This window comes from Cyprinodon tularosa, unplaced genomic scaffold (assembly GCF_016077235.1).
Source record: "Cyprinodon tularosa strain WSP-4 unplaced genomic scaffold, ASM1607723v1 ctg131, whole genome shotgun sequence".
Lineage (NCBI taxonomy): Eukaryota > Metazoa > Chordata > Actinopteri > Cyprinodontiformes > Cyprinodontidae > Cyprinodon > Cyprinodon tularosa.
This window is the reverse complement of record NW_024038126.1, coordinates 639745-711833: the sequence shown is the minus strand read 5'-3', so window position 1 is coordinate 711833 and position 72089 is coordinate 639745. Positions and strand designations below refer to the sequence as shown.

General features: G+C 37.4%; 2 protein-coding genes across 7 annotated transcripts in view; both read left to right on the top strand.

Moving 5' to 3' along the window:
* usp36 (ubiquitin specific peptidase 36) overlaps nucleotides 1-10171 on the top strand; it is a 16395-nt gene extending 6224 nt beyond the window's left edge. For 2 of the 3 annotated variants that reach the window (XM_038277434.1, XM_038277435.1), the window contains exons 5-20: nucleotides 1433-1535; nucleotides 1623-1690; nucleotides 2777-2847; nucleotides 2938-3020; nucleotides 3136-3247; nucleotides 4472-4612; nucleotides 4708-4808; nucleotides 4890-5025; nucleotides 5111-5473; nucleotides 5822-6046; nucleotides 6395-6519; nucleotides 6600-7271; nucleotides 7556-7758; nucleotides 8220-8408; nucleotides 8512-8627; nucleotides 9896-10171. In XM_038277434.1, coding sequence (XP_038133362.1) covers nucleotides 1433-1535; nucleotides 1623-1690; nucleotides 2777-2847; nucleotides 2938-3020; nucleotides 3136-3247; nucleotides 4472-4612; nucleotides 4708-4808; nucleotides 4890-5025; nucleotides 5111-5473; nucleotides 5822-6046; nucleotides 6395-6519; nucleotides 6600-7271; nucleotides 7556-7758; nucleotides 8220-8408; nucleotides 8512-8627; nucleotides 9896-10027 — 2840 coding nt within the window. In that variant the 3' untranslated portion in view covers nucleotides 10028-10171. The remainder of the gene's footprint in view (nucleotides 1-1432; nucleotides 1536-1622; nucleotides 1691-2776; nucleotides 2848-2937; nucleotides 3021-3135; nucleotides 3248-4471; nucleotides 4613-4707; nucleotides 4809-4889; nucleotides 5026-5110; nucleotides 5474-5821; nucleotides 6047-6394; nucleotides 6520-6599; nucleotides 7272-7555; nucleotides 7759-8219; nucleotides 8409-8511; nucleotides 8628-9895) is intronic. The other variant, XM_038277436.1, reaches the window with a different exon arrangement.
* Nucleotides 10172-15226: 5055 nt separating this feature from the next.
* Nucleotides 15227-63531, top strand: cyth1a (cytohesin 1a). Of its 4 annotated transcripts, none has more exons than XM_038277432.1 (13): nucleotides 15227-15344; nucleotides 48184-48266; nucleotides 51065-51129; nucleotides 52004-52070; nucleotides 52159-52277; nucleotides 54281-54361; nucleotides 54506-54618; nucleotides 55300-55448; nucleotides 55534-55646; nucleotides 59756-59834; nucleotides 59917-59985; nucleotides 60110-60264; nucleotides 61407-63531. In XM_038277432.1, the coding sequence occupies exons 1-13, from the start codon at nucleotides 15326-15328 to the stop codon at nucleotides 61483-61485; spliced, it is 1191 nt and encodes a 396-aa protein (XP_038133360.1). In that variant the 5' UTR covers nucleotides 15227-15325; the 3' UTR covers nucleotides 61486-63531. The 4 variants fall into 4 exon arrangements, with proteins under 4 accessions (XP_038133360.1, XP_038133358.1, XP_038133359.1 ...); XM_038277430.1 differs by lacking the exon at nucleotides 15227-15344 and adding an exon at nucleotides 20259-20535 and having other exon boundaries at nucleotides 55534-55645; nucleotides 59758-59834; XM_038277431.1 differs by lacking the exon at nucleotides 15227-15344 and adding an exon at nucleotides 33140-33378.
* Nucleotides 63532-72089: the final 8558 nt, after the last annotated feature.

Genomic DNA, 72089 nt, shown 5'->3' with positions numbered 1-72089 from the left:
TCCCGAAACTGAACATAAAATAACAAATGGTGCTTCAACGCTAAGAAAACAACCAATAGAGAAGTGTGTGGTTCTGTGTGTTCTGGTCACGGTTCCTATAGCGATTCAAACATTAATTCTTTCATTATTTAAGGTACTACTATTTAAAATGGAGCAGGTGTTACCCCACGAGTCATTAGATGGACGCCATTAGAACTGTTTAAGGACATAAACCACCTGAATCCATTCACAATATTGATTGGTCTGTTTCCTTGATACATTTTATTGTAATCAAGTCTTTATTTTAATGACTTAGGTAAACGTGCCTATTGCAGTCCAGAACCTTTCTTCCTCTGCTTTCTCCTCATGTGCTGCTGCAACCTTGTCTCTACCTTCTGCACCTCCCTCTCTCTCTCTCTCTCCCCTCTTTGCCTCCTTCCCCAATGCCCTTTCAGTCTCCTTGTGACTGCAGGCTTAGAGGAGCTGCTTTAGCACAAAATGTGCGAGCCACCTGCTTCTCCTCCCCTCCACCTGGGCTCAAATCTACCTTTATTTATGCAGCTTCTTTAAAAGCCCTAAAGGCTCAAATAATTAGTCTGTCTTTGAAGAGAATCGGCCTCCAAAAACATAAGTTGTCTCCATTTAATCACCTTAAAGACAGGAAAAGCGCTCTGTAACAGATCTGCAGTGGCTATACCAATAAGTTATTCATTAAAAAAACACAAACCTATGACTCTCCCCCAGCTAATTTCTTCCCTTCTCTGCTGTAAGTGCCCAAGATTAGTCATAAGTGCATTGTGTCTTATTGCTTTTTCCCACTCCAATGTGACTCAGATCTGCATTAGTGAGTGATGCTCTGGTTCTGGGAATGTGATGATGACCACATTAGAAATCTGCCAGCTTAAAGTCTCCCATTTTTCCATTAGGAGACCACAGAAGGACAGACTTTGTAGCTACATTAGCCCTAATGCAGGGCTTTAGGTTGGATGGGATGCAATTTTATGAAAGCAACTGACTAAATGCCTTTTTTTAAATTGGAAATGACTGTTAAAGCTGCTGAGAATGATTAAAATCATCTTTATTCGCCTATTAAAGAACATATGTTCATTAGACCAACTGACTTCAATAGTATGAGAATAGGTTGTAAACCATCCGTTACCTTAGTTTTTATTTTAGTTAAAGTATATATTTTTTCTGTGTGTGTGTTTTGCGGAGATTTATTTTTAGAGAATTAGCATGAAGTCACAACAAAGATTTATTTCTTAGCAGCTTGTATCTCTATTTCTTCATTAGTGATCAACTCATTCCGCGAGTCTCCCTTTTTACTTGTGTACACCTTTCTCTTGTTTTCTTAAACTCGACATAATAAAAGTAATTTTTTTAAAATAATGAATAAAATTGATAAAACAAATTAAAGTGTCAAAGCTGTAAAATGCTTCTTTGTTTCTTGTAGAAATTGCTCGACATTTTCGCTTTGGAAGCCAAGAAGACGCCCATGAATTTCTGCGATATACCATCGATGCCATGCAGAAAGCCTGTCTCAATGGATACCCCAAGTATGTTTATTTATTTACATTATTTGAGTTTTCTGGCTCTGTAAGCTGCTTTGTGGTTTATAACCTTCTTTCTTCCTGTTTTCTTAGACTCGATAGGCAGACTCAAGCCACAACACTCGTTCATCAGATCTTTGGAGGTTACCTCAGGTCTAGAGGTAATTTTTTGCTTTGTTTTCTTCACACATTTAGCGCCCTGCAAAAAATATTAAAGTTTAAGGAGCTTTGATGTTAAGTCAAGCTGCAACCAGGACCCTCTGCATATTTTGGGTTTTTCAGTGATGGGCTGTCTTTATTTTTGTTTTATGTTTTAATAATAAGCTTGCCGTTGATTAACAGTCACACCTTCTATCTAGATACTAAATGGAACCTCATTTTGCTGCAGCTTCATCTCTTAGTCTTATTGGATAACTTTTTACTAGCTTGGCAAACGTAGTCGGGAATATTATAGACCACTTAGCTCCATCAGTCTTTTCCTCAACTGCGATGACCTTCCCTGTTCATGCTAAACAGATGAAACCCCACAGTATTATGCTGCCACTTTCATGTTAAAAAATAATTTTAGAGCAAATTTTATATAGGAAGTTCAGTCTTGGTTTTATCTTACTAGAGTGCTAGCTAGAGTCTAAATGAAAAATGGGTTGGCTTATAATTTTGGGCTGAGATTATTATTGTTGTTATTTTTTATTTTTTTTGTTGTTGTTTTAAAAATATATGCTATTGGTAAATTACCTTACCTATGCTATGTTCTCTGTTGCTCCAAGCATTACCAAGAACTTGCTTTTGACTTTTTCTAAGATGTTGAACCCTTTATTGTTATATTGATTGGGTTTTAGAATAACGTGTTCTAAATAATATTTAGCTCCACAACCATCAGATTGGAACTAAAATAGGTAATTTAACCACCTGTATTGCTTTTCTTCAATTTCCTCAGTAGGCCCTTCTTTTATGTTGTTTTTTCCTCATCAAACTCCAGTGAAAACATTGAAACCTGTTATTGTAGCATGTCACTTTAAGTAAAAGTTCAGTGTGAATACTTTCCCCATGAACTGGAGATTTCATCCAAAGTTAAATTCCTCATGAGTAAAACACATAGTTTGCAATAAAGCTTTTCTGATTCTGGTTTCCTTGTTGCCTCTAAATCATATTTTTCTTTGCTTTCGAGGATGTGAATCTTTGATTGCACCTTATTTATCCTGGAATCGTTCTCAGAATAAGATTGTATTTTTCTTTCTGCCCTTCAGTGAAATGCTCCATCTGCAAGAGCGTGTCAGACACATACGACCCTTACCTCGACATTGCTGTAGAGATCCGGGTTTGTTGCACTTTTTAATGACGCCTTTATTTCCATATAGATGAAAATGTCAATTGGCATCTTATTAAATATGTGTGTTGTGTCTTTTAGCAAGCAGCAAACATAGTACGAGCCCTGGAGCTGTTTGTCAAACCAGACGTTCTGAGTGGGGAGAATGCCTACATGTGTGCCAAGTGAGTACCTTGTGTTTAACTTGCTTGGAAATACCCGAAGGGTTTGAGGAAATGTTGGACTTAAATTGCAAACATGGATTCTGGAAAGAGGTGATTCTAAATGAACTCTCTTCAGGTGCAAAAAGAAAGTGCCAGCCACCAAGCGCTTCACCGTCCACCGAACCTCGAACGTCCTCACCCTTTCTTTGAAGAGGTTTGCCAACTTTAGTGGAGGAAAAATCACTAAGGTTAGCAGCACTTTTTCTTTTATTATTGTTATAATACTTTGGAAATGTATTAAATAGGTGATGGGATTAATAAAGGGAGATGGATGGTTTAAGAGAGCAACAGAAAAATATTAAATATGCACAGCTGTTTTTTTTAGAAGGATTTTTATCTTGATCAGCCTCAGCCAGCAGGTCAGAAACTTTAAAAATCAGAAATTTAATTGAATTAATTGATCCAGGTTGTGCTGAAAACTATAGGAAGGAATCCTAATGCATTATATAACTTTGATGGGACTTTTATTAAATGTTTTCCAAAGCATGGGCCCATACGTGTGCTGTAAAGTTTCTGTATTTAGGGGTTTGAATTTGTTTTTTAAACCTGATCCATGTGTGTCTCTTACACCTATGCTGTCATTTGTAGTTTTTCCATTATCTTCAATGTCAAATATTTAATTTTAAGTATGCAATTTTTTATTTTTTTTTATAACTCCTCAGTTTTACTTCTCTTTGAAGTGTTTTGCCCATTCATTTAGTCATTTAGTTTTTATTTTTATTCTTTTTCATGTTTAATAGTTTTTATATATGATAACATGATATTTCCTATACTCTTTAATATACATGTTTGCGTTTGACACTGACATACCTGAGTCCACCAACTGTGGGATAATGAAGGGATATGCTATTCTGCTCTACTCTATGCATACCAAAATGTTTACTACACCTCCTTGTCCCACCGTCTGCAGTTAGAGGAGTCAGGACACACACAGAGCAGGCAGGATGCAGTAGCCACCCAGGACACATTCATCACACCTTGTGTCGCCCATTGGGGGCGTCCCAATTACAGGACCCAGAACAGCCACCTCAAGCAACAAAGGCCTGCCGTGTTCTTACCTTTTTAAATATTCTGTCATATAATTGGTCCTACCTGCTATCAGTGGGGCCATACATGCTTAGAAAAAATGTTTTTAACATATTCATTCCGTAAAAATTCAAAAAATATCCACTGGACTTGGTTTTTTTAACGTATTAAAAATTAGCGTTAAGTGGAACTGGTATCAGCAGGTCAAAGTTTTTATTCATTTATTTAGTTGTCATATGGGGTCTGTTAAATTTTGAAAATCAACCACCGTAGTGTAAACCAGCCTTTACTAGAGCTGTTTATTCCAAGACCCAGTCGTTAATATTCTGATTGGTGAATAAATGGACGGATGGTTTTATGAATTTTTTATTTTCTTTTGTTTATAGGAAGTTGGTTATCCAGAATTCCTAAACATCCGCCCGTACATGTCTCAGAGCTCGGGCGACCCAGTTATGTACGGTTTATATGCAGTCTTGGTGCATTCTGGCTACAGCTGTCATGCTGGTCACTATTACTGCTATGTGAAGGTAGGCTTAAAATATGAGTGGATGTCCTTATTTTGTTTTATATTTAAAGGAAATTATACCTTGTTTAAATTTAATTCTTCCTACTCTCCTTATAGGCGAGTAATGGGCAGTGGTACCAAATGAATGATTCAATAGTGCACTCCAGTAACATCAAAGTGGTTTTAAACCAGCAGGCTTATGTGCTTTTCTACCTGAGGTAAGACAAATAAGACCGATCAAAACGGATGTCTGTACAGGGACTGTATTCAATTATTTTCCATGTGATTGTATAATGAAGGATCCCCGAGTCCAAGAAGAATGCAGATGGGCAGAGCATCAAACAGGGAATGTTGCATGGCAAGAACAGTGCGTCATCCGAGCAGATAAAGAGGGCCAGCCTAAATGGGCCTCTGTCTTCGCCGCAAGATAGTAAGGTATTAGAACATTGTCTGAAATAGTCTCATCCAGCTTCTTTTTCATCTCAATGGGAATGAGTTGCCTTCAATTAACTCTCTACAGAAACTGGAGCCTGCACAGCTGCGTAAGATCCACTCTATGGACGGCGGCCTGGGTTTGCCCATTTCAAGGAACGGCGTCACCTCTCAGCCGCAGCCCAGACTCTCACACTGGACGTCGTCCTCCAATGGCACGGCCAAGGTGCCAGGTGGACCGACGGTCATAGAGGAGCCTTTCAAGAAGGTTAACAAGCCCTCTCCTCAGAGCCAGGCGCAGTCCCGCAGCACCACGCCGACGCCTCCTAACAACGGGGTTGGGAGGACGGAGGGGGAGAAAAAACAGAGCAGCGACGGCAGAGGGATGGCAGCATCTACCTCATTGAAGTCCTTATCTGACTCTTCCTCAGCTGACACCTCTGACTCAAAGGTAGAATAGCCACAGAAAATGATTTCATTTAAAGGTTGAAGTGTGATTTGGCTAGAAAATGGATCACACTATGACTTTTTCATGTTGGCCTCTATCTGTAATTATTGATTTGTTTTTTTATTTTTTTAAACAAAAACAGGGAAAGCTTTAAATTGTAACTTAAATCCTATTTATACGTAGCTTTTTATCTTTATTGTCTCATGATGCTGGTCAAATTATGACTAGAGCCTTCCAGAAAACAAAATTACACAAATCTAACTGCTAAAGCTCAACATATTTAGGTGTGGACGTTAGACGTTAGGTAACAGAAACAGGAGCTGAACCTACAGTCTGCTTTCCTTTGGCCAGGAGTCTGTGGGTCCAAAGAGTGAACCAGTGAGAGACACACCCTCTACTCCTCGTAAGGGGTCCAGTAGATTGGGATCTCCGGCCCGCAGCGTGGAGCGCTCTCAGAGCACAGAGGAGCAGAAGACGGGTAAATTAAAACCCCCGCCACTCAACAACATCTCATCTGAAGCCACCAGCACCATGTCCCCACCTCCTGCCAAGAAACTGGCTCTCTCAGCCAAGAAGGTACGTTTTTTGTTATTTATTGTTTTTAATTCCTGACTAAAAATCAAGACAAATATTTAATTTTTTTCTGGTTTATGTATTAAATAATTTCACCTGCTGTATCTGTCTAATCAACCATGTTAGATTTTCTCTTCTTTTTCTTTAGCTCCTCTTTTTTTCTAACCATTTCTAATTCTTCTCTGCCACACCCTTTCTTCCTTGCATTCATCTGTCCATCCTCTCCCGCCCTCCCTTCAACACCTGTTTTCCTGATATGATTTTTCATTTTTTATTTATTTATTTTTTTTGTCACACTCATGGCTATTTTTCTTTAGACCACCAAGTTTTTATTTATGTCAATAACTGCAGGCTTACAGTCAGAGTCTGAGCAACATTGATGCTCCACGCCATTCGCCAAAGCTGGAGCCCACCGACCCCATGCATCGCAATCAACTTAAATCCCCTGCCATCGCCTCAGCCAATCATAATGACAGGTATTTCAAAATCTAGATTATTTGTCTTGATTCCTAAATGTCTTGCTCTGGAGCTATATTTTTGTTCATTTTCTTTCCAGAGTCAGTCCATCAAATCCTCCTAAAGCCCAGTTATCACCTTTTGCCCCCTCATGTAGACCGTTAGCACAGAAGAGCCCTCAGAAACAGCCACTTTTCTCCACGTCGCAAAAACCAAAAGCCAGCCTTTCCCACAAAACCAATGGCCTTCACAGTCCGAACCTTCTGAGACCCAAGTCTTCCAGCAACCTCAGCCCCGCAGCTCAAGAGCCAGACCTCGACCCTCTGGCTCCAAATGTCAGCCCAAAGAAAAAGAAGAAGAGACGGCACTCTGAGGTGGAGGGTGACACTGAGAATTTTACATCTCTAGAAACACAACCAGCCCCCACAGAGTCGGTGCATGAGAAAAAGAGCAAAAGGAAGAAGAAGAGGAAGCGAAAACATGAAGGGGATGATGGAGAACAAGCAAAAGGGAGGGACTGCATTCAGTCTCATTTGGAGGGATCTAATCAAGAGGAAGATTGGTGTCAGAGTGGCTTATGGAGTCTAACGTCTCATTCGGAAGTGGAAACCTCAAAGCAAGCGGTTCCACTTTCTCCCACTAGCCCGAAGCAGAGCGAGTCGATTCAGGAGGAACAGGAAGCTGACCCTGTGAGGAAAAAGAAGAAGAAGAGGAGACTTAAACTGGAGGAGGATCTGCAGAAAATAAACTCTTCCTGCTCCGCATCAGAAAGGTGAGTACATATTTTTAAAGTTATGTCATCAGTTTTTTTTATTAGGTTTTCTATATCGAACTGTCAGCTTGATCATCCACTTTGGCTTTCAGCAAGCTTTAAGCACTGCTTTAAACTCACGCCCCTGCTAGAGTTGAAAAATTACTCAGCTCTTCATAAAGTGCTGTGCATCAGCTGCTCCTCTTTATAAATGTTTAATTCGCCGTGCCTCGTAAATTGGAAGATGCAGGCAGATATGTTGCCTTTTCATGGATTTGTAACAAATCTGCTTTGTGCTTCAACAGGGATCCTGAGATGAAACCTATAGATACGTCTAATGATGTAGAAGATTTAGCGAAGATAAACATTAAATTGAAAAAGAAGAAGAAGAAGAAAAAGCTAAATGCGTTGCAAGAGGAGAGAAAAGGTTCTGAAGATGAGTCGGCAGAAGAACCTGTCTTCAAAAAGATCTCCACTGAGGACAGGAAAGTTTCCAAAGAAAGTACAGGTGAGCTTTAAGAGCTTTAAATTCTGTGTTAATGCTTATGATTCATCTTTAACAAATTTGAAAGTTATTGTAAGGAATCACATTTCCCCTAAAAGCTTTTTTAACAATATGGTTTTTGAATTTTTCTCTACCATAGAGTAAAATCAATTTATACTCAATTTTGGAAAACAACAAAACTCTTTGTCTATGTTGATTTCTCATGGCAACCATAATAAAAAATGTAAAATTGATCTCTCCAAATGTGATTATTATTAATTGTTTCCTGTTCAGGTTTGATTAGTGTTTAGTTTTATATACCTTTGATTGTGATTGGCTGTATTGTGCGGCACCTTTTGGCCAAAATGTTAAAAAATTAACAACGCTGGTGTTGTGATCCAGCTTTGAACCAAAGGATAATTGCTCACTATGTTTTACCAGGCAGCACATCATCTGAGTTCCTTTTTCTTTCTGATGATCTTAAGCCTCAGTGGTGGTGTGGGACAGTCAGGTGAAAGACGGCTACAAACACAGCAAGGCGCCAGCGGCTGGTGGAAGTGCTTCAGTGAAAAGCTCCGTCCACGTTGCTCCTGCTGCCTGGGATGGGAAGAAGAGCAGTGATGTTGTGGAAGAGCTACTCAAGAACTCCACGGATAAAGCCTATGGAGTGAAAGGTGAGACAGGGCTGTGTGAAATGAAGTCACGAGGTTGGGACTTAGATTTCGAGGCGTTTTAACAGGTTTTTTATTGTTTTTTGGGGTTTTTTTTTTTATCCAGTCCTCAGCTGGGATGGTGAAGTCTCAGCTGTCAGTAAGGATGCGATCGAAGACGTCCGTAGTGCCATGTGTGACACAGTGATTGACGAGTGGGATGAGGACTTTGACAGAGGAAAGGTATGGAAAGAATGAACGCAAATAAGAGTTGAACAGAGGCTCTCAGTAGCTGAAACATCCCTCTATGGTTTTTTTAATTCCCTAACATAACCTTACGTTTTACGTATGCAATCCATCCTAAATTGGTGAAATTCATTGACCAAAGTTAAATAAGCAGTGTTTGTTAGCAGCCTTTAGTGAGCTGTGTCAATCTAGGAAAGGACCAAGATCACACTTTATGAAGAGCTGCTCTCAAATAAACGCACGCCACTTTAACACTCCTGACTGACAGGATTTAACTGAAGCCCAACACCACCAGACACTTTTTAACTTTAAGAGCCATATTTCTAGGTAATGACTACTTTAAAAGAAGAGAAGTCATGACTACATAACTATGAAGAACTGATGCTTTGTTAAAGGCCCCTTTGTTTTCAGTTAGACATTCAGTCCCATATTCTACTACATTTGAAGATGAAATATATTAACAATGAGGCCCCAGAGCAGGTTTTTGTTATTTGTGCTTTAGAATTCCTCTCTGATTAGGTGGACATATTTATCAAAAACCTCCTCATTCACCCCTCCTGGGTTAGCTGTTTCCTTGCCCCGTCCTTCTTAAGGCTGCGCCCCCACAACCCTCAGCCATGACAACCAGTCAGAGTTCGTAAAGATAGCGGCTACGGGTTTGGAATAGTACATCAGATAAAAGTCGTAGCTTGACCAATGGGCTGCTACACTCTGGATAACTTATTTCCTCAGTTTGCACAAAGGGAAATTTTTTTTAAACACATTAACTATGATGTAAAGGCAATGATTTAGAGGAGAACCTCCTACAGAGGCCAATGAGGACCATTTTTCCAATTTCACCATAAAATTGAGGACCAGTTGTTGCAAAGTGAGGACACTTTGCTGATCCTCACATGCTATTTTGCTGATGGTTAGGTGTAGGGTTAAGGTGTCAACTGGGTTAGGGTTAGGTATGAATGGTAATGGTGAGTTTTACGGAAAAAAAGATAATAAAAAAAAAAAAAAATATATATATATATATATATATATATATATATATATTAGTTTTAATGCTGTAACTCTGTCAACACTGCCAGCTACTTCTGTCAAACTCCAGTCATACAACTTAAGCCGTCTCTTCCTCAACACGCATAAATCAATTAATCAGTTCATTGGCTGTCTAATTCCCATCTGTTTAACCCAACAGTTTAGACAGTCACAGGATGGCTGCGAGTTAAACGCCCCTGCCTAATCCATAATTTCACCTCCTTTGTTTCAATGCTCAGGTGAAGAAAGTAAAGAACTATAAAAGGGAGAAGTGGAGAAGCAGCAGCAGCATCTTCCAGAAGATCCAGGACAGGCGGAACAAGTGGTCGGTATCGTTCGGGGCCAAGCGAATTTTTGGAGCGCGGCGCTGAGGTTTTGCTGACGAGAAAGTTGGACTTCTACACTGTACACCAAATCGCCAGTTCCTCCTGTTTTCATCTTCGTCTTATTTAGAACAATATGTTTCACAAGCAGCCAGACCTACAGTAGGAAATGTGAAAATTGGCTAGTTTGATGAAAATAACAAACAAAATATTTTTGTTAGAACAGTTGTTAAGTGTCCATGTGTTTTGGACTTAACTCTGTTTAAAAACTGCTATAAGATGATAAAGACACTGTAATATTAAAGAGCTTTTGCTCTTAATTCTTGGGCTGTTGTTCAACTTCTTGTGATCTCTGCAGGCATAAGGGCTCTAAGGTTAAGACCATAAAGAAGTGACCTTTGTTTTAACCCTTCTCCTTGATGTATTTCTCAATACCAAATCATACCAGACATTTTAATTTCAGTTTTTTTTGTGTTGTTTTTTTTAATATATTTTTTGGTTTGGTTCTACTTTTGTTTTCTTTGGTTTTTAATCATTTGTTTTTCCTTTTTTATTTCACTTTGGACCAAATTTTGCCTGCATATTGTTGGTAAAATGGTCTAAATCTGTTTTTGTTCTCTTTATATATATATATATATATATATATATATATATATATATATATATATATATATATATATATATATATATATATATATATATATATATATATATATATATATATATATATATATATCTCATTTCTTATTTACCTATTGCTTTAAATGAGATTAATTTATTCTTTGTTGCTGTCTATTCTAAACTAAACAGATTACGTTGATACCTTCATATGCAGTTGTCCCTTTGCTGGTAGGGACTTTGGAGGCAACCAGATGGACACTGGGATTTTAGGTTTTTCTAAATAAATCCGTTTGTTCAGAGATCTCCAGTCTGGAAATGGGACCTCGTTCTGTACAACTCAACAAAAAGGATCATTTTTTTTACTTTGCTTTAGAAACTTCATCTGAATGGGACTGTGTCATCAATTGTTTCTTTTCCCATGCAACTTTTTTATCTCTATGCAATTTTCTGACCATCTAGCTGGTCATAAAAAAACTGGGCTGAGACTCAGGAACCCAGACCTCCTTCCCCTCCCTCCTATTTCCTTTCAGTTCAGCCATTCTACTAGGACCACCACGTTTGCATCCTGTACATGTTGTAGAAAATGTTTTATACAATTTTAAGTAAGGGAATTATTGGAGGCACAATCGCATAGAAAAACCTGTTCTATCGAAATGCTTTGCCAACGTAGAAGACTGTACAGTCCGTCTTGTGCTGCCTGTATTACCCTTACATGCTGTAAAGAGTGGCCCATGCATTTCTTTCATTCTAGAGATGTTGCCTTGAATTGGTTACACCTATAGGATTTAATGTTATGAATATCTAATTTAAAGAACAAAAGACAGATCTTTAATGTACTAATACTCAGTTGATGGATGTTGACTTGAGAATTAACCTGCTAATGTGTTTGTGTTTAAGAGTTCCCTGTTTTCATGCAAGTTCTCCTCTGTCACTGTAGTTTGAATATGGGACAGATGAGGTTGGAACAGTCTGAACTTCTGTATGACATTATCATCAACTGTGAAACCGTAACGTAGGCTATGACTCTCAAAGAGGCGCAGAGGAACATTTAGTGAATGTTTGCCACGATTCTGTGTTTCGCACCATTTTTTTTTTTCTGACCTCGAATGAGAACTTTCATAATGAAAGCTGCTCTTATCACAATACAGTTAAATACAAATGTGCAATAAAGTTGTGACTTTTGTGAGTGGATTGTGTTTTTTATCCACAGTTTTCATATTTGTACACATACCTTTTTTTAAAAAGGTTGCTTATTTTTCATTCCTCCTTGTCAGATAGCTTAATAGATATTTGACCTATGCAGCTAAGCTTCCAACTAGAGGTAAAACGTGTAAGATTAAGAATGAAAATAAGGGTTTTTACTGATTTAACCAAGATTCCAAAAACAAATGATACTTAACGGTGGTTTGTGTGCAGCTAGGGCCCGGGTAATGCTCCTCCCTTTATACTTTATACCTCTCCAAATATCCATACATTTGACTGTTCTGCAAACCCAGTAGCTTTGTAATGTTACAGAACTATTGAAAACTAAAACAGTAGTGCTCTGACATTTTTTCAGCTATTATACATGGACTTTTTAACAGAGGGGTTGATCGGTAACTAGATCATTTAGGCCAATTCTCAATCCCAAGTTGCTCATGTTAGGAAACGGTCTGAAATGCTCTAGTATTTATTTTCTAAAGTGAAATGTGTATGGTATCATGTCTAATGATATGTTGGTTATTAATGTCAAGGTCTACGTAATTGTTAAAAAAAAGTTAAAGTAAATTCCGAAGTCATTCACAAATTCAGTCTAGAAATTCCGATCCCTAAATCAAGCACGTGAAATTGCACATTTTGAAAAGCAAAAGCGAGATTTCTGTAAAACATTTTCAGCATTTAAATCATTTTCAAATTGTTGAAATTCTTACATTAACAAATGACTAATCTGTTTACTGTTATTTTGAATTACAGTGCTGCAACAGTTTGACTTGCATTACTGTAACCATATTTTTATTTATAGTATTAAAATCAATACTTTGATTGGTCTAAATCCGTTCTTCTGGAACAACACAAAATCGTGTCATTAAGTGCAGTGATTATGGAGGACCAAAAATAAAATGACCAAATATAATTGTATGTTGTCATTAACAGGTTAACAAAAATACCAACATGCGTGAAATATTTGCTCTAAAGGAAACTACTTTAAAAGCTATTGACCTGTACTTATACACCAACTGGAGTCATAAACCTTTAATATTTGATTTGATAACTACATGATCATCTGGAGGATAACAGCTTATTTCTATCTCCAAGGAATCTCATGTTTAACCAAAAACACAGTCAGCACTTTAAAAAACATCACAGGACTAAATTGCTGCACTATAGCAGAAAACCAAACACCAATTAAATGCACTAAGATTAATGGGGGGAAAAAAGAACATAAGAAAAATCAATATAGAAAATAAAACAAAATCAACCAACACCAAGATCCTGTTGAGTGTGAAGTTGGACCGCCTGTCTCTCTTTTTGTTCAAGCTCTCTCTAAGGGTTGTGGAAAATGATTTTAGCTCGTAATCCATCTGTTTCCATTGTAAACACATTTAAATGCAATATCTTAACATAAATCCTTAAAAATTCCTGAAACTCGAGCAGGTTTAATCTAACATTACATTTAAAAAAACTATCAAATTAGGTCAGTTTTTCTAGTTTTTGTGCAGTCACTTCAAATTATATATATATATATATATATATATATATATATATATATATATATATATATATATATATATATATATATATATATATATACACACACACACACAGATAAAAAGTAGTTTTTTTTTGTTTGTTTTTCCCTTATCCAGTGTGCGTAAATTGGAAAATAAAGGTATTTAGTATCTGAGCCTGAGTGTAACTAATTTGCAATGTAATAGGTTTTACTGATTAAATTGTTTTTGTTTTGGGTTTTTTTGCACACAAAGGAAAGTAAACAAAACAAAGCCTATGTCAAATCTTAATAGTTGTGTACAGAAATATATATTTAAGGCAACAATATAAAAATCAATCCCCCCCAACATCCTTTTGCCCAAATTAATAAACATATAATTTATGAAAAAAGAAAAGAAGTTAATTTATTTGTATGTAATCAAAAATGCATCCAACACATGAAATATGATCTTTTATGATGTTAGGTGTTTTTTTTTCTTTATTGCAAAAAAAACCCATACATGAACAATATAGAACATTTATAATTACAAACATACAACTACAAAGGGCTTTACAGAACAGAACAATTATTTTAAAATGTCAAAATCAAATCTATCCTCGAGGTTTATAATTCTTTAAGGGCAGTTATAATATGCATGGCTTTAACATTTGAACTAAATTTTAAGGATTCTATATAGATATTAATAGAAGATAATAAAATCTGGAAATTAGATTTTGTTGTAAATATTTGGAGGTGCGAATATGATATTTACCATAAATAATAATAATAAAAAAAATAATAGAAAAATTCTGTTTTGACAAGTTACATTTCTCCATCCATGGGCGGCTCTAAACAGGGGCCAACAGGGGCCAGTGCCCCTCTAGATCATGTCCTGACCCCTGTTATGGCCGCTGTACTGAAGACATCATGCTAAAAGAAACTATAAAGATGATATGTGTTGGAACAGACATGGTTGCAAATTCTGTTTTACTAATCATTTAAAAACAATGGGGTGATAAATTCAGTGGTATTGAGATAGGATCCCAGTCTTCATCTGCTAAATGTTTTTTTCAAAATGGAAAAAAAAAAAAATCACATTTTTATAGCTGAATTTGTCAGTTTTTTCTTGAGTTCTAATTCAGATTTTATTAGAAAAAAAAAACAAAACGGTAATTTCAACCTAAATTAAGTAAAAAATAAAATTCCTGAAAACTGAATATATATTGACTTAATTAGTAATTGAATTTTTATTAAACCTAATTGAATAGAAATTTCACTTCATGCAGCTCTCTTAATATATCTGAATCCCTTGCCGTGTTATTTATTTATTTTTTTTTATTTCATGCTTTTCTGTGCCCCCATGAAATGCGCTGGCCCCCTCCTGGCCCCCTGGTACATTTGGTCTAGAACCGCCACTGTCTCCATCCCAAACAAAAAATCTTTATCTGTTAAATTAATTTTAAGACATATCTCTCCAGAATATTTTGGTATAATTACAATCCCAAAAAAAGATTAATAAGCATTTCTTCATTATTTTTTACAAAAAGTGGGTTCAATTCCATTAATATCTTTTTTATCAAAAATGCTGTAACAGGATAAACATTATGAATAATTTTATAAGAAATTTCTCTTACTTTATTGTTTGTTATATTTTTTAAGGAGCAGCCAAATCAACTTCCAGTTTATTTGTTCAAAAGTGCTATTGAGCAAAGTTGAATTGAGTTAAAGCGTGACATCACAGCTGGTGCGGGAGGGGCCCCGCATGGGGTCCGGTTCCTCCCGGCTGAGGAGGCGTATTAACGAGCATCCGCCAGCGGCAGAAACACATCTTAGTCTGGAAACAAGAAGGAAGCTCGACAAATCTAACAGCAACAAGCCCAGAAGTGAAATAAACCAAAAAAAAAAAAACGCGCATCTTGGTGCAGCAGTGGAGCGGAGTGAGGGAGGACAGCAGCGAGACGTGCGAGGCTGGAAGGAGGTAACGGAGCAAAGGAGGCAGGAGGAAGGCTTCCCCGGCAGCATCAGGACCAGCAGGGATGGAGGGGGAGAGTCACGGTTAGTCTTTCACTCTTTTTTTTAGATCCTAATGCGTGTTTCTGACAAATATGTGCGTGATATGCGGTGCCACAGCTCCCAAAGCCATGCGTGATGCGTATTTAAACCCTTATCAGCAGTGCGTTTGTTTATCTACTGTAATAAACCCAGAGGGAAGCCTCCTTTTAAACAGGTGGCCTCTGGAATGCACAGCCAGCAGTGAGACATAAAAAGATCTGCATGCTGAATTATTGAGCATCATTCTGCAGCTCTGACAGGATGCTGGGAACTGCTTAAAAGTTGTGTCTCTGCTCTGATGAACTCATGCTGAGATCATCCACATGCATCACAGGGTGACCCAACCTTCACTGATGCTGTCCCTGATGTTTTACTGGAAATTCAAGTCCTGACTTCATTTTCTGAGAGGGACACAGGAGAGGATGGCTCAGCGAAGGCTGTGATTGAGCATCATCTCAATTATTTACCTATTTAGAGTTTCACTGAGCTTTGGCGCTTCTCAAAATAGACCCTCTTCCAGTGTGGCCTAATTGCAGGATTTCTTTAGATGAGATGTTATCAGGAAGGAGTCAACAACGATATCTTTTTTTTTATGCTTTTTTTTTTGTTCATTTTAAGGAATCTAATAGACCCATTTCAGATAATGCATTTTTTTCCTCCATGTTATAGAAAAGATAAAGTTTTTAGGTATTTTCCATTGGCCGAGCATGAGATAACAGTTAAAGAATGACAAACCAAAGTGTGAGGTGAAGGCGAAGGGACATAACCACGCTGAATGTGCCTGTCAAACTGGCAGCTTGTGACGGCGAAATACACAAATAATAGCAAGTCATGTCATCACTGCTGTCTTTTTATAGGAAAGTATACTACTGTCAAGTCTTATAATTTTCCGTATAATTTATACAAACTTTATGCTAATAATGAGTGTTTTAAGGAATGCATTGTGTTTGTATCCTTTTCTCAAACTCTGCTCTGCTGATGTGGTGCTTTGGCCCTCACCCCCTCTGAGTCCATTGGGGTGCGGCTCTGTTCGCAACGCTCACTTCAAAGGCTTTCAGCTGCAGGGTGTCGAAAAGGTTTTATCTTCTCTCTGCATTTTTCCATCTTACCTGCACCTGTCAGTTCAGCCTGGTTTCCTATACAAAGGAAATGGTGCATCTGTTCATAGGCGCGGTGCTCTGCAGTTGCAGGTAGGTGTGGTAAATGTGGTTATGGGTGTCATCTATTTGCCCGTCTATGTTTGATCTTCATCTGCAAAAGGGTTGACTGGGTGACATGTAGTGACCTCTGCTCCTATCCTGTTATCACTGTTTACTGCAGAAGATAAACACAAAGTAAAGTAGGAAAAAAAATAAGGAAAATAATACATTATATTTTAAATGTATATTTTTGAGAGAAAGTAATGCAATGGGAGATCAAAAAAACTCACTAAATCAGCCTGGTTTAGCGGGAATGCTTTTTCAGAAAGGATAAGGTAGTGGTTAAAGTTGTTGGGAAGATTGATTCAAGTAAAAACCAAGAACTTGTTAGAGGCTGAAAACATAGGGCATCATTTTGCAAATTGCCAAAGGTTCCTTAAAGAAGATTTTTTTATGAATTGAAAACTTAAACTTTTCCACTTGTGGAGTTCTGGATAGAGCATATTGAGAGACGAAAACATTTTTTTATGTCTTAAATAGAAAGGGTTTATATGTTTTTAACTATTTTTAAATAGTTACTGCTCTAAGTGAGTTGCTGTGTTTGCTAATAGCATGTTTAAGAGTCTCTACACTCCAGTTAACGTTACTCGACTATTTAATTAGTCGACAAAACTGAAAACAAGTGGAGGCCCAGACAGACAAGCAGAGCTTTAATTTGCTTAGTGCAAAATAAAACTTTTGAATAACCCACTAAACATTCAGCTTCAAAGTATGGAAAAGTGGTGGAACACCCATTAAAACTAGCTCTTGTCCCTGCTAATGAAGAGTATCCCCTCAGCTGATAACCCCAATTTATTTTCTTGTTAGAGTGGTTTAGGTCATTTTTCTGTACATATAACATTTTGCATGCAGACTAAATAATGTACATTTGAGTGTAATTCTCTCAGAGCATCTTCGTTTACAAAGTACAGTTACATTTTGCTTTTAATTATTTCATAAATAAACAGGACTTTGCTTTGGCCCTTCACAATAAACCCCATGTAGAATACCCTGAAGTTTAAGGCTGTTTGTGATGAAATGTGAATAAGTTCACTTTTGCAAAGTGCTCTACTTCTGATGTTTGCAAAAGATTCAAGCTTCAAAGCTCAGGCAAATCTCAAATCTTCCACATTCAGGTCAAATAAAACTCTAAAAATAAATTACATTTATATCCTGAGATGAAAAACTGAACCAGATTCAAATAGAGTTCCTCTGTTTCCTAAAATAAACTCCACTGTAGGAAAGGAGCACAAACAGCTGATGTGAAAAAAGCAGGGACTTTGATCACATTCCAGTAGCCATTTAGTGAACATGTGCAATGTTTATCATCCGTGTTGTGCATGTTCAGTTAAATGCATCATAAGCAGGGCTGATTCAGACTCCTTCAGCCAGTTGTTAGTCACTCTGGGTGGTGTTAGCATTTGGGTGATGTGTGGGAGCTCCTCCAACACAGATCAGTGAATTGTACTGTGGGGAGAGCTCACCTCCCCCCTGAAGAATCGCTAGGAGACAGACTACAAAGAGAGCATGGATCATTCTTTCACATCCAGCCCATATTATTATTAGACCAGAGGAAGGGCTGGATTCTAAACTGCAAAAACATTGTTGGTCCTTCCTTTACTGAACACTGTTGTTGAGTTGCACGTTTTGTCCACTTGGTGGCATGGGCTGCACCAAGAAGCTGCTGTGAGGCTTTGTGTGGCCTCCACATATTTGTAATCATGCAGGACAACGCACTTATTTTGTGATAATTTATTTTTCACAGTTCAGCTGCTTGTGAATCACTAGTGACCGCATCGAGCCACATCTGTAGAGTTCAATCTGTACTCATTATTACCTGTAATGCATGTTGCTTTGATCCCTTTAACTGAAAATAAACCAGGAAGAAAGCATCAACAATTAGCTGCAAGTGTTTAGATTCAGTTTTAGGATTTTTTTATTTCTTTTTTTGTATGTAAACAACAGCTCACCACCTTAATTAGAAATAGCTATGGTTACTACAAAAAAGAGCCCTGCAAAACCTATTTATACCACAGTACAATCACAGCCTTCAATATTCTTTATCAGGATTTTCTGTTACTTACCAACATAAAGTGCAGCATAATGTGTGATCTGAAACTAAAGGATTTGAGGCTTTAAACTTTAGGTAGGCTTTGATTGGACTTTTCTTACATGCATAGATTCTGATCCATATTGATATTGTTTTCTTTTTTACTGTTGGAAGATGAAGCCCCACAGCAGTGTCGACTTTTAAGGGTTCAAAATCATTTTCCTTTATGTTTATCTTGTTATTTATCTTATTTATTTCGATTCATTTGTTGGCCTGCTTCACTGTTCTTTCTGTAGATAAGCATCTCCGCATCTTGATCCTGCCACCACGGTGTGGACGAGGTGATGTGCGATAATTGTTTTCCGTTTTGTTTTTTAAACCAAACATAGGTTTTCATGTTTGATTTATTTTTAGGTAGAGTTTAAATGAGAGTTAATAAGACTTCCTTGCTAAAAAAAAAAAAGGAAAAAAAAGGTTCTTGCTCCTGAGCTGTGGACCTCTGTAGTTCCTCCAGGGCCACGGAGTGACTTTCAGTTATTTAATCCTTACCATTCAGTTAAGCTTAGGGGTATGACCGGGCCTTGCTGTCTCATAGCTTTATTTAAGGTCTGTCTGATGTGATCCTTGGTCTTTCTCAGACAATCTTGTGACGCCTTCACAGAATCCCTGCATCTTAACTGAGATTGAATTACACAATGGCTAACTCTGGTCAATAACAAAGTGACAAATGTTTACAATAAATTAGTTCTTTAGCGGTATCAGAATAAAAGGGAATAAATTAAAATTCACATCACACTCTCCAGATTCTGTTGTTTGTGTTCTTGTAAAATAAAGTGAAGACCTTAAATGTTTTTAAATACTTTTGAAAGGTCATTTCGATTCCGGCTTGATGTTTTAAATCAAGTTTAGGATAAGCTGTCTATATCTGTCTGCACAAGGAATTCTTAGAGTCTCTTTAGAAGTTTAAGCTGGAAAGATGCATAAAGAAAAAAATTACAATGTGCTTTAGTGCTGACTCCACTGTGTGCATTTCCTCTGAGGGATATGCAGCTGCAAGCATTTAAAGTAGCCACACAGACATTTCAGTTGGTGCAAGTGTCAGGGTGAAGCATTTGGGCCTCTGGCGATGAAAAAGGGAAAAAACCAATGTTGCACTCATGTCCTACCGACTGAGTTCATTAGTGGCCACCTAGACAGAGACAGGAGCCGGGTTGCAGTTGGAAGAAGCATGATTGACAAAATGGGATAAGTTGAGAGAAGAATGCATTCAAGAGTGAAGGTAAACTCTTAAAATTATTAAGTGATTATAAGCATTGTTTATTGTTTTAAAAGTGAGTGATCAACTTGGTTTATTTAATTTATCTTTTTAGAGGTGCATATAGCAAGAAAATAAGAGGAACCGCTGCTGCTAGAAGCCTGGAAAATCAGAACTTGCTTTGGCTAGGTGCTGGCCCTTCATAATAAAGGTCCTGCATGGATTTCTGTTCACTTTTTCAATCTGGTTTCAGTATCCCAGGCAGTGACAGCGAGGAGAGAGAAGAGGGAGGCTGAGAGAACAGCATGTAAAAAAAGGGGGAAGAGGAAAAAAAAAAACAAAGTGATTTCAGCATCCTGGCAAGTCGCACATTTCAAATCAAAGGGGAAGAGAAAGTTGGTGAGTGAGAGAGATTTCCATTCTTTGCCAGGGAAAGCAAAGAAGTCATCTGTCTTGGGGGATTAAGTGAAGCAAAATCGACTCAGGGAAACAGCTGGGAGTCTCTCTTTGACAAGGAGTGACTGTCAACAGTCGCAGCAAGGATTCGTGGTTTTCTGAACTTCCCTTTTCCCCTGAACCGAGCGACCTGTCGAAGAACCGAGACTTCACACGCTGATACAGAATCCCTCTCTGAAGCTATGGGAACTGTGAACGAGCTATGCGTGTCCAGCCTCCAGATGTTCTTGTGTCCAGCTATGAACACACCTCCAGGTAAAGAAACATCAAGACTGAAATCCTTCTGTTGTAACATTTTCCTTAACAGTCAACTATTAGACAGTTTACTAAGTGACAGTTCAGGCATTCCCATGTGACAGCTCCTATGGACTCACAGCCTCAGTAAAAAATAGAAGTACTCTAGTGACTTAATCCGGCTGTCACTATTTAACCCTGTTTAGTGTGAGCTAATACTTTTACTACTAATCTCTACACTCATGTTGACCCACACAGCTAATACCATGTCTTTAAATCTGAAAACTAAAGGAATAGATCTCTTACTCTGTTCTAAAGTGTGTAAATAGATATTATTGAAGTAACTTCCCCCTGCTGCAGCAATACCCAGAACTGGACGATGACGAGGAGGATGTGATTGCTTCCCCACGTCGATTGTGTTGTTAGGTGTTGCAACTGCGTTCCAATTCACTGCAGGGTTTTCCATTGGGAGCGTTTGAACAGTTTGTTGTCGTGACTGCAGCAGATTTTGTTGTTGGGGTTTCGGCGGATCAGCTGACGGGAGTGTGCACTAGGCGGGAAGCGATGCTGTCTCTGTGTTTTCAAAACACCTGAATCAGCAGCAGCAGTTTTGTGTTTAAGGAGAGGCTCTTTTGGCTGTGGGTGTTTGATGGGGAAGTCAGCTGGACTGTTCTGCTTTCAGATTGATTGCAGAAGGATTTGAGCAACTATTGTAAAACAAGTGAAGTTAAAGGACGTGATTTCTTCGTCAGGAAATTAGTAGTAGATCTACGGTTGCAACCAGTATTGGTAAAGATAATATTTCATGTGATTTTTACCCCGCTCTAACATGTCCTGTCTAAAACAAGTAGTCATGTTTCTAAAAATCAGTGTAATTGTCAATTTGTGAGACCCAGATATTCTTAAGTTTGCAGGTCATAAAATATTGGTTGGAATATCTCTTACATATTTCCAAATAATTGTCTTTCTTCAAGATCCCTCTTATTTTGTGAAGCGCACCAGTCCCTCTTGCAGCCTAAACCCACAAAACATGCTTCTGCCTCCACACACCTCAAATTTTATTATTTCTTCTTAATCTAACAACTATATGATGACCAAACTCATTTTTGGTTTTATTAGATCAAAGGGGTTGTATAAATTAAGTTCATTTATCCTTTTAATTTTGCTCTTTGCCTCTTCTGCTTAGTTGCCTTTAAGCACTAAACTCCAGCTGGCAACCTACGCGTTTTGCTTCCTCCCTGAGGTTGATTTTCTGCTTTAGACCACAACAAATTAATCTTTTAGACATAGAACCTTTCTCCCTTTTAAACTATATGATAGCTGAACTTTATTTAGGTTTACCTCCTTGCAACTAACCATTTGAAAATGCGAGGATAATTATCATTGATGATGTGTGAGTTTATTACACCTTAATATCAGCCTCCTTTAATTAGATGAAACCCAAATTGTAGTTAAATGCTGAAACTGTGGTCTTGAGTGCCAACATCTGGTCTGTGAAGTTTTGATTGTGATTACTTTTGATCCCTGATTAATACCACATCATCAAGGGGACTGTTGATTGTTTATTACATGATTCTACGATATTGACAGAAATAGCGCTTAAAGTTTTCTTCTATGATTTATATCCTGGTCATGAGCAGACACAATGGGTTTGTTTAAAGGTTACATTGCAAACGTCTCCTTTTCAGGGGGAATTGCTGGGATAATTATCATTGATGGTGCGTGAGTTTATTACACTTTAATATTAGCTGCCTGCTGTGTGTCAGAACTGATGTTTTCCACAATAGTTTATCTAATTAAGGCAGTTATGTCCGGATATACAGTTATAATCTTCATTCTGTACATACTAAAGATTTGGAAATGGAATGAGAGCGGCGTCCTTCAGCTGAGAACAGTGCAATATTTTGATAAGGCTGAAGCCATGGACGTCTACTTATCTGCTAACAAGTATGATGTAATGATGTGATGATGTGGCCGACTGGAGATGTATAAAATGCCTTTTTAACTGTTAATGGAGGCCACTTCGAGGTGAGCCCGGAGGTGAGCAGCTGCCTTATGTAAATAAAAAAAAAAAAATCTCTGATCTGACTAAATTACAATTTCTATCAGAATCTGTTGTCATGTCTCCTGGTTATTTAATACATATAAGTTATGAAGTGTTATTTAAAGAGTTTGTCCTGAGTGGTGCAGACACAGAGCCTATCTTTGACAAACGGATGGAGTTGTCAATATTAGTGAAAATTTGTTTTTATGATGTCACACAAGGAAGCAGTGTGTTTGAGGTGATACTTCATTGAGCTTAAGAATAACTTAGCTGGACTTTTTTTTTTAAGTATTGCAATCTTAGTGGATTTTCACTGCCAATTAAAGAAAGTCAGGTATTTAAATGGAATACTTTCACTGTTGCAATTGTGCAAAGAAAGGCAAGGGAAAAGCTATAAAGAATCTGTTTCTGAATTTGTTGATATGTAATGATAATGATACAAATGCTTTCTAATTCTTATTTTATTAACTTCCCCGGTTGAAGCATTTATAACCGTATAATAAACAAGCTTCAGAAAATGATATAAAATCATTGTCCTAATGTGAGACATCAGATTTTATTTATACAGCACATTTGTCAGCTGTTGGTTTTCAAACAATAGAGGTAAATAAAAACTAGAAATGAATGTATCTTATATTGCTGCAGCATAATCTGAGAATGGAAAAGTTGGAAAGAAAATCAAACCTTCACTTTTAATACTTTATAGGGAAAAACTCCAACTTATATTACAGCTATAAAAAATAAACAGAACGAATGCTTACTTTTGTAAATATATGCTTTAAAAAAGTTTTGTTAGTGACCTTAAACATCATAAATAGGGCACATTTCTGAGGCCCATTTTTATTAACCTAGATTCAAAAAGGGAGTGATAAAAGAGCCTGCCATTTAAGAAAAGTAAAACTGTTTTCATATTTTTACTCCAGAAAATAGCTGACATAAAGAAGTCAGTTAAAGTCAGTTAAAACAAATGGAAACTGTATCAAACATAGCCAAACAATGACACTAAGAAGCATGCTATCCGATGTTTTTCAGAGGGAGCATGAAACCTCTTTGATATATTTTCTTTGCACATGAAAGCATAACCTCTATGCCTAATTATTACAGTCTTAAATATGACTGACCTAAAATGACCCAAAGTAATTTTTTGGGGAAATTTTACTTGAATATCTAATATATAATATTAGATATATGTTCAATATATGTTTTATTATATTATAATATTAATATATAATATGTTTCCTCTATAATGCTTGCTATAAGAAATTATTAAGATAATTAGGGCCATCCCTCTGTGTTGTACTTTAAATATTCTATTTATTTCCATGTATATTTTTGGATTACGTCTCTTCACCTGCAAAGATCCGTCTCACTATTACGTGGAAAGTAAGCATGCTAATAGATTAGTTATTCAGCCGACTAATATCAGCACAGCTGCCATCTGCTCTGTAAGACAGGTGGGTTATGAAACATTTGCTGGGACTCTGTCAGGGAGCCAATAGTGTGCAGGGTGTGGGAGCAGCTGAGGACGCTGATGTGCATGGAGACTCAGAGGAGGCCATTAGCAACAGCAAACTGCTTGAGGATTTCACCGGGTCAGCTTATTGCAAACGAACGGCTGCTGCCCTGTTGGTGTCAGTTGTTGCCGACTATTTTCAGCTCTTTTTCGTTCTCTTTAATGTTTGTTTGGATCCTTCCTTGATTTTTTGATACCTTTATACTCACTGAGTTTAGTTATTGTTATTTGCTTCTCAGAATTATTTCAAAGGTATAGCATGCTCTTAAGTCAGATAGAAGAAAATGTGTTAATTTTTTTTTACAAGCAAGTAGATTTTCTTTGTCATAAAACACAGCATCTTCTTTATGTTGTTAAACAATTCAAATTCAGTCCCTGTTTTCAAAAAAAGACATATTTTACAGCCTTTATTTGAATAATAAACAGTAATAGCATCAAGCTGTACTTTATTTTTATTTTTCTATGTCTCTTTATGCAGGTGTAGAAGCAAACATCTGTTTAAACATCTCTTTATCCTTCTTTCACTCCTACATTATTTTCTGCCTTTTACCTCCAGTTGCATCTGAAATAAAGCCAAAGCGTTGTTTTTAATTTTTGATGAGGGGAGCATTATAGTTAAAGCCATATTTGCTCAATTTATGCTCTTCTCTTTGACACTCAACAATTCACAGTGCTAAACTTGAAAAAGTAACCACAGAAGCACAGGAAGGATACTGAAATGAACAAAGGAAACATGAAAATACTTGAAGAATGAGCCCAAAGTAGATTAACCTAAGAGGAAAAATCTCAATAATAATAAAGAACAATGATATAAACAAGGGCAGAAAAGCAATGATATAAATATAAAATATATCAAAACAAGTAGATGGTGACAATGCAGGCCCAAATTAAAACCATTACCAACACACAAGGATCATTATGACAGAGAACTAGTTTCTGCTGCTCATCAATCACAAAATAGTTATAAAGTTATGCCAAAACAATCTAAAGTCAGTGTTTTTACAAAGAAATTGTCTTAGAAATGTAAATGCATAAAAAAATCTCCCATATTCCCAGGACAGAATCCATCAGCAGATCATTGCTGCAAATATGTTGCAAAGAAAAAGCACAGTGTTGAGGTTTTTTTTTTTAAACAATATATTAATTCTTATTAAATCTTAAGAAATATTATGCACATAATGCTTTTTATTGAGTTTTCATTTCTGTTGTTGTTTTATAAGGAATACTTTTTTAAAACTATTTTTATTCTTTTAAATAGTCGGAACCATGATTTGTCCAAATAAAATTTCCACATTATCTTGAATTTAAAAAAGATAAAAGGGATAATTATCTCATAGCTGTGTGCAGTTGCATACAGTAGAAGAAACCCACTGATATAAATGGACAGATCGCATGTGTTTTGCCCCCTTGGAGCAAAGATCTGTCTTCTGCTGTTAACTCACAGTCTGATGCCTTGCAGACACAGACTCAGGCAGAATCTGGCATTGCCACCTCCAGCAGGAATGTGTGGGAATCTATAAACCGATGAAGTCAGTCCAAAGAGCTTCAGAACCAGCAAATGATATCTCTGTTAAGAAGGATGTTCTTATGTTATTGTCCAGAAAACTTTCTTAAAGGTAAACATGAAATGCAAAATGCTAGTTTGTGTCCTTTAGCAGGAACTCTCTGTATTTCACATCCTTCACCTACATTTTTGCCACTCAGATTTCATCAGAACTATTTCTGAGCGTTTGTGTATCATCGACAATGTTTTCTGAAAGGTGTGCCGGTCTATATAATTTGTATACCTGGGATCTGATTGGCCACCCACAGCATGCTTTTCTACAGTAGTGCAATCATTTGAAACGTGATACCAGGTTTAGAACATATTGTATTATTTCAGGGTCCGCCCTTCCTCTTATCCACAAAATTATAGGATGCATCGATCCTAAGGTCTTATTATTGCACCTATGAATGGAGTGTGATGCATTTGTAATCTGGTGAGTCATGTGAAGGGCAGCAAAGCACAAGGCAAAGGTAATATCTGCTTGCAAACTGTATTTGTTTTCATAATTGGTGTTTAATCTTACAGTCAATTGTAATGGAAATAAAGTGGAAAAAAAAATAAATACTCACTATGGGTACCTATTATTATAACTAATTACTTTCTCTTTACTTTGGAAAGTATATGTATATATATATATATATGTATATATATATATATATATATATATATATATATATATATATATATATATACATACATACATACATACATACATACATACATACATACATACATACATACATACATACATACATACATACATACATACATACACTATATACACGCTGTTTATGCTTCCAGATAATGTACATTAAGGAAGATTTCATAATATACCGGTATGTGGGAAGTTCAATACAAATATTTTTGCACACATTTTTTTAAATTAGACCTTTTTTTCCCCACCATGATTTTCGAATTTCACCTGCAGTTAAAATAGTTTATCAGCAGGGGGCACTGTTGGCGTCTCTTGAGGTGAAAATGCACAATGCATCAAATGAGATTTCATTACTCAAATAAACAAAAGGTGACACACAGACAGACAGACAGACAGACAGACAGACAGACAGACAGAGACAGACTACTCAACACAAGCCTCTAGGTTCGAATTTTAATGTGATAAGCTTTAAAGTCTGGGAAACGTATTGTGTATTAGTTGAGGAATAATCTGATTTAATAATAAGAAAGAAGACAAAAAAATAGAAATTTTGTATTAGTAATCTTCCATATATAACATATTTCATTATGCAATTTAACATAAAATAACATAATAATATCAAAAGCTGTGGGGATTTAAAGCTGAGGCTCTTCACTGGTCCAACCATGTTAGAAAGTAGTATGAAATTCTCATTTCCCTTTTGCAACAAAGTATTTGTGCGTTTTTAAGTTATTCAACTTAAAGATGCTCAAAGCCAAACATGGAGCAAAAGTTGTCAATAATATCCGTATAGAAGTGACAAACATTAAGCCCAGCCCTCTGAGATGTTGGATGTTGTTTGTTCTCTTCTTATTTACAATTTATTAAAAATATTTTTTATGTAGAGAGAATATAATACAGTGTTGAAAAATACTCAGATTTAATATAATAGTAATTTGACTGGAATAAATACAAGAACAACTTTGTAAAAGTAGATTTTTTCTTTACATACATTTTTTATAATTGTCTGTTAGTTTGCAAAGGGAGTCCCAGAGCAGAAGCTAATGCTGCATGGAAAAGTTTGGGAACTCCTAAGTTTGCAACAAACTAAAGGCTTTACCTATTCCTAGAATACCCTAGATTAATAATCAGGGCTCCAGATTAAAATAAACCAACCTGACCACAAGGGTCCTGCAGGAGTCGTCACATCTACAAAAATGAATCCATGTAACTATTGGAGTTTCAACTTTTTTATTCTGAAATAATTACGTTTTAGATGCTTTTATGGTTTATTAGCATGTATCCGAGCATATACAAGCGAAAAGGCACTTTATAAGTATTTGCGAGGTTATATAAGACATTTAACTAATTTGCTAACTTGTTGTTAAATAAGCCATGATGAGAAACATATTTAAATACCAAATTTAAGGGAAGGGAGTAACACTAAGGTAAACATATCCTTCATGCATAATAACCCAGTTTATGATATTTGTATTAATTCACCCTTTATAGTAGGATCCTGACTAACATTTTAAATTCATGTTTTATTTTTAAGACATTGTGCATCCATTTAAAAACTGCAGCTAAAGGGAATTATTTTTTTTTAATTTAATTTCAGATTCAGAACATAACATTGTTCAATTTATAAGCATAAAAATCCCCAAACAATACTGTAGAGGTTTAGAAATAAAAGTTGAATTTACAGAGTTTACGTCAAATTAATCAGCATATCATTTATAACAGTATAGAATGGCTTTTCCTAAAATATGGTATGATCTTTTATTAATGTCCTTAATCCAATTATAGGCCTGATTTGAGATAAGGTGCAATATTTCTTTATGGATTTCCTAAAATACTAAATGCAAAACCCTGTTAATTCATATATTGATGCAATGTTTCTGTGTATCTTTTAGCACCGGTTTCTAAACACCTATATCATGTGTTTTTAGTTAAAAATATAAATGAATTCTTGATCCAGCAGTATCCAGTCAACAGATTAGTACAAACAAAACATGAAGGAAACCAGCCGCATTGTTTTGCATGAACAAAAAAACAACAACTTTTCCCCCAACATATGGAGGGACGAATATCAGATATCAACATAAACACTCGATTAACTTCACATGTTCGGTGGCTTCAGGAAGCTGCAGAAGAAAGTACACTTTGTGTGCTTTTTAACTAACTCCTGTAAAGGTCAAAAGGATCTCTGGTTTCATTTGTTCTGGGGTTTAGGCGCATCTCTGGAGCAATGCTCCAGGGCATGGATGAACTTAGCAACAATGAATTGAAACTTTGTGAGAGAGAGTTCATTTTCACACAGGCTGCATTGTCAGTTGTTGAGTGTGTACCCAACAATTGATGCATTCACAAGTCGAAGCTTGTAGATAAGGACTCTGATGCGAAGATAAGACACAGAAGTTTTAGAACTATCCTAAGAAATTTTAATAAAGTCAGTAATGTAAGAGGAGGAATATCTTATTTTCTTTGTTTAGTGCATATATGTGACCATTCACTGCATAGGAACCTATACCCACCATAATGTTTGCCTAAGCTGCTACTATAGGATACCAATTATGAGTAAAACCGGATGAAATAGGACAGTGAACAGAGAACATAGAGCTGGCCTTCATCACTCTCTGTTCGCTGCATTCCTCTTCATCTCTCTTGTTTTCACCAGCAAGCAGGGACATGCTTTCTTACCTTAGAAGATCATGCTGGTGTCTGTTTCATTTCAACGACACATTGATCTAATCTTGTTTATGAAAAGAAGGAAAAGGCATCAGTTTTCTCCCTTATGCAGACGAAAGAATCCCCGTAATAGCAGAAAATTCCCGTCTATTTGTTGTTGGGATCTTCAAGAACAATTCACAAACTCTTTTGCTTAAATTCCCCCGAAATGATCATAAGGTCATAAAACACCCTTAGCTTTTTGTTTTTCAGCATTTAGGACTTTCTTAACATTTGGATTACAGTTGAAACAAAGATTGGTATGATTAGATTCTATTTGTTTTCTGGTGGCTTCCTTAACATCAACTATTTCCCTGAAATGATTTCCATCACGCTGTATTTAGCTCAATCCATCTTCCTGTCAACTCTCCCCACGTTCTTTGTTCGTGTTTAAGCATTAAATCCTCTCAGCATAATGCTGCCGCCGCCATGCTTTATAAAGAGGGATGGTGTGTTCAGAGGGTTGTTGCATTTTACTACTAATCTGACTACAACTCCTTATTCCACATATCAGCTGTGTTTTCTACATGGCATCGGCAAGCTGTGAAGGATAATTCCTATTGGTTGGCTACTATATGTCCTCTTGGCTAAATTTGACCACCTTAGCAGCTCCTTTAATTCTTCATTGGGTGTCTTTTTTGAAAGAATGTGCTATTAAAATATTCTTGTTATTTATTATGAGGGATTATAATATTTATTTTTGTTTGGGGTCCTCGGAGGTGTTATGACCTGGCTCTTGGACCATAACAAATTAAAGGGAAGCCACGCATGGGGATAACTTAAAGTGGGATTTATTTAACAAAAAGCATAAATGGTTGGAGAGGAGAGTGAAAGAGAGAAGTAGGTGGCAGAGAGGGAGAAAGAATAAGCTGGGCTCCTCCAAGCTGGGCTGCTACCAGCTAGGGTTGATCATCTGACTTGGGCTGTGAAGTAGGGGTGGGTATTGCCAAAGAAGTCACAATTCGATTCGAATCACGATTCACAGGCCACGATGCGATTCTATCACGATGCATCACGATACTTGAATTATTGCGATGCATTGCAATATTTTCCCCTCCATGTTTTGTTTTTGAATGGCTCGGCGCAGTATCCCACGGCCGGAAATGCTTGTGACAGAAGGCAGCGTGCGTCAACACATTCGCAGCGACATCTACTGGACTGGAAGTTGCATTACACTTGTCTTTGGCTGATGTTCGCAAACCATTCATGCAATTTTATTTATTCATTTTCTTAAATTAATAATCAATACTTGGCGTCAAGAATCGATGCAGTAGAACACGAAAATTAGAATCACGATGCATCATCATGATGATTATTTTGCACACCCCTACTGTGGAGCTTGGCTTGGGCCTCCAGGTGAGGAAGATTGGTGCTCCTTAAGATGGATTTGACGTCAGTCTGGCCAGCTTCCTCCACTTCCAATCAGCACCAATTAGAAGCTCTACACAGGGACGTTAAGGACTGAGGAAAGGCCTTGGGCCATAACAGTAGGTACTGCATGGGGGTCGTGAAAGTTTTGGTTGCTTAGACTTTTTTTAATGCAATTTTTTCCACAATTTGAAATGTCTTTAAATACACATTAACATGAATTCAACAGACTGTAGTAAACAGATAAATGGAGGCAGAAGATGTCTTTAAGTCATCAATGCATACATTAAGCGACACACAGGAGCTCTTTCAAGCTGGGCACTGGGCACCATTTCATTCTCAACACCTGTCCCATCAATGAGGAATCAGAAATACTTTAATAATTCCAGGGCTAATTTAATCTCATTACATTACTCCATATGTAATAGAGTGATTATAGGAAAATGTTGACCCCTGCTTTACAGAACAGCTGGATTTTAACAAATCACTTTCATTTAACAACTACCCACTATTTTTTGTTAGTCTTTCTAAAAAAATAAAAAATAAACTAAAAAAAATGATATAATCAGTTAGGCTGAAGTGCCTGAGTAAGTCATCTGGTATGGGGAGAATGTTTGTTGTATAATCAATTGTAAAAGCAGGTTTGCAAATGTCCTCAGGAATCACAAAGTCTGAACATTCAACAGGTGTTCCAAAATGGTTTCAGGTTTTTGTTGTCTGGATTAACTTTGTAGCTATTTTCTGACTTTTGCTTCCGAGTTGAAAGTCTGAAGGCACAGCCTTCTGCTCTCTGCGGATGTGGCTTCATGGAGAGCTGCCGCTCTGAGTGCGTCACATTCTCTCCCTGCCCCCACTCACTTTTTTCTCCCAACAACAGATCTTGGTAAGTGCACGTGCGCGTGCATGTCGGTGGCCGCGCGCCCATACGGTAGCAAATCGAGCGCAACTAGTCTGGTGGTTTCTGCCAGAGCCGAGAAACGGGAGTGAAACCGGAAATGACGCAAGGCGAGTCTTCAGATTAAGAGTATGTATTATATAACTCGCATCGGTTTGTAGTTTATAATCAGTTTATGTGCACAGGTGTCAAAAGTACCGACATTATTTACTTCAGTAAGAAATATCACAAAAATAGCTTAATATTTCTCTTTGGTTCACTATTTTCATAGCAAAAACCTAGAAAGGGCTGTCTAGTTTTGCTCTTAGTTGAAATTGTCAGACAATAAAATAGTTTTAGAGCTCCGGTTTTCACACAATTAAAGTTGCAAGTGGTGTAAAATTGAGCTCTAAACATAATAAACATATAAATCTGAAATCTAATAAATGGGGGAATATATTGTGTCTCACAATATGAGCCATCAACTGAAATGTTTTTCAGTGGCCTGTCTTCATGTCAGTGTTTTTTATTAGCAAACTATGCTCTAACTGGACAGATTATCTTCCTGATTTGCTGTTTTGTTACAATATTTAGTTATCAATATGTAGAGAAGTAACAAAACAGTTTGGAGAAGGTAAGGAGAAGAAAGTACAGACAACTGTGTTCAAAAGTAGTGAGTACAACTAAAAAGTTGCCAGAAAAATGAGAACTCCAGTAAAGTACACATACTGAAAAAAAGCTACTTAAGCTACTTAAACACAGTACTTAAGTATTGCCTGGTTCTGCTGGAGGTTCCTTCCTGTTAAAAGGGAGTTTTTTTCTCTCCACTGTCGCTACAAGCATGCTTATTGTGAGGGATTGCATTCGAATGAATGATTCGATGCAATCAACTGGTTTTCCTTAGATAGAAAACTTTGAATCAATTTGACTGTATGATCTGTTGAACTGTAAAGTGCCTTGAGATGACATGTGTTGTGAATTGGCACTATATAAATAAACTGAATTGAAATTGAAACTATTTGTTGGTATTAAGTATTTAACACCTCTGTTTATGTACTTGACCCCTCACACCCCCTCCATGGACTGTTCTCCCTGCTGCCCTGTGGGAAGAGGCTTCGCAGCATTCGGTGCAGGACCAGCAGATTCTGTAACAGTTTCTTCCCCACCGCCATCCGACTGCTGAACTGTTGAAAACTAAATCATGTCACAGACTCTGCATCACACTGATAACAGCAAACCAAAAATCCTACATATTTTCAGCATATATATTTAATGCTCCGATTTCCCATATCAATGAGTTTTTTTGCACCATTTTTTTCCTCCCACATTGTTTACATTTGATCACTGCTGCACTTTATGGAATGGAAATGTTAATTTACAGTCTGGGAAACTGTTCTAAATAAAATTTGGTTTTATATAAACTGTGTGTATACAAAATGACAATAAAAATTGTCTAAGTCTATGTTTGCTGTCTATAATCGATAGTCCTACTTAACATCTTCGCATCGTAAAGAAAAGTTTACAACTCTCATAGATAATCTAATATGTATTTATTGATTATTGAAATAGCATAAATTTCCTGTATAGATTAACATTTGAGGAGTTCAGTGTGAGAATGTATTAGATTAAACTGATTTAAAAAATAAGCATGATATAAACTACTCTGCCTATCTGCTTCTCTGATTTTACAAAATTTAATTCTTAACACAAATAAAATAATTTTTGCCTATACTTTCCATTTTTCTAATCACACAATGTAGTGTGTAGATAGCAATAACGTTTCACAGGAGTAGACCTTCCTATTCAATTCTATATTACTCTGTATATGTTTTTCTTTTATTATGAAAGGCAGAACAGGAAATGGTTTAATTTGCTTTATTTTGACTTGACAGCTTCCTAAGGCTGGTTCTAGTCCTTTTAGTACCTTGAAACCACTCCCTTTGGGCTGACTTCGGTACCGACATTACTACGAACAGCCGGACATTACGATATATCCCACCTACATTTATTTGTTAAACAAAACTTTAAAGCCAATTGAATCTTTCGGTCGTTTTTAACAGTCAAACTTTTTGCTCTTGGAAATCTCCAGAAACTTTTTTCGTTCTTTTCTGTGCGGACTGACAGAGCAGCATGGTGTTAAAGTCGGAAGAAGGAGTCGGTGAGTAAACAAGTCAAAGAGACATTTTGATCAGAACCATGAGTTGATCTATATAAAGTTCTATATAGATAATTAACCTTGAAGCAGAGGAGAGGAGGCGTCTAGCTAGTTTCTTATTTCTCAAGTTTACTCATTTTATTCAAATTGTATGGTTATTTTTAATATTTACACTTTTATTCCCCCCATCGCTTATATTTTTATCAAGCAACTAGTTAACAACACATATAAAGCAAAACAGAAACGTAGGCCTATTTCTAGTGAAAATTCTACCTCTTCCTGTTAAAACACACGTTCCTGTCTGTGCTCAGATAGTTCAGCCACTTTTTACTAATATTCTCCCTTTATTTTTTTTCTTTATTTTCTTTTATTTAAAAAAAAAAAGAAAAATACAAACATATTTCCCCTTTATTTTTTTCTTTTCTTTTACTTAAAGAACAAGAAAAATAAATAAATATTCTCCCTTAATTTTTTTCTTTATTTTTTTAATTTTCTTTATTTTTTATTTTTTTATTTAAAGAGCAAGAAAAAGAAAGAAATATTCTCCCTTTATATTTGTTTCTTTATTTTTATTTAAAATTATTTATTATTATTATTTTCGTTTATTTATAAAAATGAAATAAAAAATAATAAGTATTCTCCCCTTTTTTTTCTTTTATTACTTTCTTTTATTTTAAAAAAAGAAATATTCTCCCCTTATTTTTTTTTTATTTATTTGTATTATTTTTAAATGTTATTTTTTTTTTTTAAAAAAGGAAAAAAATAAATAAATAAATATGATCTCTTTATTATTTTTCCATGAATGCATAGCAACAAGTGGGAATGACAGCCCTCATAGATAAAGTCATTGTTTTTCATTTGTCTTCATAGTACAGCAATGTTGACAACAGTTGGAATCCCTTTATTCAGCATTGTTTCAGCGTGTTGTGCCCCTGTAATGGGTGAGTGGGGGGGCCCTTTGCTTTTAGACAGAGGGCCTTTGTTGCTGATGCTTTCATCTCCTTGGTTTAGCCTGGCAGTATTATTAATTAGACTTTGCGTCACTGTTAATCATGTTGGATAATAGTAGGAGTCTGACTGATCCGGCTGGAAGCTTCTGTCCTGTTGTTCTGCAGGCTGGCGCACACATACAGCTGTCTTGTTTTTATTTTATTTTTAACTTGCAGTCAGACCAGTGAGATGATCAGTAGATTCCCTTTGAGCACATTTGTCTCTGCCACTTTAAAGTTGGTGGTCCGAGGGGTTAAAGTAGTTTTCTCTAATGGTTTTCTAATGAGCGGAGCTGAGAGCTCTAATGGGCCCTGTGGTACTGTGGGCCTTGGCTGGCACTAATGCCCTGCTAGTTTGATCATCTTCATCATCTCCCTGTAATCACATTTCTTTCAGCATCAGGAGCCGACCTGCTCTGCTCTCAGGTCATCATTCACCGTGCCCATTTCTAGTGGAAAATGGATTAAGAGAATGAAGCGATAAAATGCTGTCAGCTCAGTCCTTACGTTTAAATATAGTGGTATGAAAAATGAACTTGCTCTCAGATGTTGCTGTGATTTACTAGAAAGACATTTGTGTTTGGAAAACACGTAAAAATGTAATGTTTCTGGCAAAGAAATCCTAATTTAAGGGTAAATTATAACAATCTTACTACAGGCATATTTATTACACCTGCATTAATATCTGGAACCATGCAACTAACACTTCATGGAATCTGCTTTATATTTGGGTGCATTTAAAAAAGAACTGTTTTCTAATGATGGTGAACAATAAAAGAAAAAGGTTTTATATTTACGGTTTTTGCATTATGTTAAAGGTGTAAAGGTCACAAGTGACTTTATGTATGGTCACAATATCAACAAATTACAACAGAAACTCCAATTAGGCTGCTGCCTAAAGCACTTCGAACCGAAGTAGTGCAAGGAAGAAGTATTTTGAGAAAAATGCAACTCTATTTGTGTTTGTTGGCAGTGTGCAATGCATTAGCATTAGCTTTAGCTCTAGAAGTGCTCGAAGACAAATTCTGATATAACTGGTTTTCCTCTCCACTGTCGCTACAAGCATGCTTGTAACGGATTGAATGAGTCGATGCAATCAGCTCATTTTCCTTAGATAGAAAACATTGAATCAGTCCAACTTGAATTGTCTCTGTAAAGTGCCCTGAGATGACATGTTGTGAATTGGTGATTTATAAATAAACAGAATTGAACTGTTTTTTTTTTTGGTTGATTGAATGTATTGCCAAATCATTCCAGAAGGTCAATTAAATACCTTCTCACTAAGAACCATTTAGTTTAAATACTAGGGTTGGGTATTTTAGCCAAAGTCCTGAATCGATTCGATTTGACTCATACAGTTCTAAATCAATTAATGTCGATTCGATCTGTTTTTACAATAATGAAAGTGGTTCAACTGTGTTTTAAAATACTCATGTATTTTATTTTTTACTGTCATATTAAACGCGAAGTGTAAACTTGTAAATCGGAAAGTTTAAACTTGATACGTAAAAAAAAACTGTCTCAAAAGTGAAAACTTGTTTGTGAAAAGTGAAAAAGTGAAGCCTCACACGTGCAAGCAGACATGACACAGCAGACATGCATGAGCTGCATTATCTTCAATTCACAAATCATATTTGCAGTGTTGTCTGTAACAACTACAGGGTGTTTTCTGGTCAGCCCCCATTTGTTAATGTCTTTACTCAACCTATTGGCTATATTTGCATATTTGGCTTGAAGTCATCTTGAGAGCATCTTTCCTGTTCATTTGAATGTGAACGTCACGCACGTCACTATAAAACTAATCGATCTCATTCCCTAGACATCGATTTTGCAAAAATTTAAAGGAATCGATTCAAAATCGATTAAATCGAGTTTTTTTTAACCCAGCCAATCCAGTAAATCCAGTGTCACACCTGGTGAAAATGTAATTAACCTTTTATAACCTGTTTAATTGGAATTTTCACTGTTAGAGACGTCAGCTTTTATTGTGCTTATAATCAAAGTTTTGTTTAAAAGCACAACATTTTATTTGTTCCTATTGTTTTTGTACTTAATGAACCCCTTTTCTCGAATGATTTTGAACTCTACCTTGAAGTAGTATGGCATAAAGGCGATAGTTTTAGTAAAAACTGATTGTTTTTGGGCTGTTTTTTCACACCTGCACTGAATCATGGTGCAGGTGTGACACTTAAACTCCCAAATATCCCAGATGTCACCAGGCCATGTCCTTAGTTTATATACGAATATGTTGGGAGCTTTTCTGATGATTCATCCTGTCAGTATTTACGGCTCTAACCATTTCATTTCAAAGCTGAACATGTGTCCCTCCTTTCTTCCTTCTCTCCTCTGTTCCGTCAGGTTTGTCTGCTCCAGGTAGAGACACGCCTTTAGTTTTGTCTTTCCTGTAAGGCCTTTCGGTCTTATCAGTCCTGTCGGTAGACGCTAGAGATTTAAAATAGCAGCTGACAGAACATCAAGAAGGAAAGTGTTTAAACATGTTTCCCAATCTGCTCATTAAATAGAGCTTTACTGTTTTAGGGTTTGGCCGAAATGTATTCAACTGAGTCATTTTAGGATGTTAAAGCCATATTTTAACACTTTTTTTTTAACATAGAAATGCAAACCTTTGTTTCTGAGGATATATTTTATATTACAAAAATCTTTGGGGGTAAAAGACAGGCTATATTTATTTAAAACACTTATTTAGATAATTTTTTATTGTTGTGTAAGGTTGAACTTTTATTCCTCTACACAATAAACAGAGCAACGCACAAACAGGAAGCTGGGAGTTTGACAAATCACTCAACCGGAAACAGGTTTCAACACTTTTTGTAGGGGTTTAAAACGTCATTAAAGCAAAAGAAAAAAAGAAAGTAGCAGGCGAAGGGAAAGCCATCTAAAGCGAAGCTGCTTGTTGATTAAAACAAATCTTCCCAACTTTTTCCCACCATGTGTTTCAGGACGGGTATTTTTAACGGGGAGGAGGATGTTGACAATAGGACGTCCACTGATAAGAATCAAGGCTAGTGGCATCAGGGGGACAAAGGCGTGCATTGTGGGAAATAGCAGCTCTTCCGCTTTTGAGGGATAACATAGAGAAGAGCTGCATAGAAAACAGTAGATGCTAATAAAACAATGGATTGTTCCAGAAGGTGACGCTGCACGGTCCATAACGATGGATCTGGTGCCTTTGAGTTCCTGCATGCATGAAGTTGTTGCACATTTAGACTTTTTAACCCTGTTTGCTTTAGCCTCAAGCTGCACAGTGCAGAGGCCTCTCTATGCATTCTGCAGCGCTGCATGTGTCGGGACAAGATATCCAGGCATCAGAAAAATATGCCAGAAGAAAATTAAACCCTAGTCAATGCTGTTAAATATATTCTTGTGTATGTTGCAATACTACAACTCTAATATACTGCTTACTGTTACATAATCAGTTGAAGTAATAATCCAAATTCTTTCACTGTAAGAAGATAAAAAAAAACATAAATAACAAAATAACAATACCTATGTCCTCTAGTCATTCGATGATTGGCCACAACTTGACATTTTACTTTGAAGGGATTAGAAGCGAAAAGAGCTTTGGAGATCATGCTGTGTGCTAAAGAAATTCATTATGTACGTATTTTTTTTAGTTTTCATTAAATTTTACAGTTTTCTCTGTTGTTTCTCATTAAAAAGTATAATAAAAATAGAATCTAATCTCATTGGTTAGAGATTTTATTTTGAAATTCTCCTTCATCAGGTCTGATCTGTGACCAGCAGGTCAGATATACCCCCCCCCCCCCCCCCCCCCCCCCCATACATTATGGATGCACGTTAACAAAATTGTCAAAACTATAACTTTAATAAAAGAAAAAGTAAAACCATCTGGAAATGATTACGTTTGGGACACACAGATCAGACCTGTAAAAACTTTCTGTATCGGTCAAAAAAGGCATAATAAAGCTTAATACGACAGATCTGAGATCAGCTGTATTTAGTAAAATATGCTTGAGGGTAAGGATACAACAGATTTATTTAGCTATATTTTTATTTCAATATATTTCTATAGTGGTTTGTGTGAGGAAAAGGTTTTTCAGCAATAGTATCAATCTTGTTTTTCTTATTGAGTTTTTATTTTTATTTTCTATTAGGTGTTATTTCCCCCCAAAATACCCATAGTATTTTTTTTTCTGGGAAATAACAGCACTTTCAGCCTGAGCTGAAACTAAATTTTTGCATTACTCAGGAGGTTTTGTCGCTGCAAGGCGACCGAGTTCAGGCTGCACAGCTATGAGCTCCAGTTTGACTCATCCGTCTCCAAGCAGACATGAGGCAAGCCTGTCTGCTCTGTGCTACAGGAACACCCTGCGCGGGTGGATCACTCATGCTGTAGAAATTCAGTCTGTAACAAATAATCCTGGGAAAATTGCTCAATTTCTTGGGACACATTCCCATTAGATCCTGTTTTACATCCAGCTGGTGTCGAGCAGATTTAACTCAATCTTGTAGGCAAAAGTCATTATGACCGGCCTGGAAATTAAATGTCTTAAATTAAATACCAACTGGGTCTTTATTAATAGTCTTAAGATTGAAAGTTTTATTTATCAGTCAGAATTAAAAACGTTCATGATGTTTGTTTTAACTTCATTTTAGACATAAGTCTTTGCTCAGCCTTTAACATTATGCAGACTCTGGTATATTTGGTGCTTAAGATCTCTGGTAAACATTAAATGATTTAACCTTTTAAAAATGCACTAAAAGATGCAGTCATTTATGGAAAAAAAATGAATCAGTTTCTGGGAAACATGAACGTTTTCTTTTCCATAAAGTCAAACAGGGCTTTTGAGCTAAATATAAAATCTTATTTTTAGTGTGACATTAATTCAAGCAATCCAGCTCAGTTCTGTTTCATTAGTCATAAATAGGATCTCATCCTTTTTTCTTGTCATGCGAGGCTATAAAACAGGAAAGAACAGAGAATGCTTGGTTTTAAGGAAAAGCAGAAATGGTTTAAAAAAACAAAACAAAATTCATTCAGCTAAAAATTTCCCAAAGGTTTGAGTCAGAGCCAAATGCACACAGGTGCATCTCCAGATTTAGATGCCAACCAGCCGCTTGTAAAGAAAATCCAGCTGAAATCCTTTTTTTCCCACCATCACAAACATAAAGCACCCTGCTTACTGGACTTATACTGTAGCTGTGTTTTTCCCCAAAGAAAACCCTATTGGCATAAACACTACAACTCTTTGAACTCTTTGAAATATATTTTAAACAACTAATGATTATTTTGCTCATTTCTTCACTTTTAGTATAATTACTGCTCTTAGTGGGTTGCTCTTTCAGCTAAAGGCATATTTTAGAGTCTCTATGCTCCAGTTAACTATTAATCGATCGCTAAATTAGTTGATGATTAATTCAATTATCAATTAATCACAAATAATTGTTTCCCCGCCTTAAAATATGAATATATTTTCCTGTACCAACTGTGCCATATTTGAAATATATACATAAATATATACATAAATAAATGAATACTCAATAAATAAATAGGCATACAATTAATTGCCCCCAAAATACAATAAACAAATAAATGTAGGTAGAAATTAAATTATACAGTGAGACATAAATGCATATATCTCTTTTAATTAGCTTCTTTACTTTTTCGCCTTTGTAATGATTACCTTAATTTTTTATCGACCGTTATAATCTTCAACTTTATTTATTTATTAGTTATTTTTTTAAGTATTTATTTATGTGCATGATATAATATTTTTGTCTGTTTTATTCTTCCTTTGTATTTTTTTACCCTTTATTTCTTCAGCGTTATTTATTTCTTCCTGTCGTATTTACATTTCTGTATGCATTTCTGCCTCATTATGTAAACGAGGAAGGGGTGTGTTTTATAGTGTCAAGATGATAACCGACAATAAATAAATAAGTTAATTATTACAAAGGCGAATAAATAAACAAGCTAATTAAAAGAGATATATACGTTTATGTCTCACTGTATAATTGGATTTTTACCTACATTTATTTGTTTATTGTATTCTTATTTATTTATTTATTGAGCATTTACTTATTTCTGTATTTATTTTTAAATATGGCAGAGTTGGTCCTTCGTACCAAATAATAAATGATAGAGAAACTTTTTCAGACTTTTTCAGCAAAGATTTATGTCCCCACTTAAAAATAAATGAGCTTAAAGGGCTTCTAGTGCTAGTATTCCCATGCTGTTTAGCTTTATTTTACTGTAAGAGGCGAAGCAGCAAGCAAAGCAACCACTGGGTGGAGCCTTCATGTTAGTAGTAGGGACAGAGAAGCATGAGCAGAGGGATGTGAGGGATCCTCCTTCCCAAACAGACTGTGTCAGTGTCAGCGTGCAGCGAGCGCACTGTGAGAGCTGATAGCAGGGCTGAAAAGATCCAACTGTATCTCTGGCCCTGCCTTGAGGAGCAGACTCCTTTTCTTTGCCACTTGATGAGGATGTCTGAGCAGTAGGATCTGATTCCTTTATCAGCAGGAGTAGAAAGAAGAGCCAAGAAGAAGAAAAAACTGGGGAATATCTCACTCAGGTTGGCGCTGAAACATCATTCTGTTGGTTTCTCAGCTTGTGTCACTCTCCACTAACCCGTCTGTTTTGTTTGTCTGTGGGGACTTTGCTCGGATTTCTCTGCTGTAACTCTGAGACTTTGGTAAATCAATAAATCCGTAGAAGGGACAGAAACCTTGTCAACCACTTGTGGTTTGCCTCCTCTCTGTGAATGTCCTGTCATTCTCCATTCTAGCTTGTTGTGGATATCAGAAAGCCTGTTGTTGGTTCTTGTGCTGAGATGATTGAAAGGTGGGTCAATAACTGGACAGCGGGTTGCTGTCAGTGAGGATGTCAGTTCTCTCTGAAGTTGAGGGGGATGGTGCTTAATGATTGACTCCTTAGAAGTGTAAGGGAGAAGGGTTTATAATCCGACACAGTGTTCCAGTCCTCCATTTATTAGATTACATTTAAAGTAATTGAAATGCTAATGTTGAAGTATGAAAACTCAGACCCTGTGTTTGAGCTTTGCAGAGGAATGTAACTGTTTCCAGACACAAAGAAGGAGTTGTGATCATCCCACCAGTCTTCCCTCTGACTGCCACTGTATGACCCACGCCTCCTTGGATTAACAACAGGGCTCCTTCTCCTGTAGTCCTCTGTCACCTTAGGTCCACCTACCCACGGGCCGGGGAAAGTTGGATTCTTATCGCCATCTTTGACCCACAGCACTGTTTAGATGTGTTGTTCATTTATTGGGGTCTTTGGATCTGGAGGGCATAGTTGACCAAGTTTCTTTGGTTTAATCACATAAAAGGCATTAATTCCTCCTTTGTTACACACTGGTTTTAGAAGATCATTTTTGCCTTTGGAATCAGTTTTAATACTTAGATCTAGTCTCACGTGAGAGATTGCATTTGTTTTTGTTTGCTTAAACAACTTAAAGCTGCAAAGAGCAGAAAATCCACCAGTGTTTATCTCCTGGACCTCTGTGTGCTTATGGTCGTGCCTTGGCCGGCAAGAACTATTGATTCTTTTCATGTGTTTTGAGCTGGTTCATCAAATCTTATCATGAACTATCCTGGTTTTTGCTACCATTTGGACCCTCATCCAGTGGACTATTTAGCGGAGCTTGGTGCCTTTTAAACTTTCAAAGTTGTTTCACAAATCATTTTTAGAGATGCACTTTCCTTCCTCAAATATTTCAGTGAATGCATACGTAATGTTTTTCTTCTTCCAACCTTCATATGGCATATTTGGACCAGAGCTGATGTCATTCGGTTCATAAGGACGCATTTGTTATAGAATATTCCTTTGCTAATTTATTTCCCCTATTTATTTAAAAAGACGGTCTGATGTTTACTGGATAAGGTCATTGAAGTGGCTCTGGGTTGGATCTTTGGTCATAAATAAGAAAATTGGACTCTTTGCAACCTTTTTATCTTCTTTTATCAGTAACAGCATCCACACTAAAGAGTGTTTACATCACTACGATCTGCTAGCGCTGATATATGGCTCATTGATTATTAGCAAACGTGGCCTTTTTAGATTAGCTCAGATATCGGCCTATAAACATTTCAAAAATAAAATCTTTGAGACACTGGAGGAGGAGACGACAATAGACACTGATGTTGTTGGTTGTATTTTATTAATGAGGAAACCAGAGGAGAAGATTTGAAGCGGTAAGATGGAGCAGGTAGAGAGGTGTTGTAATGAGGTCTAATGGAAAGGGTGTAGTGGCTGTTAGAGGTATTATTAATCCCCACATAGGTGAAGAAAAAGCTTTTCTGCACTGAGCACTTGATGTAAGGAGACAGGTTGTTGAGCAGCATCATACACCGTGTGCACAAATGTAATCAGAGCGAAAGCAAACAACACATGGTTGCAGAAACTGCTCCATGTTTGCATAATTTCTCTGTCAGCAGATGCAGTTAGTTTGTTATAAATCTTTGAACTTATGGGTGTTGGATTAGTTCATTGCACTCCTCAGCCTTTTATTTAAAAGTGCACTTATGGTAGCTGCATAGATAAGAGGTTATTCAGTGATTGCATGATTTTTTTATGTTTTTTTTTTCTGCAGCAAGTTTGTACCTCCAGTGATGAGCAAAGCCTCTTAATTTGGGTCACATGTGAAGTGGTGGGTCGGTGGATTTGGGGGGGGGGGGTCCTTTCTGCACTCAGATTTCTAATTTCCTTATTTTCCGAGGAGAATTCTTCAGTGATCTGGGTGGAAATGAGGCGTCTGCCTTCCTCCGCAAGGATGGCAATCAGAATGGGTATTAGTGGCTTTCTCCCGCTGAGGGAGACGGAGCTATATTTGATACCTCCCTTGATGTAACCCACCACAGTCCTCTCTGCTGACCCAGCCCTCACTAAAAATGGATCTGCTTCAAAATGCTCAAAGATGACAAAATTTAAGGGCACGCTTATGGTCACAGAGAAAATGTGAATTATGTCTTTTCATTAGAAAATGTGATTCAGTATATGTAGAGGGCAGTTTGCAGCAACGTGGTGCTGCAGCGTTGAATAAGGCAACCTGATTAGTTTAAGGGAAACAGTATTGACTTTTTCCAAGTCATAAATTGGATCGAAAGGCACTCTAAAATAATGAAAGCTGGGACAAAACATTTGATTTTACTACAAAAATGTGTCTTTAAACACTTGATAGAGTGCACTTGGCATTTATTTTTTTATTTTTAAGGACTTGTTTTGTTTTTCTAAAAACACGGTGGCTTAATGCTTAGTTTCCTGATTGAAACCAACTGACTTCAGTGTAAGTGTTTTATTTACATATTGCAGATTCTCTCTTAAAATCAGGGTTGACTCACTTCCAGCAAGCGGAAATGAACAATTATGTTTCCATGCACTGGTGAAGCATATCTGAAGCATTCTTTTAAGAAAAAGTCCAAAACAGCCAATTAAGTAGTTGGCCAACAACCTCCTGAAGACAATTACGGGTCAACTTTAATTTGGAGACACGATAATCATAACTATAGAAATGTTTTGGCAAAGAAATAAAAACAAACATAGCAGATTTATTTATACCCACCCGAGTAGGAAGGGAATTCTTCTCTCTAGGAATTTCATCTTTCTCTTTGGATTTATAGGATCTTATGTCATGTCTTGGAAGACTTTGTCCAACCACGTGAGCCTACTCTCACAGTTGCTTCAAGTGTCATACAACATGGGTGAAGAAAAACAGAGCACAAATATTTTCTAGTGACCCTTTGTTGAGCTGGTATAAACCAGATTAATACATGTAGTTCAATCTGAATTCTACAAGGTATTAATCTGGAGAGCCTCCTGTAGAAAGTGTTTGCAAAAGGGAGGGACTTTCAGTACAATTCTTTGAGCTGATTGGACCAACTGGAACCTGCCTCCTTTGTCAACCTTTTATCCAATCAGAGCAGAAGCTGTGATGTATAAGTTTCTTGGTTTGTTTCAGAACCAGAAGAGTAAACTGATCAATCAATCTGGTTGTGAGGAACGAGCAAACATGTCAACCCATCCACAAAGGCCCAAATCACCCAAACAGACAATCCCCTGGTACATCCAGTAGCACAGCCATGTTTGTCTAGCTTCAGCCTGTGCTTCTTGTTGACGTCGTACACGTCACTACATTTCAGTGGTTCGAAACATTTCTGTATTCAAGGCTTATGCATCTATTGGCTTCTGGCAAGGTCTATTTTCGGGAGTTTGTGAATTCACACATTTTACGACGATTCATCTTTTATCAATTCCTCAAATTATAGGTCCACCCGAAAATTAAGAAGTGACTCATGTTAGTCTGATTTCTGAAACATGCACAACTAAAAAGGTTAAGGCTTAAATGCTTAACTGCTTGATGCCTTTACATGCTTAAAACAGTAGGAGTTTGTAGATTTGATGGATTCACGGAATTGGGATAAAAACTGGATTTTTCCAGCTCTTTACCACCAATCAGGAAAGAAAAGCTTAACCTTAACTGGTCAACTTATTTGGCAAATAAAAATGTGATGGATTTTTGTTGTTTGACCGTATGTTTTTTATTTAATTTGTATTTTTGTAACGTTGGGTTATGGCGAGAAGTTGCACTTTCCTGACCCAGTGCCAACAGTAGCGAGAAGCACAGAATGGGTGTGCATATGCAGAGTCATGTTAGTTTCCTGCTCTTTGTGCCTCACTTCAACTTTTGTATGCACAATTTCACACGCACATAGAAAACAATGTTGCCCTGAATGACCTGTTTTCCAGCTTCTCCGTAGAGTTTTCTGCATCTGAAGCATCCAAAAGTCTCAACGCTCTAAATGTGGGCAGAAAGGATGAGAACACTCGCTTTTTTTATTTCCACTGGACAGAGAATGCTTATTTGCCTTGTCAGTGCAGAAGATTGCAGACTAAGAGTTGACTGTTGCTCTCAGCATTTACCTAATTGGCTGCCCGTTATTTGCAGAGTTGTGGGAAATTGCCCCCAGTCTGAGCATCTGTGGCACAAGCACTTAAAAAACAACATCTTTCTTCTCCTGCAATGCTGATTAATTAGAATTGGGATTGATTTTAAACACAGTCTTAAAAACTGTGTCTCAAGTCCTTCGATTCATTCCGTGTTTTTCCTTTTCTGGCTTAAGTGATACAAGATAACCGATTTCTTGCTCAAATTATCTCTTTTCTCAATTGTTTGCTATTTTTCTCGGAGCCAAATTATAGTGTTCTCTGCTGATCATCTCCTGTCCGTCTTACCAAGTTTTGGAATGTTCTGGTTGCCTGAGTCGTGCTGCACAACCCCACAATCATGTTTCCAGAAAGAGAAATTGACCAACTGCTATGCAATTATTGTCCAGAAGCATCGTTGTCACTTCTGATTATAAAGTCCAAGTGGAAAAAGTTGTACATTGTGGTTTCCTTCGATAATGAGAGAAGTTTATGGGATGACGTCGCAGTAGGTCGTAAGGTATGAAGTGTGAAGGGTCAGTGTCAAACTGCCTCAGGAAGAAAACAGGGTTTTGTTTTGGTCGTCCTTAACAGGCGGGTGAAAGGCACCAGTTCTGTCCTGGTTTCTATTGTCCATTATTCTTTAGTCAGACATTCCAGTAGATGTCACGGGAATTAGCCTCTAGGAGTTCAGGCTTACATGCCTCATGTTATTAAAAATAAGTAACCTCTTTTACACGAATTGTTCTCAAGGTGAAAAGTTCATTCACCGATTTAGGGGAAATGGAATCAACGGCTGCATTTTTTTAATAGAAAGCTGGCAACTTAAAAATCAAAGACCTCGTATATTGAACATTTCTTCCTTCCTACATTCAATCACTATGTAACACTTATTTTGTTAAATGTTTCTAGAGTTACACAGGGTCAAGATTTCTCTTTGGACCTCCAACCTTTGAACTCTGCCGCTGCGTTAATAAAGAGCTGAGGTCAGAGAGCGGGGCTTAGGCTCGGCCACAGGAGGAATCATAGAAAGAGGCCTGCGTTATTAAAATTCAGAAACACAATTTAAACCGCTTAACATATTTACTTGCAGTCATCATCAGTGTTTGCAATATTACCTTCTCAAAGTATTACAGGGTACTAAATTACAAGTGTTGGGTGTGACACTTGGGTTATTGCTCATATTTTGACCAGTTGGTTGAACTCTAACTGACCTTTTGGCCAAAATTTCATGGACATGTTTTTTGGCCATGATGCTTTAACTCGCCAAGAGTAGTGAGGCCCTGTTCACAGTTTTTCTGGCCAACACTGAAAACACTTATTTAGGACGCATTTTATTGAGTAGCTCGAGTTTTGACTGCTCCAAATCTCCTTAAAGCCAAAACTACATTTTATTTTTATTTTTTTTATTCAGCAGTGGTCTTGTAAAATTACTAAAATCCTAGAAGTCAAATACTCTAGTTAATACTTCTTGGTAATATGCACCATAATCCATGGAGACCATGCTATTTTGTTTAGTAAGGGCATTGTTAGCAAGACTTGATGAAACTTTAAGTGTCGGCCTATGAAGTACTTCTTGTCTTACTTCTTAATAAAACTTCTTATTCACTAAAGTTAGCAGGTTAGTATGTTTTTTTACACACAAGTGGACCTGCTAACAATCTGCATTTGGCTACCTTCCCATTACCAAGAAAGCTGGGTCTAACCCTAGCTGGAAAACTGCAGGGCCTCTTTCCCCTCGCCGCTGTGTGTCTGGTGACGCCATCATGACTAAAAGTTGATTATGTCACCAGTTTGGCAGCAATCAGGATAGTAAACAATGGAGAGCATGGAAGGGAGCCATGGCCTAGTCCATGGTCTTTATTGCTCAGCTCTTTTGTTCGTCCAGTCCATTGTACCAGTGCTGCGCCATTTTTAACCAATGGAAGCAGAGTTGTTTTGGCTTGTAAGATCAGACATGACTGGCGCAATATGCTGAAGTCCTTACCTTAATGGTATCATGCAAATTAGTGCGTCGACCTGGGTCAGATTTACTCACTGTAAGCCAATCGGAGCTGAGCTCTTAACCAAGACGCTTGCTGAGTCGTTTGACCTAGGTCGACGCGGGACAGTGAGCTGTTCCCACTCAAACTAAAACTTTTTTTGGCACCAACAGCAACCGGAATGGACAGATTTGAGTTTAAGGTGAAATGTTACTATGTTAGAATAATTTCCCACTAAATTCATCGAATGTAATCTGACATTCATACACTAATATTTGTTTCTTCATTATATTAAATCGGCTATCAAAAGCGTCCATTTTGCGGCTGCAAATTGAAGTGTTGTAAGGTTCTGCTTTCTTGATATACGAGTGTTGATGAAAAAAACTGAGGCTGATTTTGTTCTCTGTGCAGGTAGTGCCCACGTACAGCTGGTTTTAACTAGGACACGCTGCTCGGCCCCCAGCTGATGGCACAGGCCAAGCTAATTATAGGCTCATATTGTGAGAGAGATACTTAGAGCACTTTGAAACCCATCACGTTTGTTCTCCCCTGAGTTTTTATATTGTCAACAAGAGGTTTTCTGCTCTTCAGGGAGAACCTTACTGCTGCAGAAATGAGTCCCAAACAGGGCACAATACTTTCATTTGATAATAATGAAGATTATAACAATCAATAAATAAAATAATCTGCTGTTTTTATTTTAATCATGATATTTAACCTTCTGCCTCTGCACTCCAAATCCCTGACCCTGGCTTTGCTTTCACCTTTTGGTTTCCAAAAAAAAAAAAAAATTAGAAAGTATCATCAGATTTTGGTTCACCATTGCACCCCTTAGGGATATACTTAAGGAGTAGACGTGTATAGATAAGCCTACTGATGCTAACCTTTCATCTTCTCTTTTATCTCCTTCCAGTTCCAGACGATCTCACCCCGGAGGAGCAGCAGGAGCTGGAGAATATCCGCCGGCGAAAGCAGGAGCTGCTAGAGGACATTCAGGTAATGGGGAAGAAAGAGGCAGTTTTAATTGCATGGGTGTAATAAATATATTGTTAGAAAATGAATGAAATGCATTTTGGATTGCTTTAACCCAACATAAATAGTGAAATTCTTTGCCTAAATTGTTTTTGTGTTTTGGGGTCAGAAGCTGTTGCTTATTTATTTCCCAGTTATCTTCTGCAATCCTTGTGGAATGTGAGGTATTTCCTACCAATAGGTCAATTCCTTTGAAACTGTTCCCTCCTCACTGCTCACTGGTTTTTCTTCCTTAGGTGTCCTACAACAACAGAACAAGATGTTTTTAGGTGTATATTTGAGTCTTATTTAGCACTTAAATCCACATGTGGGGTCTAAATTGACCCTGTGTGTTATAATTCTTTAAAATCTTTCAAATTAAAGGTTATAAAACATTCATATTCTGTTCGTTCTCCAGACAAAGGGAGAAAAAACATGTTTTGACTTCTGATCGTACGGATTGATCGATCAAATGCTATAATCTGAATGGCTTGTAAAAATAGGTAGATGTCAAAAATGAAATTCCTCTTTTGTATCATCTTAACCAAAATAATAGAAGTGTCTTTAGTTTATTGCAAAAGGACAACAATTCTAATTGGTGTGATTTTGGACCCTACTGGTGGAAGAGTGTAGATATTGGTAGGTTTTGCATCCAAAGGTTAAAACTGGTTTAAATTTAAAGTGGATGTTAGTAAAATAAGAAAATGAGTGTCTGAGTGAAGGCAGTGAAGTGGTCAGGGGAATGTTTATGTATTCAAATTAGTTTTGAGTTTCCATAGAAGACATTTATTTGATTCCTGTCATGACCCGTTCACAGCTGATTATTCTAGATTGCAGCTCAGGTTAGTCCTGTCACTCAGTAACACGTAGTAGTGAGTGAATATCCCCCCCAGGGGATAGACGTAGGGTGAGTTGACTTCTGCTGACCCCTGTGGGCTTTGGAGGTGGGCTCCATTACTTCATTTTTACGAGTCTGGGACACTGATGCTGCCCTTCCCCCTCCTCCCTTTCGCACCACCAGTGTTGCTTCTGTTCCTCCACCCTCCTCACCCCCTCAGTTGTCTGACCCCACTCCCCTTTTGTGACTCCCTTCTCTCTGCTACTCCTGAGTGTCAACCCACCACAGTCCCTGTCTTTTTTTTTTTTTTCTGTATGAGGTCTTTGTTTTGGACGAGAAGCATCTGAGGAATGTATTGTGATTGCACTGGCTTGAAAACACAGATGTGTCTTTTGTGGTTTATCTTTGCTAAGTTAGTTTTGTCCACAATGAATGATATGCTATCACTGAAGCTGGGTATGAATGAAGCTGCTCCGTGAATGGGAATTCTGGATTCAGCATTCAGACAACAAAAGTTTTGTATTTCATAACAAGAGGCAAGTGTTTCCTTAAAAACTAAGAATGTCCATTTTTGTTTTCTCATATAAAGCAAATGTTTCAGAAATCACAAACTGTATCTGTAAAGTATGTAAAGTGTCTAATCCCTGTATTGTTTATTTTAGTTTGTGGTTTACTTGATTGTGATTATTATTATTCTGTATATCAAATGGGATTCTTTGTTTCCAAGTTTGAAGACATTTCACTTTCTAATTGAAAAAAGCTTCCTGGATGGGAAGCGAAATGTCTTCAAACTTGGAAACAAAGTCCAGTGGATTGTTTTTTAACTTTTTGGGAATTTGGAAAAAAGATTCTTGAAAAAAATAGAAGCTCAAAGCATAAACATAAACTCCATTGTGGTGGCCTTCCTCCTGTTCAACCATCCATCTATTTTCTTACACCCTTATCCCAAGTGGGGTTGCAAGGTGCCTATCTCCAGCTGTCTACTGGCGAGAGGCGGGGTACATCCTGGACAGGTCGATGGACAGGTCACCAGTCCATCACAATTAACCTAACATGTCATGTTTTTGGACTATGGGAGGAAGATGGAGTACCCAGAGAGAACCCACACATGCTCAGGGAGAACATGCAAACTCCATGCAGAAAGGAATCGAACCCAGAACCTTCTTGCTACACACTGCGACACTGAGCAGTCCTTTCCTGTTAAACCATGATTTTCATTTGCTACAATGATTGGCTAAAACTAAACTTCGGTAGGCGGGCAGTAGATGTCTCTCCACCCAATCAGTTCTGCTGTATGTTCCTCCTCTCACCTACAGCATTTGATCTTCAGATCTCTGAGCTCTATGAAGAAAAGTTTGTAGGAGGTCAGAAAACAAGGTAGCAGAAGATGGCCAAAAAAACTGTAAAAATTTAATTCAAGTTGTTTCTCCATATGGGGACTGCAGTAAGCCATACTGACAGCAACTGGAACTAAACAGACTTCAGTTTTTCATCATCTTGAATCCTTTTATGCACATCATCTTATATCAACCCCAATAGATAATACTGGATCTCTTAAATGACCCAAATTTTACATTAGCTCTCCTACATTCTAGTATTCCATCTCTATATCAAGCTGACACCAACCCCCTCATCATCATCCTCATCATCTTCTTATGACCATTATGCCCGTCTGGCTCCAACAACATCGACTTGATCGACAAAGACATCCTCTATAGCCATCAGTAGAGTGCATCATAAGACACCATCCACTTACACATTGTTTCAAGTCAGCATATGTTGAGGTTTTTTGCCTTTTCAGCTGTTTTTCAGGATAACTGGGAAAGCATTGATCTTTTTTTCCTTACAGATTATTAGTTTGTTGTTCTGTTTTCCTAACACCCTGTAATATTGATGGAAAGAGGACCTGCAGTGTTGTAAAATTTCTGTTTGTTTTTCTTTGCAGCGGCTGAAGGATGAGATAGCAGTAGTGACGAGCGAGATCGAGAACCTTGGTTCCACTGAGGAGAGGTAAAAAAAAAAAGTGGACCCAACTCTTCCCTTTCTGTTTTGCCTAAGCTGGCTCATTGCATCCCTTCTATTAAGTTAGCAAAATGAAGCTGTCAATTATTCATGTTTGATGGCTAAGTCGGGTTTTCCATCACACTTAATGTCCGTCATAAATTGGCTTTGCTTTTAAGGCAGTTTAAATGTTTCATCAGCCACGCCCCCCCATGATGGGAGGCCCCATTGAATAATGCAGTGGGTGTACTGGCAGAAGCAGACAATAGATGGTCCCTGAAGGAGAGCTTGAGATCTGCGTCTACTTAGGCGGATCAGCATCCTATCAGCTATGAAAATATCATCTAACCATTTTTACACTTGCATTAGGAACCCACTGAGGATCCAAGAATATTCTCATGGTTTGAGTTGCATGTGTTGGAAAAACAACATCTCTCATCACTGCTGACAAACCAAATTGAACATTTATTTCTCTGAAAAGAGGTGGTGACATCCCATCAGCCGAGAACTGAGGTGCACTTTGACCTCTGAATTATTCAAAGCCTGAGAAATGAGACATTCCCATATGCAGCTCAACCTTTTAACATCTTACTTGTCCGGCACAGCATCACCAGCCTCTGCCAAAAAGAAAAAAAATGTCAGGGAGAAAGACTCTCCAAGCGGAATAAATTCACCACGGCTCCCTGCTGATTTATTGAACGAGAACCACACCAAAGGAATTTATTGAAGTAATTTGACTTGTTTGACTGATAAGCAGCCAAAGTTTGTGAGGAATATTTAAAGCTTTATTATTTTAGTTAAAGACAAAACTCATCTCTGTAATACATAATCTTGTATTAATTCCAAAATCAACTAATGATATAACTCGATTTTGACTTTCCAGGAAAAATATGCAGAGGAACAAACAGGTGGCCATGGGCCGAAAGAAGTTTAACATGGACCCCAAAAAGGTTTGTAGCTGCAATAAAACATTGTTGTTTTTGTTCCACCTGTTTGGACATGCAGGGTTTTAATTTGGAGGTCTGATCTCTTATTCAGGGGATCCAGTTCCTGATTGAGAATGACTTGCTGAAGAACACCAAGGATAACATCGCTCAGTTCCTCTACAAAGGCGAGGGCCTTAACAAAACAGCCATCGGCGATTACCTCGGGGAAAGGTCAGCGAGGCGCTTCCTTTCCGCTTCTCGCTCTTTTGCTTTCATTCCTCTTTACTAGCAACTATCCATCGGGTGATGGAGCCATTTAATTCACAGAGCGTAGTTTTCCTGTTGCTTTTTTAACGCTTTATCAGGCCCACGCCAATTCCTTCCCAAACACTAGATATTGGTTCCACAGTTATAGCCTCATCTGAAGAGAATGTCTCCTACTCAACAGCCTTCATATGTCTTACATTAGCACTCTCATTCATAAGTGAACTGACCAAGACACTAAGAACTTAGGAATGCATGTTTAAAGCTGAAGGATTTCACTGGATATGTAGATATGATCAGAAAAGCCTGAGCTTAATGTCCAGTCTGGAGTTCTCTGAGACTGTTTAGTGTTATGAAATCCCTTTGTGGGGTTTTTAACGAGTACATTTCTTTGTTTTGGTTTCTTTATTTCCTGCAGGGTTCTTGAGATTCTAGTGGTCATTTGTCCAAAGTGATGACTGGATATGATGCTTAGCTCCTTAGAGCCTCTCCGTCATCCCAAAGGAGAGATCATTTACTCTGAAGGACTTTTAGGGCGGGATGAGCTCATGATCTAGTTTAGATAAGTAGACAGGGGTGGGGATATGTATCCCCCCTGTTGGATTAGGGGTGTATCACTTGAAATACTAATGTTTTAAACCAGAAACACACAAAAGAAGTCATTACGTACAACTTTTTAGGTTCTCTCTGAATCTTATTTCTACATATCTACATTTCTTAGAGGCCTCAATCTGGCCTTTACAGATTAATACCATTAATCAGTCTTCTTCAAGGTTTGGTCCATCAAAGAATCTCTGTCTTTTTATCAAGCATTTCCCTCATATAAATTTAAGCAGATCTATAATGCAACAATATGTCAAAGCAGCTCTAACATTCTTATGCTATTTTTTTTTTTACTATAAATGATCATTTATCATTTATTTTATGTGTAAATATGAAATTATTTCAAAATAGAGCTATAAAACCTGTATTTTGTTACAATTTTGTTATAAATTGTCTTTAGCAGCTTTAGCAAACAACCTAGCAGCACACAAAGCATAGTTTATGTCTTTATTGATGAATTTAATTATTTAATTCTGACATTTGCTAAAATCCCTTCTGTTATATACTGTATTTCTCACTCTGTCTTACCATCTCACATCCTGAATGAACCATTTTAATTGTTTTTTTTATCGACTTTTCTTCCTCTTATTTCATTTTAAACACCTCACTGCTGTTAAATGTAGCTTTGCTGTATTGTTGCTTCACTCAGCAATGACCTGCATACCAAAAGGTGTTTATGAGCACTGCCTGGTAGTGTGTGTATATCTGGTATCGTCACTTTTCTGGAAAACAATATATTTTTCATGTTTAAACAGACATGTTACCAAATGGTCTGCTGATTCTGTTTCTCTATGCAGCTCCAATACAAATTTATATACTATTAATTGGATAATTAATCTTAATAAACATTGAAGAAGGGAAGAAAGGGAAAAATGGTGCAGCTTTCTTGTCAGAGCTAATAATCAACAGATAAAGAACGATAAGAACACTATCCCAGTGAGTGTATCAGAGCAAATGTCCCTATATTTCCTCTGATTTGACCTCTAAATGCAATTAACAAAAAAAAATAAATAAAATGCTTTTGAAACATGAAAAAAATTATCAGTTTGAATTCAATAAATGATAATTTTTTTTGTATTTCCGATCAGAGATATACAAGTAAAACATTTTTGATTCTCTGGTGTATCACTAGTATTTTTATGTGATTGCTTTTTATTAAACCTTAAAGATAAACTATTTTTATTCATCATTGATCAATCAATCAAATGTGACTATTTAGTCATTCTAACAGTTTTTAAGACAAAGGTCAATAAAAAGTTCACTTTCTTGTCTGATCTGCTTGAAATGTATTTCTTTAATGTTTTGTTCTCTATAAAATATGCCGATTGATGCTAAAAAAAAAGTGAATTTTGTCATATTTCCCTCAGAGACGACTTCAATATCCAAGTCCTCCATGCGTTTGTGGACCTTCATGAATTCACAGATCTAAACCTGGTCCAGGCCCTGAGGTAAGATGTCTGCCTTCAAATGTTGACTTATTTGTAATTTGGAAAGACGCGGCTGTTAGAATCAGACTCATAAAGGAGCCTGAGATGAATCTGCTTTAAGCAGGGAATCAGAGCGTTGCTGAATGAAAGTGTGTTTTATATCAGGCAGTTCCTGTGGAGTTTCCGTCTGCCAGGAGAAGCCCAAAAGATCGACCGCATGATGGAAGCCTTCGCTCAGCGCTACTGCCATTGTAACCCTGGTGTTTTCCAATCCACAGGTAAATTTATTGTGTTTTCCAAAGACACAGATTAACATTTGTCCAATAAATAGCAGCTTGTTCAATATAATTAGCCTTTTATTCTCTAAAGAAGTCAATTGTGAGGAATTCTACAGGATTCATCTAAAAAGCATGCAAAAGGTGTCACCACAGTGCATAAAATATTCAGATTTAGTGCTTATTATCCTGTTAAACTGGCTTGCACCAATTGAAATGTATTTAAATAAGACTGTTAGACCAAGATGTGGTGGCCAGTTAAGGAAAATCATTTCAAAGCGGCTTCGTTTAACAGACTCCTTATCTTCTGAGCTTCTGGAAAACGACGCTCCCAACAGACAGGCGCCGACATGCATGCAGATGGAGATGAATATTTCATGTGCTTTCTCGAATCCAACGGTGCTTATAAGTGCTGCTGTGTCAGCCGTGCGCTTGCCGTGTCGTCCCACGGCTCATGCTTATTGCACGCTTAGAGACGCACATGCATGCTGAAGAGCCCACGTGCAGTGCGCCCACTCTGCTCCCAGACAGTGCTACATCTGTCCACTCCTCTCCGCCTGGACGCATTCAGCTTGGATAGTTTGCATTCATATTTAATCATGTCATTATACTGGAGGATTTTTTTTCTGGTAAACTTTATATTAACCATCCCGTTAACAGAACACCTCTTTTTGTGTGTTCCAGACACATGCTATATCCTCTCGTTTGCCATCATCATGTTAAACACCAGTCTTCACAACCCAAATGTAAAGGACAAGCCGACTGTGGAGCGGTTCATCTCCATGAACAGAGGAATTAACGACGGAGGAGACCTACCTGAAGACCTGCTCAGGGTGAGGACAGCACCAGAACTCGGCGTCTGGTGACGCCCCCTTCTAACATTCTCCCTGTTGAACTCTATCGAACGTTTCGTTTCAGAATCTATACGACAGCATCAAGAATGAACCTTTTAAAATTCCCGAAGACGACGGCAACGACCTCACGCACACGTTCTTCAACCCAGATAGAGAGGGCTGGCTGTTGAAGCTGGGTGAGTTGGACCACTCTAACGTTCTCGCTCCCTCAGGAACGCCCTGACATTAGAGGACCTTATTTCTTTATTTCATCAAAATATAGAGAATGACTGTTTCTCTCTTGAGGTCTACGGTCAGTGAGCACACATGCCTGTGTGTGATGATGAATGTGGGAATAGGTACAAACACCTGAAGGCCTCTTTGCCTGCTTTAATGTATAATAAATCAAACCAGAACAAATCGAAACATTTCAATTATTCAAGATCGTTTTAGAAACTGGATAGAAAGCACATCAATAGTTACTTTGGGGGCTTATAGAGCTGTCCAAAAGTAGACGGACCCTTTGAACCTCGCTATAATTTGTCCTGTTAAAACCATAGACTTCCATTTGTATTTTATGCAGATCTTTTCTACAGATAAGCAAAGGAAGGATGCAAAAAAATGAAAGGAAACAATGCTTGCTTTCAAAAGTTCAACAATTGTTTAAAAGTTCCACAGCTCTGGAACTGGTATACTTAGAGGTTTGAAATTTTCTGCAGCTGTGGTTGACACGATGCAGAATAAATATAATACAATAACACATGCCTGTTGTCAAGCATGTCTTTGTTACTGCTATTCAAAAAATAGGTTTTATTTTCGAGAAGAAAAAGCCCCCAACTATGAGTCATGTTTAAAATGATGCAGATTCAGCTGTGTTTTAGTCACGCTAATTTAATTTGAAGGTAATGATGTAGCACACGTGTAATTTGGGCTTACAGTTCCTTAGTTATTTGCTTTTTCATTTGGGTCTGCTAAAAGAGGTAGAGTCAGGATGAAAGCTGTAGAGAAGTTTAAAGCTAGGTTATGTTACGTATGAAGCATTGCACACAGTGATGGCAGCATCATGATGTGGGCATATTTTTTAGTAGAGAGGGGCAGCGTAGCTGGTCAGAAGTGATTAGAAGATGAATTCGGTTAATCCTGGCTGTTCTAAATAATTGGGTTTCAACAGAAATAATTTGGTATCTACATCTCTTACCATAAATTACACGTCCTCTCTTTCTCCCTTTGTTTCCTCTGAGATATTTTTTCAGTTGTTTAGGTTCACTGTGAAAATAGAAACCCAGTATCAATTGGAAGAAAAAAAAAAATCAGGCATTTACAAAACAGTGAATCTTTACAACCAACTATGATAAAGAAGTGAGAATAACTTTCTCCTATGACTCTTAATGGGGAGAAATGAGTCAAATAATCATGGTGGAAGGGAATATACTTGAGATAAGTGAAATGAAACCAAGCAGAGGCGTTCTGTTGTTTCATGTAGTGCTTTACAGACGCCGACCACATTGAGCGGAAGCGGAGCTCCCTCTTGTGGAATGGATCCTGTAAAGCAGTACATCCAAGCCTCACTGATTTAAAAAAAAAAAAAAAGGATTGTGGTGATGTAATTACTTATCATTTAATTTGATTTGTTATGTTTTTTCCCCCCTCTTCGTTTGTTTGTTTGTTCCCATGATTTTGGCTGTTGTCTTTCCTCAGGAGGTATGTACACCTGCTCTTCCGAAAAAAAAAAAAAAGAAGCTAGTCCATCTCTCTCGGCTCTCAGGTGCTTTCGGTGGTCTGCCATGCTTTTTGTTTCGTTCCTCATGTACTGAATTAGACTCAAGGTTTAGTCACTTTTCGTCTCCTCGTCGGCTCATTTGAAATTTTCCAATGTTTGTCTCTTTTGTGTGTCAATGAGCTTGTGGTTGATTCTGCGCTGGGTGGTCACTGGGTGCATTTGCCACCTCACTGGCTCAAACTCGGGGAGCTGCTGTTTTGTGATCACTCTAGTGAGCAGCTTCTGTTCCTCTGTGTGCTCTGGTGGTCGTTCTCTTTGATCTCTCTGTTTGAAAGGTGCATTATACCTTTTTCAAAATCCTCTGAGCAAAGACCTTTCAGAAATAATCAAATGTTCATTTGAAGGTTGCTCTCTGGTTGCATAGGAAGGGTATACTGCATCTTTTCATTAGCGAAGCTCTGCTCTCCTTTTTAATGGATCTGAAGTGTAACAGTGTGGCTGTAGCCTGTTTTTGGATGGCTGGATTGGAATAAACTGCGCGGGAAGAGCATCTATAAAAAGGATTTGATTTGGATTTCAAAAACAAACATAACTGTAAATGTAAAAGATCTGCAATAATTTGAGCTTCTCCCTCTCTGCAGGGGTGAAAAAACACGACCATTGGCTTGTAATCTAAAAGAAAACATGCTTCCTCTTGACCTCCCGCAGCTCTAATCTTTCATGGGTTACTCCCTCCTTTCCAGTCCAACAACATCCACGCCCTCCTCCTCCTCCCTCCCTTCTGCAACAGCCTGCTGGGATGTTTCTCTACTTTCCAGATGCTGTTGCAGAGGGACTCTATCTATCCAGGAAATAACGTGGCTCATCAAGCCAACTCCAATCTGCAAACAGCTCGGTGAACTTTGCGATTCTGCCCACTGCATCTGCCTTTTCTGTTGGTCTGCATTGTTTGTTTTTCTGTTTTTTTGTTTTGACGCGTGGCGAGGAGCCAATGGTGTCTTTCTCTGTCAGATATCAGCAACGTCTTAATATAAAGGTCATAACAGGGAGATTAGTGGTTATCATATACAGCGCCTTTGCTGTTATATGAAGACAAAAGTGTGTTTTCAATGTTTGTGTAGAAATCGTCTCCAAACCTCACCTACTGGAAGATGACTTTGGCTGCACACCTTTTTTTTCCCACTAACAATGGTGGTGGGATTTTCTTGTCTAGACAAACAGGAAATTAGTTTAAGATGCCTTTAGAGAAAGCAGGTGTCAGTCCAGTCTAGCCTGAATGCTCCCATCTTAGCCCAGATTGTCGGCATCCAGTTCCTCCCTGTGTTCAGCCGCCCATCTGCTTCTGTAATCAGGTTTCCCCTCACAGGAAGCGTTGGTGACAAAGAGGCCAATAGGTCAACCGCAGATCAGTGAGTTTAAAGTTACCTACCATGTGCCCCCTGTGGCTCAAACCCAAATCCTCAAACATTTCTTATTTTGCTCAGTCAGACTTACATACAGCGTCCACACAAGGCTTTAAAATCTGTTTTCTGGCTACTTAATATGCAGATTGATATCATTCCAAGTCCCCCAATGGGCTGTAAACTAAACAACAAGATCCAACCAACAAACATGAATTGGGTCTACTGATTTCATATACATTTAATTATTTCATTTAGATTATTATTCACACTTTAAACACGCAGCTTCCATATTTTCGTAGCTCTTTGCTTATAAATTCCGGATGAGCTAAATGATGGGATGATAAAAGGTAACAAGAACATATAATGTAATGTGTAAAGACACATTAGGGAAAACATTATAATCAAATGGTCGCATTAGAAGTATTTAGAGGAAAAACTAGGAGTAGAAGTTGGAGGATGCGGTTTATTCACGTTGAAGAGAGAGTGAAATTCCCAGCAGATAACAGGAAGGTTTAGTAAAGAACAAGAAGAATGCAGTTTAATCCATATTTTTTGTTTTTTTGCGACATAGTGGATTTAAAAATGCTACAGCAGCTTTTTGTAAATCGTAACGTTGAAGGAAAGTCTAAATTCCCTTTGTCTATAAAAGAGCTTTTAGGAGTTTCAAATGTTAACTCTTTAATCATTTGATCAGTGCATCTTTGTTTGTGCGTGTGCCGCTAAACTGATGCACTGATGCATCCCAGACTGACAGCGTTTAGGAGCATTAACGTCTGGATTTAGCACCATCTGGATATAATCAGACCAGATGTTACTTTCTTTACAATCAGATCTAGAATTAGAAATAAAACTTGTACGTATGCTTCATATTTGCAAACTTTTTAAAAATGCGTTTGTGTGGATCCACCAGATAAATGAAATGGGAGAGATTGAATATAAGCTGTTTTAGTGTAGTTTAGGATTTCTGAGGTAGTCGTTTTTTTTATATCCACAAACTCTAAATAGTGTGGTGAAGGGGAGGACTTGGTGTGGTTAACAGGAGTCCCTCGGAGCCGTCATCTGTCTGTCTGCCCATACATCCGTCTGCCTGTCTGCTGCTCCGCTCGGTGCTTTTGGTTCTCATCTCTCCTTCTCCTTGTCTCCTGATCTTGCCGATCCTCTCTGATCGTTATTGTTTGCTCTGCAGGGGGCCGCGTTAAAACTTGGAAAAGAAGATGGTTCATTCTCACAGATAACTGCCTTTACTACTTCGAATACACCACAGTGAGTATCAGCTTTAACAGGAAGAGTCTAACTTCAGCGTGCAAAACATGTTTTTTTAATGAGTTTTTATTGTTTTTTGCAGGACAAAGAGCCCAGAGGCATCATTCCGCTGGAGAATCTGAGCATCAGGGAGGTTGAGGATAAAAAGCCTGTAAGTAGAGCACCCTCTAGTGGTGCATAAAGAGATTACATAGGCTTTGAGCTTCACTGTCTATCAGATTTTATTTTTTCTGATTTGAATCTATTGGATTCTGATTTCTATTTTCTTTTGTCAGAATTGCTTTGAACTTTTCATCCCCGACAACAAAGACCAGGTCATAAAAGCGTGCAAAACTGAGGCGGATGGACGCGTTGTTGAAGGCAACCACACCTTCTATCGCATCTCTGCCCCCACAGCAGAAGAAAAAGACGAATGGATGAACAGCATTAAGTAAGTTCTTTTTCTCACTTTTTATTGACCCAAAACAAGAAAAATAAAGTTTTAGATTAGGGAGTTAAAACTTTTGGGGTCAGGGTCTCTGTAGCTCTCTCTCGGTTATCAAAGCGCTGCATCCTGAGGAGGCGGTTTTAGCCTTTTGAGTCAGGTGCGTAGAACCAGGTCAAGTTCAAATGTTCCAGCAATCGAGTCGTCTCCAATCAAACCCCAGGTTTAGATTAAACAGGGTTTCCGCGGATCATTAAAAATCATTAAAAGTCATTAAATCATTATTTTTTTAAATTAAGGCCTTAATTGGCATTACAATTAATTAAATGTGTTTATTGTGGCATTTAAAATGCTTTATTAAAAAATTTTTATAAAAACAATTTTGTCAGACATATTATATCACGATATATTTGGGTGGAACTGCTTCAGGTTGATCACAAAGCTATATGTTCAGAAAAGAAGCTTGAGTCGGAGAAAAAGCTAGAGAATGGGGTGGAAAAAGCAAATTTCAACGAAAGTGGCTGGAAAACGAGCAATTCAGGACATGGCTGCAGCCTGTCGACGGGTAGCTGTTGGTGGCATTAAAATTATTCCTAAGAGCAATATAAGTGCATTAAAAAAGCATCAAGTTAGAGTTATTCCTTCCTGTATAAACCCTGTTAAAGAATGTTCATCAAGTGTCTGAATGGTCTAGTCAAAGCACAGAACCAGATCCCTTTCACAATCTGCTGCAACTATAGAAAAATGATGTTCAAAGCTGTGCTAGCTAAATGAGTCTGAGTTTCATTACCAAGAACAACCACAAAACATTTGTCATTTGTGATGCAGATAGATAAATACCACAAAAAACTGTAGTTTGATATATATTGACTCAGTCTAAACGCAAATACATATTGCATAATCACAGCTCCTATTTTAATTTTTAATATTTCTAAAAAGTTGCTGTATTTCCATCTTATTTTATGACTTGGTTTCCAGCATGACTTCTTATCAAAACCTGTTGAATCTTTGTTTTTTTTTCTGTGACCAAATTTGTAAAAAGGATTATAACATCAATTAATTCAAACTACTTAGGTAGATGCATGGGTCTATAACAGCTTAGATTACAGACTTTATGTAAATTTTCTCCTGCATCTGTTTTTCCACAGAGCTGCCATCAGCAGGGATCCCTTTTATGAGATGCTTGCAGCCAGGAAGAAGAAAGTGTCTTCACTAAAGAGGCACTAGACTTGATCGGATCCTCCAACGTTGCACTTGAAAGAGAAGAGGGGTCAGGCCGTCTGCTTCCTCTGCCCGGATCGTTGCAGAGTTCATGGTTGAGGTTTCCATCAGACCTCTCCAAGGAATTCTTCAAGAATCAGCTCTGAAACTCTACAGGCCAGAAGAAAACAGGAAACATGGTGGAGATTTAGATAATAGCTGCGGTTCAAAGCTTCCTCAAACCTTCTGTCTGAATGTCTCTTATTTTTTTTCTCTCTCCAAGCTTTGGATGTTCTGGGTCTCAGGCAGGAAGGGAATCCTACAGGTTAAAATCCCCTTTAAGAAAAGCTTTAAAAGTCATTCCTCACAGTAACTGTTTATATTGGCAATATGTTTCTGTAGTCGCCTCTTGCACACTCAGCAGGTCTGACCCATGTGTGACACCAAAATGTTCCTCTAAGGTCTTTTCAGACACGCTTTAATCCACTGATTCATCTTTGTACTTCTGCCTTTGATTATATTAAACTGTTCTTGCGCCTCAAGCTGCTGAAGAATGTTTTAGATGGAGGGTTGGAATAGTTAGTCGTATTTTAGTGCTTTTTTTATTTTAGAAATAAATTGTAGCTGAAAAACCTTCTGTTACTGAAGGACCTGCCACTCAGGAGATTAAATCCCAAAAAAACGAGGACCTCCTCACAACCTTTCTAAACTTGCCGGGATGGTGTCTGTTTTCAATTTTAATCTTTAAAAGTTGATTTTCAAAATTTCCTGCAGATTTTCATTTGAATGAATGTCTTATTAAAAAATGAGCATCTTTATCACCTTATAGTCCTGAGGATGCCTGAAACACAGCAGTTGGCTCCTTTTAGGGCCCCCCTACACCAACATCATCTATCTTTGCCTCCTATCGGATCAGTTTGCTTAAATCTGAATCCAGAACATGTTTTTACAGGCGCTCATTCTGCAGATGACTTAACATCAGCAGTTAAGAGCAGAACAACCTTTAGCATTGTTAGTGCAGCGCTAGGCAAAACAATGCACCTCATCCTGAACACACTCACCCCTACTGTAGAATTTGCTGTTCATGATGTGGACTTTGTTTCTGCTTCTAGTTTGTATGCAAGTAGAAAAACCTGAGAAAAGGGCAAAGTTGTAGAGAAAAAGTCTAAGCTAAGAGAAACCAATAGGAAATTACAGTAAATTATTTCAGTATTGTCGGGGTTTAGGTGGAGATTTAAAAGCAGGCCTTCTACATGTACATCAGCATTTGTACCTATTTCCAGATGTCCAGTTTGGAAAAATCTCTGTTACCGGGTAAGATGGCGAGTTTACCCTTTCTATCACAAAATCAGATCAGTACCAATGTATAATACTGAAGTAATTTAAAAGTTAGAGAATGTTAGTGCTTGGAGCTTTTGAGTAAATGTGACTGGGAATTGCTGCTGGTTGGCGAGCCTAATGTAGTTTTCTTTACCCTGTCAAGCACATCTTTTTTTTTCCTTCTATGTAATTTTTTTATTATTAATTTCTGTGCAGTGTTTGTTTTTGATTTTTTTAAAATAACCTCTGATTATTGTAAAATACTGTAAACTTCAGGTTGTTTATGTTGAAGCCATATTGTTAAAAGAGATCAAACAAAAACATCTTGCCGTTTAAGCTCTAAACTATGCCTGTAAACGAGGGGGATGTACTCCATCTCAGGATGTTTTGTATGAAAACGGGGACAGGGCTGCAGCAGTGACAAATTGAATACACAATCATATATTGTAAATGTTTTTTTTTTTCTTTCCTTGTCCAAAGTGAATAATCTGCTCAGTTTCCTGTTTCTCATCCTCTCTGCTGCATAAATGCTTTGCTCCTAGAGGATTAGGAAGGAGCGCACAGCAGAGGGAATTCTCAACAGTATTGTTTTATTTATCAAGGTTGTACATATTTAAATAGACAGTGGACATCTAGTTTTGTTAGTTTTGCCTTTTTTGTTGTTTTTGTTTAGTACACTGTCATAGTATTTCAGATTTCTATCGATGCCATTTACTCAATTTGAAATAAAGCCTCATTTGTCTCAAGTTTAAAGTCTCTTTTGGAACGTGTGCATTTCTAATGTTGTCCAGTAGGGGGCAGTGTAGGACCGTTTAGGTTGAGAAGCTCAGCGTCAGCTGTGAGCACGTGATTACCGTATTTCCCCTTTAGGGACGCCTTGAAATTGAATCACGCTCTCTTTCCGATCAGGCTTCACTCCAACCACACACACGCCAAAAAAAAAAAAAAAGAATGTCCCGCCTTCTGTTACCGTTTAAACCCAGCCCTTTTTTTTTTCAACCGCTCCATAACATTTCATATTACCTCACAGGCTTGCTTTGTAAAGTATTTATGGCACAAAATGACGGCGCGCAGGGGAAAAGGTCGATATTTAATAGTGAATATGTATCATATTCAATGATGCCTGGAAAAGCGATCAATAGAGATGACTTTCTCAATGGTGCAGTTGTGCTGGAAACATCCAGGCATAACTGTCACTGCGTGTAATAGAAGGCATGCTAGAAACAATGAGGCTGAAAATACATAAACCCAGAAGTTCTTTTTATGTGGTTGATTACGGCTGGGATGAGGTCAGAGAGATGCAACTATTCCTTTAATAAGAGCCTATAAAGGTCCAGCTGATTGCTGTTAAAATTTTCAACATTTTTACCCAGTTTCTCCTTTTTGTCTACTGAGCAATGCAAGACTCACACTTAAAAAATGACATTAAAACTCATCTCAGTCTAGTTGAATAATCCCCCGTTGGAATTTAGGGGTAATTAAACCAACACAAATATTTTAATGCTTAAAGCTTTCAGGTTTCTTTTTCAAACCCATAGGAGCTCCACAAAAAGTAAAAAGAAGCATTGCATTTTATTTTTCAAAAGATCAGCCACCCAAGAAAAGACCGACCACATACAGAAATGATGTGCAGAACAGCTCAGTTATCCAGGATTGATGTAAGAGGAATTACAGGGATGTTCTTCTTTAATTATTATTAATCTTATTCAATTATTTTTAGGTCCATTGAATATGTTTAAAAACTTAATTTCCATCACACCTTCCAAACTGAAACATCCAGAGAAGTGCTGTCTTCTGTCATGAAGAGTTTTTATTGAATCTAATCTTTTTTGTCAATTGTAAAAAAAAAAAAAAAGAAGAACTAATAAGATAATAACTTAAGATTTTTAATCCTTAGATTATTACCAAATATTCATACACAGTGTAGTTTGCATAGGTTTCGATTGCTCTGGTTCCTGTATCAGTGCCAGTAATCCAGTAATAGCTTATTAGTTCCCCATTGTTTAATTTACTTGAGCTGCAGAGAATAATTAATGAGCAAAGTTGCGAAATTATTAGTTTAAATTATATTTAAGATGCAAGTATTTGAATAGGGCCCATTCTGCTTTCAATTCTCTAAAAATCACCATAATGTAGAAAATAATGTATATTGTGTTAAAAATGTTCCACATAACTACAGACCACTTATTCTTACTCAGTAACATTGACTGTGCTCTAAAAATTCCACATTTTGCCGACTTGTTTCAGTGAAATCCTCTGAAAACCTCCAACCTATAGCTGCACCTATCCTCATAGACTAACCCTGAAAAGTTTTCCTGTCCAAACTATTTCAAAATCTCACCCCAAAGTTTGGTAAAAAGTTGGCAGCCCTGAATACTTTAAATCCATTTTATTAAGGGGAAACCATCAAAACCTATCAGAAGACGTCTAGTTTTTAATATATATTTTTTTTTTCGTAATATAAGCACTGAAGAGTGTTTGTTTATTTTAATTTATCTCCATTTCACTAGGATACTTGCATAAAAATTCTGATCAACCAATTTTCCTCAGAGATCAACTTGTCCAACTAATTTTTGGGAAATTATAGAAAATGTAAGGTTTAAAAATAATACCCAAAACATTACCTAAGATCTGTTCAGTCCATCCTCTGCAAACTTACCATGACATGAATCTCCACCTGAATTGAGCATTCAGACGAGGTTAGGATGCATGGTAACTCTGGAGGAGTTGTAAAGTTCCACAGCTCGTGTAGGATAATTTATTTTTAAGAAACCGGTTAATGGTCTGTACTTATATATAACTGTTTTAATTCAGGGGAACCTAAAGCGTTTTACACTACATTCAGTTTAGTTGATGGGAACATAGATGGAGGTAAAAGCATGGAAGAAGAAAAGATTTCAGTGGCTGAGAAAGACTTCGAACTGGGGTGGAGGTAGGATGCTGTTCCTCCATGTTGACAAAGAGCTGTTTCTTCATTGCTGATATCCCATGGTTCGTCATGGAGCCTGATGCTCTGAATCACATGGTCATGAGAATAAACGAAAGGATGACATTTCAAGATTGTGTCAGATCAGAGTAAGTAGAAGTAACTCGAGCAATTAGCAAAAGTACAAGAGGTTTCGTCATTCTTGATAGAAGTTTGGAAACACTAACATTTCTAGACGGGGTTTCCCATCTGAACTTAAGTAATCCAGGAGACAGTTCTTATGCAGATGTAGGTGCACCCCACATGAGAATGTGATGGTTGAGAGGACTAGAAAAGCTCTTTCTTGATAAAATAAATGCCCCGGAAATTATAAATATAAAAAGAAACAAATTGATCTGTTTAAGTTTCTCTAATATTTGACGTTTTGTCCAAAACAGGGTTCATCAACATCAACCCCCCCATCCAATTTATAACCCCATTTCTTTTTAACGGAGTTTACTTTCCTTGCATTAAGAACTGGGAACACTTTCAAGAGTCAAAGGAAATAGGAAAACAGGCGTCAGGATTTGTGGAGCTGCATTTATGTCGGCCAAGAACAACCTAAAGTATAAAACCAGGCAAACACGGGAGTGGTTTTAAATAAAGCAATAAAAGGTGGAGCAGGCACAGTCTCCATCTGAAGCAAGCATGGCCGAGGAAAGACCTGAACCAAAGAGGCATGGACAAAAACAGGCATTTTCCAAGAAAGTTTAGGAGAGGCTTCCAGAGGAAATGTGTTCCTTAGTTTTTCTTGGAAAGCTGCTTTTGTTTCCAAAGGTGCCATAAGAAAATATCAAACATGATGGATGTGAAGGTGTTGGAGATTTTATTCAATAGCCTCAAGCATAAAAAAACCCCCTCCATGAACGCTGAAAAGCTTTCATTCAGCACTTGTGGTAGTTTATACTTCAAATATTTAAATCCAAAGCTTTATTTAGAAAGCTGCAAATGTTAACATGAAAAGTATTTTCCAGTTTCCTGTAAAACTCAAAGATGATGTTAACATGAAAGTACCTAAAAAAACAAAACAAAAATCAGCCTACTTTTTATTTTCATGTTAGTTTTTGCATGTCTTTTATTTAGTTAATGTCATATTTCATTTAAACCAGAGGTCTTTGAAGGATCTTGTAGTGATTGAGATGCAGCAGGCAAAAAAAAAAAAAAAAATCTAACTCTAATCTGGGCTTGAATGGATCACAGCTTAAAATATTTTCCTATGGGCCATTGCCTTTAGCTTTTAGGGAAAATTATAAAGTAATTTTCTCCAGATGTGCGCTGAAAAGAGTGAGATTCCTGATTTGCATTTATGCATTTGGTTTTCAAATAAAAATAAAAGCTTTTTAAACAAGATTTAAAAGAAAAAGATTAGTTATTCATCTTTGCATCACTGCTTTTCAACAATATTTACTGCATCTCTGCTATGAAACAGGATGAAAGGGATGTTTATCAGAATTACAGAGCAAGCTTAAGGAGGCGACTGCGGCTGATGGGAAATGAGAGACACGCTGCTGCAGGAAGAGAAACACACCAAAACGTGAAAATGTGCGGTGGTTGTGAAGAAGTGGCAGAAGAGTGGGGGGGGGGGGGGGGGGGGGGGGGGGGGAGTCTTTGTTTTTCTTTATCTGCATGTTCTCATAGCAGAAACACACAAAAAAGGCTCTTTTTTTCTAGTGCGGTTGAGTTCTTTGTGTCGACAGGAACCTGATAAATGCCAAGTCTTGCACAAGAATGAGTGGAAAAACAATAGAGTGGTGTACTGCTCTGAAATGAAATCTGTGGAACAAAATGTACCCGAATGGATATGCAGAAGTAAACCTGGCCGTCCCACCTGAGATATTTGCTGTGAAAACATTTAGGACCTCGGTACTCAGGACGGGGCCTGCAGCAGCATTCAAAGGCCAGGCAGCAGGATTCTCCAGCTCCTCCTGTAAGTGGAGACATGTGAGAGCAGTCAGGTTCCAATTATGCCCAGACTGTTTCCCAGAAACCCTGAATTCCTCCCCCCACTACCTCTTGGCCCACCACTGCAAGGGAAGGGAGCACCCCACGGTGTCCTTAGCCGACCATTCTCCTTCATGAGCCTTCCTCAAACAAAGAATTCGACACACGCACAAAGGCACGCATCACATACATGTTTAACGTTATCCAGAAAAGCTGGCTGAGTGAATTTACGTGCGCTAATTTCTCTGCAGAACAGAACTTGCTGTTACAGGTCTTTTGGCTTCAGGTCTAGACGCGATATTTTGGGTTTGGCATTCTTCAAAATTCATATATCAGAACAGCCAGATTAGTGCAAAGCCACAAATAGATGGGTAAACAATGGTAGGACTTTGCAGCTCATATTTTTGAAATGTTTTTTTGTCAGATCTGACGTGAGGTATACATGCATGCGTTAGTTTTAAAATGATGTGATGTCGCTGGGTGTTTTGTTGCTTTACTGGAAACTGAATCCAACTCGGATGACTCCAAAAATTCTCCTAATCTGCTAATGGGGACACTAAGTTTTATCCTCAGGGCAGGACTTCTGAGAAGGATAGTTTTGAAAGCAGCCACAACAAAGTCTCAAATTCACCTCCTCCCCCACCACTATCTCTTTTATAACACATATCTCTGCCTGACGCACAGCTGGACATGATTTGCAACACCATTACCTCAGCAAATGAAGTGTAGGGTATATGTATGAAAATAAAGCTAGTGAAACTTTAGCATTTTTTCATGCATCGTTTAATAAAAATATGTTGTTGCTTTTAGGAAAACACAATCTAGACCAGTTTTGGCTTCAACTAAAAAAGTTTGAAACCAAAGTTTTGATTAGTTAATATGAGTTATCACAAGAAACAATGATTTTCATTATGAAAAGTAAGATATTGATAAATATAAAACATGTACATGAAATTGAAAACAAGTTTTTAAATACTGTATAAATGGTAATAAAATAAAATAAAACAGACCATAAGATACACAGTAAATAAGGCATTGATAATAATGCTGTTTTCATTTCTATCTAAACATGTTCACACGGAAGAACCAAGGCTTATAAAATAAAAACTATTTCCATAACTCAAGACTTGACACAAACAAAAAATGTAGATCATGTCTGCAGCTATTAATAAACAATGTTAATTATTACAGTAAAGAAAGGTTTCTCCTCCAGTAGTTTTTTTTTTAGTTCTAAAAGGACTTATAATTAAAACATGATATTTTTCTAGGTCCAATAAAAAAGATCTAAGACTATCAAGTTAAACTAATAAAGGACTTTATAACAATCCCTTTGAACAGGTTTGATCTATGAGTAACATATATAATATTTTACGTCTAAGGAAAATAATATATAACAGCAGACCTTTAGAAAATATCAAATTTTATTCTAATTATTTACTTTAAAATCTTCTGTTATTACTCGATCATTTCCCAGAAGCTGTAGGTAATGTTTATTGGTGACACAGTGACCTAGATACTAAAGTAGCCTGATAAGAGATGAACTAGGTTTTCTTTTCTGTTCTGTTGCAGCGAGTGAAATTGGAGACTTTATGAACGTTTATAAGCCAGCCTCTGCAGCTAATTAAAGACCCTGTAAATAATTTAACAAACACACTGCGCATAAATTTAGTTACCAGTAACTGCATAATTAAAGCTGAAAAGTAATGCAGGCTTTGTTTGTTTTTTGTTTCTGGCTGCAGATTTTACTCAGCAGAACTAGAAGCTTTCTCTGTGCAGCCTCAATTTGATTTGCAGCAAAAAATCTGGAGCTTTCATTTACTTGGTCACATTTTGTGGGTTGTTGAGTTGCTGATACAGAGAATTATGGTAACTGGGAAAAGGACAGAAGGTTTTTTGTCCAAGTGGGAAGATGGGAATGTGGGTGGCTCTCATTCTGGGAAGTTCTTTGTACCGTATATATGTGTGTGTGTGTGAAAAGAAGCGCATTTTGTCCTACTCAAGTAGTTTTGCATTCATTTCTAATGTCCCGATGAGCCATCCTGTTTTCTATCTGCTGCTCATTGTTGCTTGTCGTACATCTTGATTGCACAAAATCTTAGATGGGAATCTTTTGAATAAGCAAGCAGAGATTTCTGGAAGAGGAGCGTTGTTTGGGAGTCGGAGTGCTGGGGACAAGCTGTGCCTTCCTTTCAAAGATCTCGAAGTCAAGATTGTGGGGATGAAGATAGGCAGGGGTTTGGAGTGACTTCAGAAGTATTTCCTGTCTATAGGGAGTGCCTGGTTAGAGGGGGACAAAGGAACATTTCAGGAAGATGTAGGGTGTGGGGACTGCAGAGCTTGTTCTAATCTCTGCTTTAAGACCTGCAAACTTCTTCCTTTCACTTGATTACACTGAAATTATACACATCATTTGCAACATGTCAGGATAAGAAAATAATCACACTTGAGTTTTATGGGAAAAAATGTCATTGGAGAAGTTATAACAATCAAGAATACTGGATGCTCAAAGAAGCTGAAATAATTTTTTTTGTTCAAGATCACAGATTATACCAAATTTAGATAATCTGAATATAATCAGACTGCCACAGATATTCCTTAACACCAAGCACAAATAGTCTTTGTTTGACTATATGGATTTTATCACAAACTTTAGTTGTGTCTTCATTAGCTGTTTAAAATTAAACAGAAATCAAACATAAAAAAACCCAACTATATACTAAATGTTTATTATTATATATTGTGTTCTTTAATTAAAATGTCAAAAATATATATTTTTTTGACAATATTTTGGTTATGAGATGAACATGCAAGTGTGCAACTATTTTTTTTATGATCACTGCTTTTATTTATAAGTCAAGCAAACCCTGCTATGAGTAGCATCTCTGCTACCTTTCCAACCTTGTTAGGAAGGTTGGTTTTCCTGAAGATGTCGGTGAAGGAGAGAGACCAGTGACAACACTGAGGGAACCCAAATGAACAGGATACAGCTGGCTTCTGTTGCAAGAGAGGAAACAGATACTCATAGGTGATTTCAGAGGAGATAAAAGAACAACACTCTTAAGAATTAGGACAACTGCATGAGTAACAATAGGCCTTGGCATGACAGTATTGAGTCTGCAGCGAGGGGCATCTGGTGCGAGGTCACTGAGGGCACCATATGGAGTCGCTTAGTCAGACAGGGAGGGGCTATGATCAAAAGGGACCTGGTATCCTCAAACACTGACTGAGTCAGGCAATTCTGTCAACGTCGGGCATGAAGAAAAAAAAAAAACCTAACAGTTTATTCATGCACTAAAATAAAGATATCTTTCCAGAAAATCTCTGATCCACAAAATGTCCCCATCTTTCACCCAACACCTATTACCATTCAGTATCAGCACTCTTATCGGTAATCAAAACATGAACACAGTACACGCTGACACTGTCTGGAACCTGTCAGGCATTACTGGCACAAAGAAGGCTCAGGTTACAACAATGGTACAGAGGAAGTGAGTGTTTTAGTATTTGCATGCTCTTATAGGCAAATAGATAACCAGAAAATGTTTCCTTTGTATATGAATACGGCATTTGTGAACATACTCACATGTCTTTGTTTTAGGCATGATGTTTTTCCACTTCAGTGTTTTTTAAGGTGGTGATATCTATAAACAGCACCATTCAACATTCAGGTTGTACTGATGAGAACTGAATGTTTGTAATGTTTATCTAAGCTACAGTCATTTACAGAAATTTTGGCAGATGAGCATGTGGAGCATCAGAATGACGTAATTGCATTGTCTTTAGTTACAACCTGCAGTAAAGAAAGGTTGCTATTACTCTTAGTGAGTAATAGCATATGTTTCCAGATATGAACACATGATTGCGATGCTGTCCTCGGCCCAATTGGACACGACAGCAAATTTTCAGATTGCATTCAGCTGCATATTTCCCTCCCCCTCCCAAGCTTTGTGGAAAATTTACGGTGGTTGTAACCCTCTCTGCCCAGATTCCCTTTTTGATCGGCCTACTGTCTTACACAGCAAAAAAAAAAAAAAAAAAAAAAAAAAAAAAAGAAGAAAAAAGTGCTTATCAGTGGGTTTTTTAAAAACATTTTGGGATTTTGCTTGATTCAAAAGTCTCTCAGGAGTTCCTTGCTTTATTATCAGCTTCCTTATTCCCTGAGATGTAATTTGCTGCCAAAACCCAACTGCCAAATATTCAGCTCAGCCGAGGACACAAAACAAGGACAAGATATGATATGAACATCCTGTCCAATAGTTTTTCAATCCTGAGCTGTTTTCCAGTTTGCCTTGTTGTCTAGCAATGGCTGGAAGGGGCGGGATTTCCTTATAATGATGCTTTGTGTTTCAAACCGACGTTAGGTTTACTCCAGCCACGCCTTTTTATTTGTACTAAAGAAAAAGAC

Coding starts and splice junctions, on each gene's coding strand:
- cyth1a (XM_038277430.1), top strand. CDS start 20,463: ATGGGAACTGTGAACGAGCTATGCGTGTCCAGCCTCCAGATGTTCTTG. Junction 55,449..55,533: donor TACCTGAAGACCTGCTCAGG/GTGAGGACAGCA, acceptor GTTTCGTTTCAG/AATCTATACGACAGCATCAA. Junction 55,646..59,757: donor GGGCTGGCTGTTGAAGCTGG/GTGAGTTGGACC, acceptor TTTGCTCTGCAG/GGGGCCGCGTTAAAACTTGG.